The sequence below is a fragment of the Cupressus sempervirens genome, chromosome 2 (assembly GCF_028749045.1).
Source record: "Cupressus sempervirens isolate cs-2001-9-10 chromosome 2, ASM2874904v1, whole genome shotgun sequence".
Taxonomy (NCBI): Eukaryota; Viridiplantae; Streptophyta; class Pinopsida; order Cupressales; family Cupressaceae; genus Cupressus; species Cupressus sempervirens.
In genome coordinates this window covers 259,403,705-259,475,793 of record NC_143119.1, presented here as the reverse complement: position 1 = coordinate 259,475,793, position 72,089 = coordinate 259,403,705, and positions in this window count along the sequence as shown.

Genomic DNA, 72,089 nt, shown 5'->3' with positions numbered 1-72,089 from the left:
TCTTGGCCATCAAGGGGATAGATCTACATCAAGACATTCATCATATTCATTATTGATGCACACTTATATCTATGGCTCCATGATGTGGTTTTATTAGATCCATTGCATTTTTGGAGATTTCCTACATCCTTTGTTGCAAGTTGAACAACTATAACATACAAGAATTTCTAATCCTTATTGACAAGTTTTTCTACAAGCAAGATAGATACTTACATTTGTCCTTTTGTTTACATATTTAAAATTCAATTTCAAAGTTGAGTTCTCAATCTAGGTCTTGGCAAAGGAAAGCCCTCATCCACTCAAATCAAAAAACAAGTTTTTGTGTGTGTGTAAGAACAAGGTAGTCAAATTGTGACCATAGATCTAAAAATCATTCGTTGAACCAATTCCAAAGAATTTGGGTTGAACTTGCTCTGTTTCGAAGAACATAGTGATTTTGTGGTAAAGTCTTGGGAACATGTGACACCAAGTTGACTTCTTACTAAGGCTCCAAGAAAAACAACATTTTCTGGGGTTTCTATTGTGATCACAAATTTGCAATTGAAAGTTCCCTTACAAGTTTGAATTCACAATTTTTGGAGTGAAAAATATTATACCTCTACACATTTCAAGGTGAGTACTATTGACTTTGACATATTCATCATTGATGTCAAAAAGTATGAAATCATATGCTTGATGATGTTTTAGGTTTTTCATCATTGTGAGAAGGGAAGATATGATATGCTTAATGAATTTCATGGTGTTTGTCAAATTGTGAGATTCACATATTTATATTTGTGAGATTTTTAGATTTGAATTTTCAGAGCTTGTTGATAGTAAAAAATTTATCATGATTATATAAGAGCTCATATAGATTTGTAAATCTTCAAGTGGATAGATATTTATTCATCTAAAAATGTTCTTATTACCAATAATTTTTTTGGTAACATTCATAAGGTTAAACAAATGAATTTGTAAAAACCAGCCTATTGCTACAAAATGTTCAAATCTTCCTATCACCAACATGATCTACTTACAAAAATGGAAAAATGATTTTTTAAAATTTTAATTCAATTTTCAATGATGTGTAATACTTATGAAAACATAAAACAACTATCAAAATAATTTCAAACAAAACAAGAGTTATTTTGATGACTACTGTTAAATGGTTCAAAATTCTCAATCAAATGGATTTAGTTGCAAATTAGTTTTAATTTTCTTTGAAGAATAGACTTGTTGTTCATTATAATTGAAGATGATAGAAAATGAGATGTGATATGGTATTATAATATATTGTATATTATAATGATATGGCATGGATGAATGGAACTTGGAGAAATAATATTGTGAGAATGAGAGTATAAAGAAATCTACATAATACTTAATAATAGTAGATTGGAAATGTTTATTTTTCAAATTACAGAAAAAGGCTTGTATTGATTAGTTTTGAGGTTGCAAAATGTATATATAGTTTGAAGACAATTGAATGCATAGAGATTGCATAATGTTGAAGGAAGTTTACACCTACACAAAAAAGGAAGAGTTGAGTCAATAGTTTGGAACAAAGAATTTGGTAATTTGAATTTCTAATTTCTAATCATACAAAGGCAATATATTTTTCTAATTGTGTTTATATTGCAAATTTTTTATTCCATGTTTACAATCATAGCTAATATATTTCAGAAATTAATGAAGTATGAATACAATTGGTTAACCCATTTTGAGTTATTTGATTATTCATATTCTAATTTAGAAATTTATAATCAAGTTGATTTATAAATTATACTTGTTGATGTGAATGTTTTAGATTCTTAACTTATAGTAAAAATATATTCGTTGTTTGAGCAGATGGATGTATATTCTCACATTGCAAAGATTGAGATGAAAGTTTGATTTAAATGGTCATTGTAATTGAGATGTACCTTGACCAAATTTCTTGCAAATTGATGAAGTGCTTTTGAGAAATGAAGGAATTGACTTCTTATGATTAGTTTGTGTGAATGTATAATTTGACATTGTAGATGTGGACAATGGGAATGGAAAAGCTTGGTTATTAATAAGATTTTAAGACTTATGCAGATATTATTGATGCTGACAATTTTTTCTATAGGAACATTGAAGTTGACATGTACAAATTGTTCTTAAACCCAATGTTTGAATAGAAACATAGTAACCCCATGAATAATATTTTTATTAAATACAAGGGAAGTAGGTGCTTCTATTTGTAATAATTAGGTAATTCTTATTATTGTGAAGTGGCTGCTTCTATTTGCAAATAGTGGGTGCTTCTTAATATTGTGAAGTAGGTGCTTCAAAAAGTAGGGATGGGTATGCTTTTGAGTTATAGGTCCTAAATGTAAAGGGTGTTAGTGCTTCCCTAAGTTGTAGCTCAGAAAAAAAAAGACTCTAAGGAGATTCTAAGTGAGGAATTTTGGCTATGTGAGTCACATTTTCTAAGTGAGGCATGATAGAAGGATTTGAGAAAGTGGTTTTTGACCCTAAGAAGTTTTCCACTATAAATATGGTGTCCATGGTATGGTTTTGTATAGTTATCATGTTGTTCATTTTATGTTGCATATAAATTACATATGATTGGTGATGTTATAGTAATAAATGCATATACATCATCATTTAAAAGTTTTATAGATCACTCATTCACACCTCCGCAAGTGATCTTGGTATTCGAAAAAGTGGTATTAGAGCAAGGTTCCCTATTTCAAATTTAACAACCTTGGGCAAGTCTTGGTAGAAGGAATGCTGTGAGTAAGAAGTGCATAAATAAGAAGATGAAGGATTTTCCTAAAAAACAAGATTCTAAAGATGTTGATGATCTGACTAATGATCTTGATGCTAAAGATTGTATTGTAGATGCCTCTATAGATCTAGAAATTGGAAATGAAGGATTAGTGTGTTTTGAAGAGGAACTACTTTCAAAACTAAATGTGATCAAGAGCCTTAGAAAGGAAAATCAAAACCTTAAGTTATATGTATAGGAAAGTGTTGAGATTAATAAAATTCATGATGACGATAAGAGATCTTTGAATTTCTAAAGTTCAATTGGTTGATAAATCAAAGATTATAGAGGAACTTGAAGTTAAATTATAGAAAAAAGATGAAGTATGTAACAAAATAGAACATGAACTTACTTCTTTGAAAAGTAATCTCAATAATGACTCCTTGTTGGAAGAGAAAACACTTAAAGATAACATTATATTAAGTCTGACTTGGAAGTTAAATGGATTGAGTGTTTAAAGCTTGAAGGAGAAGTTGTTAGTTTTTAATAAGAATTTGAACATGTTAAGAATCAATCAAATATTTAATCATAGTACTAACATGTTGAATGAGATATTGGAAAGGAAAAGGATTTCTAAAGAACCTATAGGTTTGGATCAGACAAATCTCTTTAGATGGATCCAAACACAAGACTATATTTGCTAGTACGGATGGAAAGGAATTCACATTCAAGAAAAATCCTAGAAAGAAGGTTGATTTGGGATATCATAATTCTCCACTTGAAGAGAAGAAGAAACCATGTCATAAAACTATACATAAAAGAAATATTTTTAGATATTTATATCCTTGGTGCAATCACAAAGACAACTATAACTATTATTTTCTAGGTTATTGTTATGGTTGTCATGCTGATGGTCATAAAGTTGCAACATGTAATAGAAATCAAAAAACACGGTCAAAAAATTCAAGCATAAATTATTTCATGAATCATTATGATTTTGGTTACAAATATGCAAGATGTGAATGGTCTACAAAATCAAATGTTTTCTTGAAAAATCATAATAAAATGTAACAAATATGGACATGTAGCAAGTTTATGCAAGGAGATGGTTTATGAAATCAATAAGAAGACAAGACCTCTTATGATTTAGAGAAGGAAGCATTACAAAGATGAATCCATGAAGGTATGTCATGATGTCTAAAGGGAAGCTTAGCTTATGGGGGAGTTAATGATGGTAATATCTCTTACCCCTATAAAATAAGAAATGTTGATGTTGCGTGATAAGGTTTGAGAAGTTTGTTGTTACTGCTTGAAACATTTTATGAGCTACTATAAAGTAACATGATATATTGGTTGGTAACATTGAATGTATGAAGGATTGTGATATGGTTTGACCTATATTTTCAAATTTTTTTTTTTTGAGTTGTTATCATCATTTTATAGATTGGTTCATAATGAAATGGTAATTCACAAGATACAACATTGTTCATATTTTTAGAGTTAGCAACTAATGGCATTTTTGATAAGTAGGAAATAATTTCCACATTAAGTCAAATTATGATATTTCTATTAGGATTTAACTGTGTAGTTTTTGAGTCAACATCAATGACCCATATTTTATGAGTAGTGATTCAATACAAATTCATCTCTGATGAGAATAAATGGAACACTTAGCACTCATTGGATCAATTTGATGCTCATAGAGGTGAAGCATTGAGACTTCTCAATACTTGATGCTCACTCATTGGATATAGCTGATATTGATGTTAGGAAAAAATGGCATTCCTTCCAGAAAAATATTTTTTGACATTTGGAGGGTGAAAGGGATTAATTTCTAAAAATTGTTTGCTAATGTGAATTGTTACAATAAGAAGTTCATATAAATATGTAAATTACATATATTTATTGAGAAAGGTTTCTTGTGTGTCATGATTTAGTTATGGATAATGTTTTCCATTCTTCTATAGTTATTATTTCTAGCATGTACTCATGATCTTTACATCAAGTTTGTGATTTCAGGATGAAAAAGTCAAAATCAATCTACATTTTTCTGCAAGTATAATGGAGGTTGGTATGATAACATGATTAGTCTACACATATGAAAACAATTCTTGTATAAGCATTAAGTCCTATCAATTCATATATAAAAGATGGTTTGAAAATAAAAGGTAATGATACTTGGTGTCATTGTTAATCAAGATATTTTAATTTGTGAAACAAATTTCAAGATGATTTCAAGTTCATGTGTTTGTATTGAAAAAGTGATGATGACATGCTTTATAAGGTTCTAAAAAAGAACTATACATGGATAATTGTTGTAATCTTGTAGTAATTAGAAGAGTTGTAATTTTTTAAAGAATTGTACATAAACAATTGTGGTGGCACAATGGGTATGTTCATTTAAAGGAAAGCATGGTGAGTATCGTGAACATATCATTTTTGTATGATATGAGATGCTAATGTGGTAGTAAAAATATAGTGTGGTAATGGATTTGAGTCAGTGTGTATAAATGAGTTATGATAATCATATTATAAGGGAGTGTGTTAAAATATTATTCATGTATTTGTCATATGATGTCAAAAAGGGGGAGAAAAAATAACATCAAAGAATAACCAAGCTGAGTTTTTGACATCAATGCCATAGGGAGAGTTTTTTGACTTTGGCATATTTGTCATTGATGTCAAAAAGGGTGAAATGATATGTTTGATGATGTTTCATGTTTGTCACCACTTAAAAAAAGGAAGATGTGATATAGATAGGATATGCTTGATGAGTTTCATGGAGTTTATCAACTTGCAAGATTTGCATATTTAGATTTGTGAGAGTTGTAGATTTGGATTTGCAGAGCTTGCCATTAGTAAAAAAAATATTGTGATTATATGAGAGCTCATAAAAATTTGTAATTATTCAACTAGATATATATATGTTATCTACAAATTTTCTTATTACCACATTTTTTTTTGTAATATTTAGAAGTTCAAATAAATCAATTTGTGAAAGCTAGTCTATTGCTATGGGAGGTTCATATCTTCTTGTTGCCAACAAGATCTACTTACAAAAATGAAAAAAATAGTTTTTGTTTTTTATTTTAATTTATTTTATAATAATGTGAAATGCATATAATAACCTAAAAAAAATATCAATACTATTTCAAGCAAAAAAGTTGTTGGATTAAGGCATAAAACTACGCAACAGATGAAACTCAAAAATCTTTTGGCAAATTGTCAAGGCAAACTGAGTCTTCAGGGGAAATTAGAGCATTAGGGGTGTAGTGTAACCTTGCTTTATTGTGTGTGACATTGATTCTGATTTTGTAGTTTAAAAGAAAGATAAAATAGGTACTTCGATCTACAACTTGCTCATTGATTTGATATTTGCAACTTGCAATTAAAAGAGATTTTTGTTGTTGATGGGGGGTTTGCCTCGGTCAAACCCCATTCTAGGAATTAATCTTGAATTGAAATAATTGAAATAACATGAATGTAAAGTAAATGTACAATTTCACCTTATGAAAGATGGATCTCTTGAATTGAATGCAACATACTTACTTGACCAACGAATTTAGACCAAGAAGTAAGCACGGTGCATTCAAGGTTAGTAGTTCAGAAATATTTTATGGAACAAATTTTATCCAAGGTTAGTGGTTTAGAAAGATTTTCTTTCTTAGATGGATTTTTAGGCTACAATTAGGTGTTAGTATAGGAGTCAAAAAGATACAAGACAACATTCACTACCAAGTGGGGTACCTATGCTTATTGTAAAATGTCATTTGGACTAACCAATGTAGGTGCCACATTTCAAAAGGCAATAGAGATGGCCTTCAAAGGTGTGATGGAAAATTTTGTGCTAGTTACCTTGATGATATAACTATCTTCTCAAAACATGCGACAAATCATTTAGATCATTTGAGACACGTATTCATTAGATGCAAAGAGTATGGTGTGTCCCTAAATCCAAAGAAGTGTGTGTTTGCCACTGACAAAGGAAAGCTCCTAGGACACATTGTGTCAAGAAATGGGCTAACAATAGATCTAGAGAGGGTAGAAGAAATTCTCTCTTCCACTTCCCATCCATAAGAAGGGATTACAGAGCTTCCTTGGTAGGATCAACTTTGTAAGAAGGTTCATCCCTAATGTCACCTCCATGGTGAAACCTCTCACAACTATGTTGAAGAAAAATATGATGCTCACTTGGACTAAGGAAGGGAGGGCCATCTTTGAAGAGATCAAGTAATAAATTACATCAACTCCCACTCTTGTCAACCCCAAATTTGACAACAATTTCATCCTCTACTCTCTTGGAGGAGAATCAAGCATTTTAGTTGTCCTCACATAGCTGAATGATGAGAATTTGGAATGATCTATTTCTTTATTTAGTGAATGGCTTAAAGATTATGAGGGTAGATACAACTATGTAGAGAAGCAAGTCCTTGCTATTATAAGGACTCTAAATTTTTTTAGACATCTTCTATCTCATAACAAGATCCAACTTTTGGTCCCACATGCTAGTGTGAAAGAGTTCTTACTAAACAAAGATATCAATGAAAAGAGAGTTGGATGGATTACCAAAGTCATAGAATATGACATTGATATCAAGATCACCATGCTTGTTAGAGGCAAGGGATTATGTGAGTAGATAGCTTCATCTTTTTAAACATTTGAAAAGGCTTCCCTCTTGATTCAAGGTGAGAAACCAGTGGAAAATGAAGATCAAGATGATTGGTTGCATGACATGACTACCTTCTTGATAGAAGAAAGATATCCCCAAGGGCTAGATAGAGCCAAGAGAAGATAATTCAGATTACAAGCTGTTCCCTATGTCTTGGTAGATGAAATATTATTCAGGAAGGATTTTGATGGAGTCTTATTGAGGTGTATATAGACTAACTAGATTAACAAGTTATTGAAAGAGTTCCATGATGGCCCTATTGGTAGTCATTTCTTAGCCAGAATTAATGCAATAAAAATAATGAGGGTTGGCTATTGTTGGCCAATCCTATTCAATGACTATCACAAGTGGTTGAGGAAATGTGAGAAATGTGCTTTCTTCTCAGGAAAGCAAAGATTGGCTGCCCTTCCTCTCCATCCCATCCAAGTTAACCAACCCTTTGCTCAATGGGGTTTGGATTTTATTGGCTCAATAAATCCACCCTCTAGTGTTGGTTACAAATGGATCCTGGTAGCCATAGACTACTTCACAAGGTGGATAGAGGCAATGGCTTTGAAAGATGCAACAAAAGCCTCAATGGTTGAATCCTTGATGGAATTGTAACCAGATTTGGTGTTCCATCAACTATCATATTAGATAATGCCAAATCTTTTGTTAGAGCTCATATATTCTCTTGGGCTCTAGAATGTGGGATATATTTGAGCACTTCCTCAAATTATTATCCCTAAGGGAATGGCTTGGCTGAATCCTCCAATAAGAACCTCATCGAAATCATGAAGAGAACAATTGAAGATAACTAGAGGTGTTGGCATTCGAAGCTAAGAACTGCCCTTCGGGCTAACAAAATTACACCCAAGAAAGCAATTGCGAACCCACATTTCATGCTAGTATATGGAAGGGAAGTTAGGCTTCCTATTCCACTTGATTTTCCCTCTCTTAATCTAGCTCATCAATTGGAACTAGAGGAGGATGATTCCATGAAAATTAGGTTAGCAGAATTGATTAAATTAGAAGAAAAGAGACAATAGGCTATGAATACACTTGAGGCTTGACAAAAACATGTCAAAAGAAATTTTGACAAGAAGGCAACACAGAGTTTTTAGAGAGGGCATTTTTGTTCTCAAGTGGGATGCAAATAGAGCTAAACCTGGAAGAAACTCCAAGTTTGATGCTATGTGGAGTGGTCCTTATGTTATCACTAGTTGTAAATAGGCCAATGCTTTCTAGCTATCCAAGCCTAATGGTGATATTCTTCCAATTCTAGTTAATGGAATTCACTTTAAGCCTTGCTTCTAGAGAAGGTTAAGGTTTCCTATATATAGTAGATTAGTTTTCCTATTTCAGTAAGTGCGTAGACACAAGCCTTCTTTGTAGGAGAGAGAAAAGTTTTAAAGCTTTTGTAGTTGTAGAAAGGAGGCAATTTTTTGTAAGAATACAAACATAATGTAAGGTTCATTTTTTGGTGACTCCAACCCAATGGATTGCTTAAGGCAACTGATCTCATGCTTAGCAAGCAAGCATCTCCTCTGAGTCACCTAAAATGTTCACCATTTTTGTCCATCCTTCCAAAATCCAATTTTTAGGGTGGCAACCATGTTCATGTTCATTGAACTATTCGTTCTACCACACAGGCCAATGGGAATACCACAAAAATCTTTTAATTTTCTATTATTCCTAAGCCTTGGAAAGTTTATATCAAATGAGCATTTCTAAGCTGCAATGATGTGATCTTTCCTCTTTACATGGTTATAGGTAGTTAAGGAGTAATTGTCAATCAAGTTGCAAAGGCTAGAAACAGTTAGCTCAAACTGTCAGTGCAACTTTGCAAGAAAGAAGGATAACTTTCATTTTCAAGTGGTGATGTTGCAATCTTTTTCCTATTTATACAATCACAGATGGTTAAGGTCAATAGTGGGTCAAGGTTGTGAAGTGGTGAAAGCCTATTATCACATGTTCATGGAGTTAAGAGATGGGTTGATAGTTGGCCATAATGCTACAAATGGTTATAGGTTGCATAGTCACAAGGAGTTAAGGGTTAACTAGACTTAAAGAAGTAAAGCAACAAAGCACCTTATCACATTATTGTTGGGTTAGCATCAAGGTTAACATATCAAGTCATGATAGTGTGATTATGGTTAAATAGAAATCTTCATGGAGTCATAGGTATCTAGGCTATGGTTCATGTTTAAGTCACAACCATGTGAAAGGAAACACATGTAATGGAGATAACATCAATCACACGATCACAAACATTTGATGCCAACCTCAGTTCCAAACTATGAAAGAGAAACTAGAGAAAAGCATTTTTGTTCATTGGGTCGCAAGGGTTAAGAGGTCAAGGTGAATGACAATGGAAATTGGGCAATCACAGTAAAACCTTTGTCTTCACATGGTTGTAGGTATCCAAGATATAGTCATAATTTAAGCCATGATGATGTGAAAGGTATGCTAGCGGCTAGGTTCTTAGTGATCACAAGGTCACAAAGATTTTATGCCAGCCAAGAAATGAGACCACAAAGTAATGATCAATAGAAAATGAGGCAATCATAGGGTCACAATAGTTAAGGTAATATAGTGAAGGTAAGCTACGAAGTAGTGACAAACATACAATGAAGTAGTTCTCAGTTTCACAGGGTCAAAAAACTAATAAAGGAAATAAGTTGTGAAGCTGTGAAACAAGGTGATAAGCATGAATCAATAGAAAATTGAATGTCTAAATGAGGTAGAAAAATGCTTTAGTATTATTGGGCCATGTGGTTGGTTTGATGGTTGAATTGATGACATATTTGATTTGGCACATTGAAAACACTCTCAGAGGTAGCTCTTTAATGGAAAACTAATTCCTTGATCATCTACAACTACTTTTTTATGATCTCTATACCTATTTGATACAAAGGACACCCCATCGCCACTTTGAGTTAGCTTTCTTAGCTAGCTATGCAGTTATGACCACCATTTTTTATCTTTTTGAGGTTAGAAATGTACCTGTGAAATGTGGGCCTTTGAACCTCACAGACACTTCGACATAGTCATTACTTGCAGAATCATCTTGGGATAAACATGGAATAGTTCATCTAGAATGAACCAACAGAGTGACTTGTCGCCTTCTATCTAGAAGGATTTTCCTAATTAATGTCCTCAAATTTGAGGTGTAGGCAACCAGACCTTCTAAGAATGAAGGATTTGAATGCAATTAATTTAGATGATATGCATGTAATCTAAATGAGATATGCAATATATTCTAAGAACATATATAAGAAACTAGATTAAGCATATGCATATTTAAACTAAATGAGATTAAGCTAAGAATGTAAATATATGAGAATATGTGAGCTTAAATGAGTATAAAATGCAGTAGCAATTCGATAGCATAAGAATTCAACCCCTTTGATAAGGAATTAGGAGTCTCTTAAATAGAATTCTTGGAATCCATCAATGGGTGAGATCAACTCGGATCAATGGTTAGGATTGAAGCAAGATTCAGTTAAAATGGAAAGTTCCTTAAGAAAGGAGAGTTAATTGAGCTTTTCATGAGTGTGAGAACAAGTTAACTAGATTGTTTCTAGTTTGAGAGAGAGTTCACTTAGAGTTTCCATTTAGAACTAAAGGGTAGAATTGGTAAAGATATTTAATTTAATAAAATGAGATATGACCTCATAAATACCTTTTCTTATTTAATTAAATAATTTCATTCAATTAATTAGAATAGGCATATTTATTAAATTAAATAAATTTAATTCCTTATTACATTAACCTTAAGGTATAATTTAATTTAATTAAAGTATAAATACTTAATAATTAAATTAAATATTAATCAATAGGTTTTTAATGTGACTAATATGAGTAAATACTATAGGAATTAAATAATAAGCATGATGAATGTAGATTAGGGTTTTTTGCATCTGACAATTAAGTCAAGTAGCGAGTAGCAGAATAAGAATTGCCTATTAGAATAGGTCTTAGAATTGATCAGAATAGACCAAAATTGGTGATCATAGCAATGAGCCAATTTTGGGGTAGTACATTTTGCCCCTCTTTGAATGAATGTGCAAGCAACACGTTCAATTCAAAAAAAATCAGAAAGCATGATGCAAGGATCAAGAAATGAGATTGGTCCTGAAATTAATGATACGAAGACCAATTGATAAGCTTTTAAGGACTATCTCCATAATAGAGCTTAATCCCAAGGAATCCAAGCATAATACCTAGATACCCAATATTGATAAGCATTTAAAAGGTTTCTTCTGAATGAAGTTTGACCTTTAAGATCTAGATAGAACACCTAGATACTTGAGAGTGACAAGCATTTAAAAGGTTTCTTTAGAATGAAGTTTGACCTTTAAGGATCTAGATAGAACATCTATATACCTGAGATTGAAAGCATTTAGAAGATTATCTCCAGAACGGAGCTTAACCTTCAAGGATCCAGATAGAACACCTGGATACCTGAGATTGAAAGCATTTAGAAGATTATCTCCACAATGGAGCTTAACCTTCAAGGATCCAAATAGAACATCTAGATACCTAAGATTGAAAGCATTTAGAAGATTATCTCCAGAATGGAGCTTAACCTTCAAGGATCCAAATAGAACACCTAGATACCTGAGATTGAAAGCATTTAGAAGATTATCTCTAGAATGGAGCTTAACCTTCAAGGATCCAAACAAAACATCTAGATACCTAAGATTGAAAGCATTTAGAAGATTATCTCCAGAACAGAGCTTGACCTTCAAGGATCTAGATAGAACACCTAGATACCTAAGATTGAAATCATTTAGAAGATTATCTCTAGAATGGAGCTTAGCCTTCAAGGATCCAGATAGAACACCTAGATACTTGAGATTGAAAGCATTTAGAAGATTATCTCTAGAATGGAGCTTAACCTTCAAAGATCTAGATAGAACACCTAGATACTTGAGATTAATAAAAGATAACACCTAGATAGAACACCTAGATACTTGAGATTAATAAAAGATAACAAGATCCAATTATGAGTCATAGAATCATCCCTAGAATGAGGCATGATCCTTAGGAGTCAGGGTTTAGACTATCCCAATACCTATCCATCAAACTTTGAGAAGAATTATTATAAGATTGATCAGTTGATGAAAAGATAAGATAGATAGCAAAGATGCCAGATAGGAGGGAGCAAGATGCCCTGAGTGATGAGATGCCCCGAGCAATAAGTATTCAATGATGTAATCATCCTGCCCCCTCAAGAGTGAAATTGAAAGATGGCACACTAGAAATATGATGTGAAGTAGTATATCAAATTTGAGATTCAATAGAATGTAGAAGAGATTAGAACGATCTAAAGAAAAGATGAAGAGATCAGAATGATCAGAAGAAATTGAAGAAATTAGAATGATCTGAGGAAATATAAAAAGATCAAAATGATCTGAAGAAATATAAAGGGATCAGAACGATCTGAGGAAATATGAAGAGATCAGAAATGATCTGAAGAAATTTGGAAGTTGATCCGAAGTGATTTTGAGGTCTAAAAGTCCAAGTTTGAGTTGAAAAGATTCCAAGAATCGCAAAGTATCAAAAGAATTTGGATTGCACAAATTTTTTAAAATGCATTGTTGAGCCACTTAAGTGTGTTAGATTTCAAATTTGATCTTGAAAAAAGGGTTATGAGTAGCCAAAGTAGCCAAGAGGGTGATTAATCAATCATTTGTGCAGTTCATGAATGAACATGATTCTTTGAAGAGATCAGAAATCCCTCATTAGAGAAGGTGAAAGTAGATTTGCAATTGAATCACATGCTTATGCAAGTGAAGACTATGTTAAATACAACCCTAGGTCTGGTTACCAAGCCTCAACAATTTATCATCACTAGACATAGAACAAAGCTCGTATGTTATACAATTCCCACTAACATTGCAATCATGGGAATATGAATAGAAAATACATTATAGGTTTTTTGAGATTAAATGTAAGCATTCAAGGCACAAGAAGCCAAAATGACCAAAACATTTGTCCCTTTTAATATAGCAAGTTAACATAAGCATCAAAGCATAAATGCTAGGATGACCAGAATGTTGCTTGCATGACAGATACACCAAACACATGGGAGATCCCTCTTATGCTAAGTATATAGTATTTATTCTATCCGCAATGACCCTTGCATTCATAACCTAAGATAGAAGTGTGCTAGATATACTTGTAGTGACCCGTATGTTCACTTAACAGGACAAGTATTAGTATGTACTGTAGCATGAAGAGTTCACTCCAAAAAATAAGGAGAAGAACCAACGTTATTGATGCATCTGTATAAAAGGAGTCGAGGTACACATGGCCATCCAATATGAGATGGAGGCTCTTATAGTGGACACCCCTTTTATAGGAATAGATAATATTATTGAAACTAAACCATAGACAGAAAGAAAAGAAAAGATTATGCCCCCAGTCATTACTTCTCTAGGCGAAGATGACATCATTGAGTTGCTCAAGGAGATATGATAAAGAAAAATAAAGCAAACAAAGAAAATGCTCAGCATATCCAAACAAGTATGTCATTTTGAAATCATTATTTGTCATGGGATTGATGTCAGGTGTTAGTGTCCAGAACATGTTTGAAAGAAATCTCTTCAATAGGGCAACAACAATAGGCAGACGCAGTCAAAACGACTGGTGACTGAGGTCAAAGAGGAAATCTTCATGATGAAGAACCTAAAGAGGACTAAACGATAGTAGATTGACATAGCCAGAATGACTGGTGACTAATGCAAGAGAGATCTTCCATAAAGGAATTTGGAGACATAACCCAAGCAACAGTAGGCAGACACAGTTGAGACAACTGGTGACTATTGCGAAAGAGATTCTATGAGGAGAACCTTTGAAAATAAGGGACACTAGTGATAGTAGGCAGATGCAGTGAGGACCACTGGTGACTATCACAAAAGAGATCTTCCATAAAGGAATCTGGAGACATAACCCAAGCAACACTAGGCAGACACAGTTGAGACAACTGGTGACTATTGCGAAAGAGATTCTATGAGGAGAATCTTTGAAAACAAGGGACACTAGCGATAGTAGGTAGGTGCAGTGAGGACCACAAGTGATTGTCGCAAAGGAGATCCTACAAGGAGAATCTCGAAAGTAGTGACACTAGCGATAGTAGGCAAACACAGTGAGGACCACTGGTGACCATCGCGAAGAAGATTCTACGAGGAGGATCCTGAAATGAGTGACATTAGAGGGGAATGCCCTTGAGCTGTAACAAGACTCAATCCATGGATACATGAGCTGAAAGCAGGGAAAGTAGGAAAGTGAAAGCATGAAAGCAACTATACAGAATAGCTACAAGATGCGCTGCAAGATGGAGCATTAAGAACAAGAGCTGCCTGTTTACCAAGTTTTCACCTTCTTGGCAAGATTTTCCTTTTTTTGCTACCATGATGCCTATTTCCAGGTTTTCACTGATGGCACTTTTCTTGTTTTTCAATTTTTTTTTTGTATTTTTCTTCTTTTTGATTTTTTTGTATTTTTGAGATTTTTCACTTTTTCTGGTGTTACCAAGGTGCCTATTGCTAGGTTTTCACTAGGGTAACAAATTTTTTTAGGACTTTTTCTGATTTTTAGGAATTTTTCAGAGATTAATAGCTCTCAAGAAGGATCACCTTGATTTTGCTCCAGTGTCTAGCAAGGTGTAGGATGAGATGTAGTAGCAAGTTGGTGGATAAGTGGAGATAGATAGGCAAGGAGTATGAAGCAGTGAATGTTACCCTCAAGGAAAGCCTTCACAAGATTACCCAAGCTAGGGAAAAGGATATAACAATATAAGCTCATGGTGTAATGAAGGGTATCATGTAAGTAATCCAAGAAAATGACCATGTCAAGAGATTGCTAAGAACTGAGTTTTCTTCTTTCTTTTGTTGATCAAGACCAAAGGGTTAACTAAATAGGATAGAAAAGTTTGTTATGGAGGTTATGAGTGATGAGGACTTTGGGAATGAAGACATCTGAAGGATAAGCAAGATCATGATAGGATGTCATGGATAGAAGAATTACACATGACACCTATTTACCAGGTTTTCATCATGGTACTTGTCCAAGGTGCCACAAGAAGTGGTTTTCACCATAGGACGGATTTATTTATCTTTACTTTTGCTACCAAAGTGCTTGTTTCAAGGTTTTTACCGAGGCACTTTTTTTTCTTTTTTCTTTTTTTTTCTTTTTTTCTTTTTGGATTTTTAGAGTTTTTGGAAAGAATTCAAGCCTTTCTCAAGTGAGATAGCACTCCTATAAGAAAGATAAGTTATGATAAGCCAAGGCCATAGCAAGGTATGCTCAAAGATGCTGATAAGGTAATGGAAGTGGAATGATGGGATAGTGAGAGGTAGATGGAGGATAAGGTTGTTGGTTTTGGAAGACTTCAATGGGCAAGGATAGAAAGTAGGTGTAAGGTTTAGAGGATTTCATGAGGGTGGATGGGATATTAGGCAAGATCAATATTGACACACACCTTGAAGGGTGATGGAATGATGGGGAAATCATGGACGAAATGGATTAAAGCTTACACATATGAGGTAGTAGAGCCATTGTGGAGCGAGGTGGAGTAGAAGGTTTTGAAACCTTTTTTGGAAGATTTTGGGAAGATGATGGAGTGGAAGCCTTTGGAAGCTTGAATGTGAACTTTGATTTGTTTTCAATATTCAAGTCCTTCAAAAGAGACTTGAGAATCCATATAGCTTTTGATTTTTTATTAGATGCTTTGGAACACATTTCTTCAATAATAGATTTAAGAACCCACATTTTCTTTGGTTGAGTTCTTTGAATAGTGGATCTTTGTGATCTCTTTTGTGTATTTTCCTTCTTAACATTCACATGTCGATTAGAGGAGACATAGTAAAATTTTGAGGATGGATTCATGCACTTGTGTTTGAGTTGATCATCCAAATTTCTTCCAAAGGACTTGGGACTTGTGGATGAATGAGGCCAATATGACTGGTTTAGATGGAAAGGTGGATGTGAAGAGTTCAAGTTTGTGTATCTTTGTTGATCTTGGGGTAGGGTAGGAGGAATGTGTAATGAGCTAAGAGTGGGAGTAGGAGATGGAGGAACATAAGGTCCCAATATGGATGGAAGACTTGAAGGTTTTAGCTTAAATGGGTGGGGACCAAGGATAGATTTAGAAGATGTGAATGAACCATGAGTATGGATATCAACATCTTTATAGTGAGCAATATGACCAAAGTCATCAATAGATTTATGAGTAACTGTTATAGGAGCAATACCTTTGACAGTAGTATTTAAAGCTTGAGCATAGTTTGGAAGTGAATATAGCGAGGTAGAATAAGAGAGCGAGGGAACACTTTTCTCTTCAAAAGGAATTTTGGGTAACATAGGAAAAGTATCCTTCTCTTGGTCTTTTGTAATCTCCTTAAGGATGGTGGAAGGAATATCTTGATCTTGCTTGGTAGAGATGCATGACATGGGAGATGGAGAACTATGTGGCTCTTGAGATGGAGGCACAAGATCTTGGAAGACTTGAAAGGGGATGAAGGAATGTTGATCTTGATCAACACTTGTTTCTTCATTATTTAAGTGGTCCTCTTGACATGAAACCAAATCCAAGGATGAGGGAGTATCTGAATCTGTATTCGAATATATTTCTAGAGTCTCCATAATAGGCTCTTGAAGGGAAAATGGAGGAATAGTTGGATTGGGGATAATAGGAGGAGCAACACATGGAGGTTTTGGATCTTTTCTTTGTGTAGTATGAGAGAGGTTTGTAGCTAAGTCAAGATTAGCTTGAGTTTCCTTTAACTGGGGGAGTAGTGAGTTCTTTTGGTGAATATGTGTTGGAAAGATTGGACAATTTAGAAGGTGGATGTATGTTGGAGGAAGTAGAAGTTTTTTTTGAACCATTACTAGACATGGTTTCATGAGGTTGATCCTTCTTGAGAGTAGAATCTTTAGTAGTTGAGAGCTTAGATTTTTTAATTATACCATTGTCAAAGAGATCTCGGATCTTGTTTTTCAGCTCCTTACAATGGGAAGTTTTATGTAAATTATTTCTATGATAGACACAATAGTTGCTCATAAAGGAAACTCCCACCAAAGTGACCTTAGGTAATACAATGAGTTTATTTTGAAGAAGTTCTTCAAAGGTTAATTCATAAGATTTTCCCAAAGGTGTGAAATCACGCTTTGGTTTAGGTTCCCAGGGTTTATTTTTAAAGATATTCCTAGATTTCTTGGGCGTATGTGAGGTGTTCTTAGATGTCTTGGATTCAAGATCACAAGAATGTGATTTTTGGTTGTCATAGGAGAAAGGGAAAATATCTCTCAAGGATAATTTTTTTGATGATTTGTTTTCATCTTCTTTTAGTCTTTGAAGTTGAGCACTTATCGTTTCAATTTGTTTCTTCATGTTTGTAATTAGAATCCCTTCTTCCTCACAAGGAATATTGGATTTAGCACATTTGTTGTTAGCCATTTTGATGTACTATGTTTCAAGTAGTGACAGCCAAGTTTTAGAACATAAGTCAAGTTGCCACAGTCATAGACAATGACAAAAAGCAAAAGCTTAGACAAGGACCACACTAGAATTTAGTCTCAAAAAAAAGCAAGATAAGAGTGCAGTATACTAAGGTATGAATAGTCTAATTTGAAGGCTAGAAAAGCCAAAGATTATGACTATCATGACACAAATTACAACAAGCACTAAAGGACAAGAGCAAGATAACTGAGAGACAAGACTAGTTAAAGTATGGATCACAAGTCATTAGCTAAGTGAGATGCCACTGTTTGGAACTATTTTTAGATAGAGAAGCAATAAACTAATGCAAGAAATAGACTTGGTACAGAGCACAGATAGCTCTAACAAACTAACTTGATAGTTCAGACTCAAGATTTCACGTGAAGATCCTTTGAAAGGCACATGAGAAGGTACACAGAGCCATGCAAAGACTCAAGATAGCATAAAGATTTCACACGAGGATGTGCTCTAGGCCACGTGAAGTAGTGCAAGGTTAACTTGGATAGCATAAAGATCTCGCATGGAGATGTGCAACTATTTGCATGAGAACAAAAGTTGCACGAAGAAGTGGTAGGACAACAAGTATTTTCACAAAAGTTTGCAAACTGTATGCAAAAATGAAAACTAGATTGACAACTAAATTGGATTTTGAAAAGACTTTGAATATTTTAGACAGTTTTGGATAGATTGTTGATTTGTTTGGAAAATTTCAGATAGTTAGCAAGGTTGATTTTCAAGTGTTTAAATAGCATTTGGTTTTGAAAAAGGCAAGTGTTTTCAACAAGACATGGGAAGCAAGCAGTAGTTGAATACAATCCAACTAAGGGCAAAGCAACTCAGAGGGACAGGGGAGTCTTGACTTTCAGTTTGTTTGAGAAAGTTTGGACATGTTTAGGACTCGATAACAAACACACTTTATCCCTAGAAACAAAAAATGGTAGAGAAGGAAAAACCTTTGTCCCACATCTTATGTGCATGCATGTACCTCACAAAGCCGTATCACCCCCTAGAGGGCGCCCGTGTTTTTGGTATATTCTAAGGAATCAATAGTATACGCTGAACAAGCGCCCTTGTGGTAGGGGACGAGCATTTATACCACCTTCAAACATCCAGTAGCATGCCTATGTTGAGTTCTATAGGAGAGATTCTTCCCCCTCCTTGCACAAAGATTATGCCTCCTTTTGAAGGTGAATTGGGTGGCTTCTAACTAAGAGGTTTTTACTTGGCTTCTGTTCAAATTAATTCCCAATGGCTTTGCAAGCAGAGTTGAGACTAGTAGCCCACACCAGCACCTGAAAGTGCACACTACTTGCTTAGCAAGCAAGGGGCTGGTGTTGACCAGTGCACAGATAGAGCTTCCCCTTGATATGCGATATCAAGAATCAAGGGAAAGAAATTAATCCAGCTTTGGACTCTTTCGCTCTACAAAGCATCTTGATTATAGTGAGTTGGAATATTTGGTGAAAGGGGTGTGCTCACTTGGGTCATTCTCGAAGGTTGGATCACTCTAGTAGGCCCTCTAAAGGATTGATACGGACTAGTGGTCTGGATCTAAGGGTTCAAGTTTCTGATTTCCCTCAAGGGGAAAGAGCATAATCCTCTACCTTATTTCCTTGCCCAAACATGCAAAACAAATTGATTACCCACTTAGCTTAATCAATCTAGACTTATCCTTCCTCAAGATTCTGATTCCCTAAAAGGAAATCATCATCCCTTCATAGAAAAGGACTCGTACTAGAGAACCACTAAGCTGCTTGCCTTCTTCAAAATGTCATCTTTTGGAAGCGTGTAAGTTTCTGATTCACCCTTGGTCATTACCTCTAAGTGATGAAGAGCATAATCCCCTATTCTTCTATCTTGCACCCTAAGAAGTTCACAAGCCCCTAATTAGACTAATTTGGAAAGCAAGAAAAGTAGACACACTATTTTATGGGTTTTAAGAGTAATCTTCGTCAAAAGTATCTTCGGCTTTCGTCCTGCAAATGAAGGGTCAGTTCGTGTTTGGAGAGTTTGTATAAAGGAGTCTTTGTCAAATGTCCTGTAGACAACTGTTAGGCTATAAAAAAAAAAAAAAAAAAAATGAAGATGCTTTAGAAAAAAACACGTTAGTGAAAAAAAAAGCTTAACTATGAGAAAATTTTAGAAAAAAGGAAAAAAACTGTCTTATGTATCACTGTTGTAAAATTTTGTGTGAAACCATGCACAAACCTACACAAAATCATGGACAAAATTGCGTGAAATCACGTACAGATCCATGTAAAATCATGGATAGAATCGCACAAAATTCTTTTACGGCCCATGCGAAGAAAATAGGTGTTGCGCAAAGTTTCGCATGCTTGGGCACTTTCTCGCGCAACACACAAAGAATCTTCACACAAAGATTTTGGATCCTCGCACGAAAATGAATAGTTTGGCGTGAAGATTCTCAAATCTATACAAAATAGTATGAACAAAGAACAAAAAAATGACTAAAAAAATGCAGAGTAAGGCCAGAGAAATTGATTTTCTCTGCCCCACGGTGGGTGCCAGAAATGTACCTGTGAAATGTGGGCCTTTGAACCTCACAGACACTTCGACATAGTCATTACCTGTGAAATCATCCTAGGATAAACATGGAATAGTTCATCGAGAATGAACCAATAGAGTGACTTGTCGCCTTCTATCTAGAAGGATTTGCCTAATTAATGTCCTCAGATTTGAGGTGTAGGCAACCAAACCTTCTAAGAATGAAGGATTTGAATGCAATTAATTTAGATGATATTCATGTAATCTAAATGAGATATGAAATATATTCTACGAACATATATAAGAAACTAGCTTAAGCATATGCATATTTAAACTAAATGAGATTAAGCTAAGAATGTAAATATATGAGAATATGTGAGCTTAAATGAGTATAAAATGTAGTAGCAATTTGATAGCATAAAAATTCAACCCCTTTGATAAGGAATTAGGAGTCTCTTAAATAGAATTCCTGGAATCCATCAATGGGTGAGATCAACTCGGATCAATGGTCAGGATTAAAGCAAGATTCAGTTAAAATGGAAACTTTCTTAAGAAAGGAGAGTTAACTGAGCTTTTCATGAGTGTGAGAACAAGTTAACTAGATTGTTTCCAATTCGAGAGAGAGTTCACTTAGAGTTTCCATTTAGAACTAAAGGGTAGAATCAGGAAAGATATTTAATTTAATAAAATGAGATATGACCTTATAAATACCTTTACTTATTTAATTAAATAATTTCATTCAATTAATTAGTATAGGCATATTTATTAAATTAAATAAATTTAATTCCTTAGTACATTAGCCTTAAGGTATAATTTAATTTAATTAAAGTATAAATACTTAATAATTAAATTAAATATTAATCAATAGGTTTTTAATGTGGCTAATATGAGTAAATACTATAGGAATTAAATAATAAGCATGATGAATGTAGATTAAGGTTTTTTGCATCTGACAATTAAGTCAAGTAGCGAGTAGCCGAATAAGAATTGCCTATTAGAATAGGTCATAGAAATGATCAGAATAGACCAGAATTGGTGATCATGGCAATGAGCCAATTTTGGGGTATTACAAGAATTAGTATGAAGACATTATTTTTGAACATATGGGCACACACTCAATCAAATATTCTTTGGATCAATAGTGATTGTTCTTTGGGAATTTAATGGCAGTAATTGAGCTTTGGCTTAAGGCAGAAGTTTCTCAGTTATGCTTGAGCTATAAAAGAAAGTTTTGTAAACCCTCCAAGGGTTGGTCTTTTCTCTTCTTTTATATTAGTAGTATTCTATGCTCTGTTACTATAATACGCCTTTTGCCTATGAATGAATATAATTCTCAATTGTATCTCCTTCCACTAATATATCATGCAACATCTTTTGCCTTATATTGATGTATTGCTTTCATTCTTCAATTATATGTTGTGTCTATTATCTTTGAATGATATAGAGTGAAGTCCCTTCCTTATACCATTTCATTGATTTATGATGTATGCATGATTTTTGAGTCAAAGCTAAGATATAATCTATGTATTTGAGGATTATATTTATGAATTGTACTTCCTTGGGTAGGGATAAGATTAAACAATACTATTTGGTGTACTACCCCTCTTAGACTAGAATAGGTATTTTTATTTCATGCATTCCTTCTCCCTTTTCCTCTTAAGTAGTTAGGTGCACCTTGATAGTAAGGAAGCCAACCTTCTCCAGAGACTCAATCTCTAATTGCAAAGTTTGACACTTTTGAGATTATTTCCATGTTACATGAGGTTTCCTTTAGGCAAAAACTTTAGGCAAGGGTGGAAAATTTCATGTCAATAATTAAGAAGGATCTTGAATGGATTGAAGAAGATCATAAAGATAAATTCCTTTAATTTCTTGAATTCTTGAACACTTGATCTTCAATGGAGGAATGCTTGGATGAATTCTTGAAGACTTGAACTTGAACACTTGAGAGCTAGATATTATGGATTCCTAAACACTTGAGAATGAGATATCTTGATATGAAAAATAGAGAAAATGGAAGGGTTTATATAAAGCTCAAAATTAACTAACTCCCATAGGCCAATTGACCTAGAAGTTAACACCCAAACATCCTGAAACATGAGACCCAAAGATAGGAACCAAAATAGGCTTCATTAGGGGCACACTACACCCTTTATTGACACATAAAGAGTGGATTTCACCCCTAATAGTTAGTTGCACAAACCCTTGGGGTTGTCTCAAAGCTCTAAAATAGGTCTCGAGATCTAGAAATTAGTGCAGAGTCTAAGGAAAATCTTTTTTTGTGTGAGGAGTAAAAACTAAGTGGATGAAAAGGAGGATACTAAGGGAAATAGATCCTACCTTAGCTTAACACCATGAAAATAGGAGCTTTAAAGAGGATCTATTAGGTTTTACACCAAGGTAAGAAGAGAAGAAGAGATGAAAGAGAGGAGATTGATGATCTCACATTAAATAGGTGTTAAACCTTCATTAAATTGGTGTGCTTCTAATTTTAGATGGTACATTCAACACCCACTTTAGCAAGGGTATGGAATCGATCCAAACTATTGGTAAAGTTGAGCACAAGACATAAGATACTCTTATTAGAACCTAGGAGAGAAAGAATCAAGCCCCCAGGGGATTGAAACTTTGCTAACTCCCAAATCATAATTAAAGAGAGACCACTGAATGAAAAGAAAGAGTGATTATCTCACCTAGTAGAGTGCCCATCTTATTTTGAATCATTGAAAGAGTAGTTGTTAAATATGGCATTCAAATAGTCTAATAGGGTGGTAATTTGCTAGTCAACCCATTAGAAGACTCATCCATAGATAAACATTTTATACACTACCAAGGTAAGGTTTAGTAAGGATTTATTACCCATGTATAAGACTTACCAAATTATTATAAATTATCCATAGATAAGATTAAGCATATGTTCTTGTAAAGGAAAGAGAGACCCAATGTCAAGGATGCTCACTTCTTGGATTGAATTTATGTATAGAGAACCCATTCTTTAGGATTATGCATAATCCATAAAGGGGTTCACAAGAAATGTGAATTGAAAGAGAAGGATGAAATACTAATGCATAGATTTGATGTTAACTTAGGATGCATACTAAAAAACCAAGGGTAAAGTACCCCAAGCTAGACTCAAAATTTGTATTCGCTACCCCATGACTGGAATGCAAGAATGAGAAAAGAAAATGCCTCCACATTAAATTCATTTCTAATACTTTAATAGGACTAATGGCTTTAATAGAGTATACATAAAATCAACAAAGGACATTTCCACTATGAATTGCCCCCAAAAGAAGAAAAATCAAGGGAAATGAAAACATAACATGCAAGAGCACAAAGGGATCTACTAATTGTGGGGTCAACATGATCATATGATAGTATGCAAGTATTATATCAAGTATGACATGTCATCATCCCCAAAAGAAAGTAGAACTACAACATAATGGAAGAAATATATGAAAGATTTATGAAGAAGAGTCTTTTTGGATCATCACAATAGAGACCAAAAAGAATTGGTACTATGATGTTGCAAATCCAAGTAGATAAGACAAGGATACATGTAGGAACAATAGTACATGTACAACATAATATAGAATGACATATAGAAGAAGTAATAGACAAATAGAAGAATGATACAATGCAACAATTTATTTATCACTTTTCCCTAGCAAAGCAACAAGGGTCATTCATTTAGGAAATAGGATATGGGGGAAGCACATAACAACAAGAAAATACACAAAAAGATACTATGCTAGAGCACTCACTTCAAGCATATTTCCCTCCTCCCCTATCCTAGTCAGTAATAATAATAGAAGATGGATAACTTAGAAGAGCATATATGTCAAATAGAGTAGGAGCAATAGCTAACTGCAAAGAAGGACTCTCGGGAGAGTCAGTATGCTCAGGTGTAGATGTAATCATAAGCTATGTAGAAAGCATGCTAGGTAAATCAACATCAATATCAATAATCTCATGCTCAATATCATCTAAAGTATCCTCTTCATCTAGATTAATAGTTGTTAGAGTAATAAAGTTTTTTCTTATTAATTAAATCATATTGATTTAATTATTAAGTCAATTATTATCTCTAGTTTACTTAAGCTAAATTTTGGGCATATAATGATTAATTATTTTATTAATTATTATCATTCGACCTAGGTTAGTTACTTGTTAGGGTATTGATCTCCTTTATAAGGATGGTCTCTCTTTGTAATTAAACATTCATTCACTTTTGATAATAGAAATTTCTCCTTTTGCTCATTAAGAATGTCTTATTTTGTGAGGCCTCACACTGACCCATCATAGCATAGATGTTTTTACTTACATTTTGATATTTAGGACTTTGATATTGTGACACTTATTCAAGACTTAGATGGACAATGGCTTGTTTTATCCATTGATTTTGACATTACAGTAGTGTTTTTCATCTATGATATGTGCTAAGAAACTGATATTGAGAATGGAATGATTGAACACATATAGATGCAACTTTATGAAATGATAGAATTAGATTATGATGTGATGAAAAATGTTAATTTGATTATGTTGATTTATGATATGCAAATAAATGTTGATTTGATTATAACGATTTATGATATGTAGATGAATGTTAATTTAATTATGATGATTTATGATATGCAGATTTTGATATTTTAACATTTTAAATGATTAGGAAATGAAATTAAATTTAATTATGTTAATATGTATTTCATAACATTTGAATTATATGCATGTATGATATATATTTTATATGACCTCCTTGGACTACTATGCTTGAGTTTAATATCTAGGAAGTGGAAACATGAAAATTTTGGGGGGAAACAAGTTCCAACTTATGTGAACACAATTTAACCAAGGTGAATCTTTGGAAGATTCAAAAAGCCTCATTTTGAAAGTATTTTGCTTCGTAAACATAAGTTTTCTTGTATGTAGAAATGTTTAATCATAAAGATGCATTAGGGACATGTCATGGTGATGTGGAATGTGCTTTTATGTGTCACTTGACACTTTTGGATTTTGTGTGCAATGACATGTCATTGAGGGGTTTGGTCATGGAGGCATTTTACCCTAAAACTAATTACCTTACTAATGAGTAAGTAAACCCAATTGACAATGGGTAGGATGGGTCACAATCAAAGGAAATTTTAAATTAAACTTGACTAGGGTTTTGAGGAGCATTAGGTGGTCCTAAAGTGTCTTTTATGTGAGAATGAGTTGCCCATATGATAGTAAAACATGTTAGGAACCTAATTTTAACCATGATAGTGTCTAGGCAGCCTAGGGGGCCCCTTTACTCATGCATTCTCCCATCAATTCGAAAATGGAGTTGTCACATGTGTTCTCTCCCATGTTTTTCACCAAGTCAAATATAGAAAAATTAGAGGGAGACAAGTTTGTAAGAAGAAGTGGCTTGGTTTTTTTGCTAAAATAGTTAGTGGGAAGGCCTTATTAGAGAGTCTTGGACAAATTAGTGGGGTGTTCACCCACACTCTAGTTTAGAGACAATTAGGGTTTTGAAGGAAGACTAAGGGAGCTCTACAACAACTATCATTGGCTTTAGCTTGGACCAAGGTTGGTGTTCAAACCATGACCATTTTCTTTATTTTAGCATTGCATAAGGAATCTGTAAGTATGAGGCATTTGTTATGGGATCATGCATTGTATTGTGAATCTATGTTGTAGATTTTGGTATTGTGTTGTGATGGTTTAAATGTGTATTGTGTTCATGTAATTCTTGACTTTCTTTCATAATCTTCTTATTTTGATTTGAATTTCAAGTGTTAATGGGTGTGAAGACTTCACTCACTATTGGGAGGGAAGATAAGTCTTGGGTGAAGGGGTTAGTTGGGCTGAACATTGTAGTTGAGAAAATTTACCTCATGATGAGGAGTTTTCTTTCTTTCATGGAGTATGGGCTCCATTGAAGCCATATGCCTTTGTTATTTTGGGAGATACAAGGAGTTTTGTGTTTAAGAAGGAGGAGATTTTTATGATAGCCTTGAGAGGCATAAAGTAATTGCAATATGATGTTTGTATTATGGATATGGCATCTCCTCTTTGAAGAATCCACCTTCACCCAATGTTCTTATGAGTCCAATGGTGAACCAATGTGCAAGCCATGGGAGGGATTGTTTTGTGTTATGTGATGTGTTTCATGCATTGACAAGTGATGTTTGTGTGTATCCTATTTGGACTTTTTTCCCCTGCTCAGTGGGTGGCTTCATAGAAGCCTAGGATGGGAGATGAGCCTCCATGGTTCCAAGTTTCTTGTTGTTTTGTAGGTTCTGTTTTGAAAATATGGTTCCTATGAAGATATTAGGGTTTCACTCTTGAATATGTTGAAAGTCAAGTGTGGGGAGAGATTGATCCTACCCATGTCATACCATGATGTGTTGTGATGTTAAGATTCATTGTTGTTTCATTATAACATGAAAGAGATTTACCTCCTATTGCATGTTGATTTAAATATGTAAAGTGGAATTTGAAAATTTGCATAAAGTTGTAGCATTATCATAGTTGTGTAAGAAAAGAGAAAGATCAATTCATGTAAAAAGACAACTAATGTTGTGGAAAAACACATTGAAGTTATGTAGATTTTAACGTAGTTCTTGCATAGAATTTTGAATTCCATCAATAATCCCTATGGAATTCTTATATGAGAGAAATTATTGAAAAGAATGTTTGTTGTAAAATTGAGTAATTTCATTTTAAGATGCTCTATTATGTGGTTGTCATAATGGAAATAAAAGCTCTTGTTTTTAAAATAGATCGTATGAAATGATTCATTTTGTATTCAATAACAAGCAATTCCATATGTATTCCAAGTTATAGTAGAGAACATTATAATTAATTTTATACATTAGAATATTAAATTTTGAATATCTAACACCAATGGGTCTCTAAACTATATGGGTATTTGGAGTCTCAATCACCATCTTCAAACAAATCATTTTAGCTTCATAGTTGCAATGCAAGAAAATAACACCTTGTGTGACTTAGCTTAAAAATCCTATAAGAAAATTTAGCTATAGGTGCACTTCACTTCTCTAGAATTTTTATGAGGGAAGATAAAATGTGTTGAAACTTATTATAGACCGATATTTTATTCAAAAAGCATATACCCAAAATCTTTCTATAATATACAATTAAAAATAAACACTTTAAAGAAAGAGAAACATAATAATAATAAAACTAACCTAAGGACATACCTAGATACCTAAACTATGTCGACTCACCTTGGGATGTAATAAAACACTCCAACTCCAAGTGTAGTCATGTGAGTAGAGGTGTGTTTCACATTTAAATTAAAACCAAATAAAACAAAGAAAAAAATAAAATCAAACACTTTTCCCAAACCAAAAATTTACATATATTTATAACCAAATCTAAACATTGGTGAATCCTTTGCAATCTAGGTGTCACCTTTAAACTGCAAGGTCACCATAGTCAAACTTGGGAAAAGAGGGTTGTGGTCCCCACTAGGTGACCTTGCCTTTGTCTCACCTTGAGCTTATGTAAAGAGGAAATGATGGTGATCCTGGATTTAAACCTTTTTCCTAGGCACCTAGCAATTGTAAATGTGAAAATTTCAAAATCTTTAATCCTTGACTTGCATCCAACCACATCACACCTAGGGAGGAGGAGTTAGGCACTTGGGAAGTGAGAGGAGTAGTTAGGAGTTGGGAAAATAGCCAATGTCAAATTCATACCTTGGGATCAATGTTGAATTAGGTGCTTAGGGGGAAGATAAAGTTGCAAGAAATTGTGGTAAGATGGTTAGGGGGTAGGAGTAAAGTAACATCACCTTGGAAGGAGAGCTAAGGGGAACTTGAGCCTAGGGCTTAGAATTTTCTTGGGAGGTGCAGAGACCTTAATAAAGGTTAAGTTTATTGGTTGAGATTTGTAGTGTTAGGAAAGTGGGGATAGCCAAGTATTGAACCTAAACAAATAAAGGTGTGATCATAGGTACTAATTAGATTTATAATTTTAGTTTATTAATTGAAAAATTATTAATGGGATAGAATTTAGACATGAGTAATCACATGTTAAAGGAAATTATTAGGAAGAATGGTTGAGTAAGATGGGGACATAGGTAGAAAAATATGACTTAAGTTGTCATCCCATAATATATTAGGAAGATTTATTTTGGGAAGTGCATTAGGTTATGGGCTACTATTATTCAATAGTTAATAGTAATGTGTTTGAACTTTGGGTTTTAAAGAATGTACCCCTATTTTTCATTATTTCATTTCATACATATATATTAAACAATATATATCTATTTATGTTAAGACATTATGATTAATTTTTCCCACCAACAATGTTAATGGGCGTAGCATGCTATAAGAAATGTGTATTGTCTCTTATAGTTAAAGGAAAAGTATGATGTGAAAAATAATATGTTAGATAGGACATGTAAAATATTGATTAATATGTGTATCATTTGATGATTTTTAAATACATATATTAAAACATTAGGATTATTTAACAGTAACACATTATAGAAATTTGGAGCCTAAGTAATTATCATTTGAATTAAAATACCTAGGGGCAAAACATCAATTTAGTTGAAATTAGTAAGATACCATACCATAATAGTATTGAACATAGAACGTAACGAGCAAGGTTATATGACTTAAAGTTGGAACATCTAGGAAAATTGCAACCATAGTCACATTTGCAACGATGGAATTGTTGCTTCTCAATTTGGATGGGGATTCGAAAAGAAATTATATCGTCTAGTCTTTATATTATAACTTAGACTTCCAACATAGTTTAGAAAAAATATTGACCTTATGGAACCTTGAGGTACTAAACTTGAAATGAAAACAAATTCTTCCACCTACAACTAAAAATTAATTCTCTCAAATTCAAGGACCAATTAAAGTAAATTTCCAACATTATTGAGGGATGCGAGTTGTTTATTCCAAACACCCTATAGTTTGATAGAAAATTCTTAACTAAATGTAGGTCCTTACATGCTATCTTTAGTTCACCTTTCAAAATAAATAAATTATTAGTTACATTTTTCCTTGTAAAATTTGGGCATGACATATTTATGGATCTAGGAATTTTAGCCTCCATAGCTTTTTCTTCTCTCTTTCTGTAATAGGTATTTTCATATAGGTGATTCTTGGGAGCCTCGAGGTTGATCCTTCATCAACTTCAACATAATACCAGAGCTCCAAATTTTCATGCCCTTGTTGTATGTGAGATATTTGGCATCAATTTTTAGATTTGTGGTTTTCAAAAGATTTTGTATTGGATCTGGGGTAAACCTATTTTCCAAAGCACCTTGAGCCCAAATAGACATCACCATTGAGGTCAAAGTGCTTGAAAACCCCTATTTCCATATAAAATTCATCCAGTTTGGATGTTTTTGAAATTTGAGGCAATTTTTGTTGCACCAAGGCCATATTGGCTTGAGCACGCAAATCAAGGCAATGATTTTTTATCAAAAAATTAAGAGGAGTGCATGTCAAATATGAACCCATAGTATTTTTTTGGAAAAACACATCTTTATTGTCCTTGGTTGTTGATCATGACTTCTGTTAGTTTGGCATGGGGATTCTTTTTGGGAGATGCATTTTTTTAAGGCATTTGTTTCTTACAAAAACATGAGGACCAATGGGCACATCAACCAGTCATTTCCATGATAGGCCTCTTCCCAAAGGCATTTTTGTTTTGGAAGCACATGGGTATTTTATTTTGGCTCCAATGGTGCTAAAGTCAACACCCATTCCTCTAGTCACCTTAGTGCTTGGGCTGCACTTAAGATCTATTTTATATTCAGTGGTTTATGACATTTTTTTATTTGATAGTATTCACCATGGTGTTCATGGGCATACATTTTTGCGTGCATTCTACACTTTTTTTTTCTTGGTGCACTTCTTTCTTCCATGTGGTAAATCTTGTTTGGCGGATCTTCCTTCTGTACATAATTCAATTTTATTACATGTTGTAGGGGGGCATACTTAACCTATGGGTCTAACCTCAACACATGTGACTTCTAGTTCCTTGGACCCCATGCCAGCTTTAATCCTTCTTACAAAGTGGCCATGTCATGTTCAATAGGGTTTGTATGAATTTTCCTAAGGGTAAAATTCACCCAAGATCAAAGAACTTGAACATAAGCACAACTGTAGATCAAAAAAAGTATGATCAATATATCATAGGATGTCCTAATACATCCAGTCTATTTGGAAATGTTTTGGTGTGTTGTCGCCAGATCCTAGCTAGATTTGTATGAAGCCAATGTTGAATAAATGCCACCTAAAAATGGAATATTCTCTACTATGCAATCTGCCTACCGATGGAATATTCCTAGTAGGGTATAGGGCCGAGGTATCACTGCCCGATACTTGTACAATTTTTTTTTCTTTGTAGGGTCGCCTGGTCAAAAAAAAAAATTTTCTGAAAAAACTATCAAAAAAATGCAGAGAAAAAGATCGATCCGAAAAATAATTAAATAGATCTGAAAAATGACCATACCCAAACTGCAAATTGGGGCCTTTGGATGCCAATTTGCAAAAAAAATTTGCCTCACGATTGACTTTGGTGTAGGGTAGCCAAATTTATGGCTGATTTTCACCAAATTGACATTCTAAATGTAATGGCAAGCTTAGATCTAGCTCTAGACACTCCCAATGACTACGATACTCTAGATTCAAGCTCAGGTGCTAAAGCAAGAAGATGGTCTCAAATGACTATGTGAAGAGAAATTCTCCAAGAGCTCGGGTACCATGTAAGAATTTTTCTTAGGGAAAAATTCACCCAAGATCGAAGAACTCAAACACAAGCACAACTATAGGCCAAAAAAAGTATGATCAATATATCATAACATGTCCTAATACATCACTATGTTCTCAAATGAGTGTAAACACTAGGAGTGCCTATATATAAAGGGCTCTAAGATGCATCTAGAATGTCTCTAGAAGGTTTTGGGAGATAAGCTTGACAACTAAGTAGATGTCATCCATTGTGCATGAATATACGTGCAATAATGAGAGGATAAGCAGATGTCTCACATGTGGAGATGTTGTAGACATCATGTACTGAAATAAAGTGCTTACTCCTATGTTGTAGACACCATGTGCATAAATGAGGTGTGAACTCCTATGTTGTCAACATGACAACTCACAAGAGTGCACATAGTCCTAGGTGACTAATAAATAAATATTAAAATAATGCATTAACCTAAGTAAAGTTAAGTAAGTGTAAATAGTGAATACTTATTTATACCAACAGGGTTTGACTTGCAATTTTTTTAGAGAAAGTCAATTTTTGGCTTTGAAACCTACACATGGGAGGTCTCCCCTCTCAAAAAGACTGGTGGAAGTGGCTTATGTTTTGGAGATGTGTATTTTTTTTTAGCACATGTCTTTAAAGGCCACCAAATATTTTTTTTTGGCACTCACTTCTTGACAAAATTTTTCTCCAGCAATGGCTTTCTGATGACAGTGATTTTCCAGCATATTGGATAATTTTTTATGGCTATTGGGTCATTTTTAGGCTTTTTTTCCCTCTATGGTCATTTGACCATCAATTTTATGCTTGTCACTTACTGACATCAGCATTGCATCTGTTGGAAATATTCAAGATATGACAAGTTACTGAGAGGGGAGGGGTGAATCAGTAACTTTTAAAATTTCAAACAATAAAACTGCATACTGATATATTCACCATTCATCCAAGTAACCTACTGTAAGCATGAAACAAAATCATTTGCAACACTTGAACACATAGATTTGGTGACCCAAAAACCTTCCAAATAGAAAGTAAAACTGGGGTGGGGATGAAACCCACAAAGCTTCATTACTGCAGTATGAAGTTGGCCGGTTAAGGCTTACAATGACCACTTCTGGTGATCTGCCCTGTTAGGAGCACAAAGGATTGCTAGATCCACCTTGTTAGAGGATTTACAAACATAAAATAAAGTATGCACTCTGTTAGGAGATTTACAAAAGACTGTTAAGTCTACCTTGTTAAAGGATTTACAAAAAATTGATTCACCTGTTAGAATGAAACAGTGGATCTGATTACAACTGATTGTTGATAAGATCCGCTATGCTCTGATTCACCTTGATGTGATAGATAAAACTTTTCTGCTCCAAAACTTGACCTTGCTGAATACCTTCACAACTCAGCACACATACTTTCGCTCTCATGTATTTCTTTCACACTTTCACATTTTCATTCATTACCATTACATTTGAATGATACAATACATTGCATATATATACCATCCAAATAAACAATACATGCAAGGTCGGCCAAAACAACAAGTGCAAATCTCTATACAAAGTCGGCCCAAGGTAAAAACTTGAGTTCACTGAACTGACTCGGTGTCCTTCTGATACTCGGCGTCCACTGCGTTACTCAGCATCGTCATGCACTCGGTAGAAGTGAAGGCACGGTCCATACTAAACACTTCGAGTAGTTCTGAACTCGGTAACCACTGGAGACTCGGTAGAAGAGATGTCACTCGGTGAACACTTCTATCTGAACTATAGCTTGGTGATCAAAGGAAACACTCGATAGAACCTTGTGACTCGGTGATAGTTAGTTTCCTTGATAACCTCAGGAGCTCGGTTATCACGAAGTTCTCGGTCAATACTAAGTACATCTTTACTCGATCAAAATTGATTCCTTTCTTTACCTCGAACACTCGGTAAACACTGGTTGCTTTGTTCACCTCGATCACTTGGTAAATACTGAGAACTAGGTAAAGCTTGGCTTACAAAGGAATGTCCGGTGAGAGCTTAGTAAGCATTTAGAATCCAATAAGTGTTGTAACTAATGACAAAAATGTATCATAATGCCAACAATCTCCCCCTTTGGCATTAGTGACAAAAACACTTATGAGACAAAATTTATCTGACATGCTGATGACTGATTCTGAATATACATAGCTTCGTTATATACAACTCCCCCATAGAATGTACATACAGTATTTACATGAGCTGTATATCTCTTCCTTCGTACAATTTCTCCGAAAACACTTATTCACCCATAGTATACATATCCAACAATAATCTCCCCCTTTTTGACAATAATGCCAAAGAATAAAATAATATATATACTTATATAGAAACACCAAAATGAGAGATGAACTCTGAATGTACCTGAAGAATAAGCTAGAGAGTCTTATCCCAATTCTCTTACAAAATTTTGCAGGTGGAAAGAGCTACTTGAACTTCAGCCGAAAGTTCAATCACATGGTCTGCAATGGAGAAGTTATTATCATGGATTAATGTCTTTGAATGTGCAATGTGCTTCTGCATTGAATCCATGATGGGAAGGATCATGTTTTGGATATCTATCAATGTAGATCGGATCCTTGCCTCTTCTCTCAACAGCTCTGCCTGCTTCTCTGACAAAAATTTGATCCTGAGGTGATGAGATGAGCTTGAACTGGGGTCAAGCTTCAAGTTCTGTGCGCTCACCTTTAGATCCTCATCAATTTTATTTAGTTTCTCTCTTATTCCCTTAGTGTACTCGGTAACATCACAAAGCTTAGCAAAAAGAGATGTTACATTATTAAAAGAATTTTCCATATCTGCCAAAACTGAGGTTAATGCAACCTGATTTATTGCAATGTTCTGGGCAATGTGCCCCAACACCTTATTATCAAATTTCTTTGCTGCATGCTCAATCAGCTTTTCTTGTCCGGAGGCATCTTCATTGAATTTATTAACTGCCTCTTCCAATTGAATCAAAATGTGTTGAGAAGTATCAACATCAACACCTATAGCCTCAGTAATTATGTTTCAGGCATCCTCAATTATCTTGTATTCCTTATCCCTTTCCGATCTTAACTGCATCTGAGTAGCCTTTTTCTCAATAAGTTGACTAGCATACCTCATTTCTTCAATGGTAGCATTATCAAAGTCAATCTTTGGAATTACTATCTCTGTGTCCAAGTCAATGTCTTTAGGAATTTCCTTTCCAGTGATCATAAGTCTTAATGGTTTCTTTTGTTTAACTTTTGAGATGACTGGTTTGACCTTTGGAATAGACACAACAGTAGAGACAGAAGGACTAGCAGTAAAAACTGGGATGCTTGAGGGTTGAGTGCCAATAGGAGTATGTACAGGGTCAAAAATTTGAGTACTAGCCAAAAATGGTGATACACTCGGTAATATAGTATCTAAGCTCACTGTGCCTAAAGTAGATGGCGACAAAATTGTAGAACAAATTGGAGTAGTCAAAATTGGAGAACTCACAGCAATACCAACTGATGATGATGGAGTCGAGGAGGCCAACTCGGTAGATGAAGAGGGGTGCAGCTCGGTAGACAAAGTGGTAGTCACTTCCACTGATGATACCTGGAGCTGAGATATGGTAGGTGTAGATGGTAAATCTGGTGTAGATGAACCTGTTGAAGCTGACTCCAACCTTGATGATGTCACAGGTTTAGCTGGGGAGTGAGGAAGGGATGCAATAACTGCTGCTGCAATTTTTACCAGATCATCCTCCTTATCTTCCTCTTCAGCTTCTTCCTCTTTGTCTTCTTCCTCTTTCTCTTCCATCATTGCATGCAACTCTCCTGGTGTAACTGTGATGGATGGAGTGCTATCTGATTCATCACTGCTGCTGCTGCTGTCATCATCCTTTATTTCTACTGGGTCTACACTGGGCTTATGTAGATGATAGATGTTTTTCCACATGTTTGTAGCATCATTTACAACATGCTCTATATCTTTGATCAAAATCAAACAAGTGTGGAATCTGATCATCATTTTACCTTCATAGGTTTTCAATTCAGATTTTACCTCTGCTCCAGTGAGACTAGGCCGAAGATTCTTCAGGGATTGCTCATATATATCTTTTACCGTCTTGGTGGCTAACTCCCATCTTGACTGTACTCTCTCCAGTAGTTCTTTAGAGATATGAGGAGCAATCTGGTCCGGGGAGTATTTCCATTTTCCCATTTTGTTAAGTACCAATTCCTCAATCTGCATTTTCTCTGCATCAGTCCTTGTCTCAAATTTCAATGCCTTGAAATTTGTGATGCCAGCTCCTTCTTCCAATGATTTGAGCCTTTTCTCGAATGTAGGTGCAAGCTTGACCAATACAGGTTCCTGAATACCTTTTCTTGTCCTCCGAGTAAATACTGCAGTAGGCTGCTTCTTGGGCTTGGTAATGATTACCTTGCCTTTCTTCTTTGCCAGTTGCTCTTCTTCTGATTCTTCTTCTCCTTCTTCTTCTTCTTCACTTTCTTTATCTTCACCTTTTCCCTTGGTGAGCATAAGAGGACCCATTGCAGTTTTCAGTTTGGCCACTTTCCTCTTACCTTTGTTGATGGCCTGTGGAATTTTGATTTCCAGTTCAATTCTGGCCTTTGCTTCATCATAAGTACCAAAAATCCGTTACCTTGGGTCTACTGGCTCATTTACCAATGCTTCAATGATATCCCTTGTTTCATCAATATTTACCTCATATGGAAGAGGTTTCACCCATGCAACTCGGGGTCTAACTGCCTGTATGTACACCTTGTCACAGTCAACCATAAAATATACGTCATCTTTATATTCTTCAAAAAGCCTAGGAGAAATTCTGAATTGGTTATTCATCCTCTCCTTAAAGTCTTCAAAATAGTTATCCATGATACTATCAAAATTTTCTCCCATCTCTGCTATAAACTCTTTAATCTGATACAAAATTGGGACATCTTTTCTCCATTCTACGGTTCCCTTTGATGGAAAGAATTTTTGTACATAAAATAGTAAACATATTAACAGAGATCCAAATTTATAGGGGTTATTCTTCGATGTCCTTATACTGTCCATGTTCTTGTTTAACTGCTTCAACATTACTTCTAATAGATCAAACTCAAGATTCTTCTTTACAATGTTTAGGGCCAAATCCACAGCTTCACACGGTACACTATTTAACCTGCTGGAACTATATAACTTATATGCAATAATATGTATGCCAAATCTTAGTTCTGAATCTGTTACAGTGTTAACCTTCAAACCTCTACCGTCCCACTCGGCTAGGGTTTGCCTCTGTAACTCATCCCGTCCTAGGGTTTTGGTGGTTTTGGCTTTGCTGAGCATCGGGAGACCCGTGATTTTGTGAATCATCTTCTTGGTTATCAAAACAAGTTGTTCCAACCACAACTGACCATTATGCACTCAACTCAAGATATACCTAATCCATTTGGTTTGGAAGTTTCTAGGCATATGCGCGATGTGAGTCAAACCTTTAGTTTCCAAATGCTTGTGCTCGATTTTGAGAGAACCATTTACACATAACTCCGCTAGGGCATTATCCATGTCCAATGTCCCTATTTCTTGAATAGCACACTTAAAATGAGTGCAAATGTCGTTCACGAGGAGTACCTTGGGTGGAATCTGTGATTGAGCTCCATTGGGATCGAGCGATTCAGCGATGGAAGGAATGAGCTTGAACGTAGGTGCCTTCCATTCCGTTCCCTTCACAAGCATTTTGGAACCCTTCTTCGCCTTGTTGCTGCTGGTGCTTGTGGATGCCATTGCTGCTCGGTGAGTGAAAAGGTTTCGTAAGAATACTTCGCTGAAAAATCTCTTCAAATCACTTGAACTTGCTTGAAAGCCTTTTTTTTTCTGTGTAAATCTTGAATTCGCGGTGAAAAATGAGGTCAAAATCTGCCCTTTTGATGAAAAATTTGCCATTAATGTTCAGTACGGAGGTAGCTGCGATCGACAGACTGTCATCCACTAGCTCGGCTTAAACTTCACAACTCGGTGACCAAAAGAAAATAGGTTAAACCGACCTTAACTCGGTAAGAGAAGAACCAACCATGCTCGGTAAGTGCAACTTGGTGAAAGAAGCCTTATTGCACCCGATTGAGCTCGGTAAGGTCATGTACCGACCATGATCCTGATGTATCTGAAATACTGATTTGATCATATTTTCATTCTAGGACTGCTTAGTGTAGAACTAGAATCAGTATGCAAAGAACATTAACAAATGAAGTAAACATTCACAAACCAAAAACTAAATTCACATATATGCTTAGACTAAGAAAGAAAATAAGAAGTGCAAACCTCACAGGAGAAAACACTCCATGCTTTCTTGATTCTGTAGATGTGTCCTTTTGCTGTGGATGTATGCTCAAGATGCTCAAAAGCTGCTTCAATGGAGATGGGTAATGGCAAATTGGTAGCTTTGTGAGCTCTCAATTTGGCATTATAAGGGTATGGTTGATGGCTTTGGTTCTCAAAATAGCATGGTAACTTTAGCTCAAAGATTGTTGATGAAATGGCTTGGGATGGGATTCAATTTATAGGCTAAGGGCTTGAGGGATGGAGGGCTTAGATGCAAGGATGGGGAGATGGTTAAGGAGGGCTAAGATGCACTCAAAGGGGAGCACATGGATTGTGCTTGTTTAGCACCAATGGGAAGGTGACACTTGTCACAAGGAGGATGAGTGTGAGAGGGTAGGGTTAAGGGTTGGTTAAAGTCATGATGAGTGGGGTTGAGTATGTAAGAGGGATGTAAGAGGAATGAGTGTGGAAGAGGGAAGAGTGTGGAAGATGGGTGTAAGAGTCATGAGTGGGCTTGTAAGAGTCTTTATGTTTTGTAAGAGCACTCATGACTTAGTGGTTGGGTTTTTTTGAGGGAAGACTTTGGTTTGGATTAGGAAAGTCTTAAACTTGTTTAAGGAATGTGACAACATTAGGGGGTGGATTAGGCTTGGGTTTAGGATTAGATTAGGGATGTTAGAGATGTGCAAGTGGATGGCATTAATGAGGGTGGGTGAGTTAGTGGCTAAGCTTGGTTAGTATGGGTGGATGGGGTGGATTAGGCTAAATGGAGGATTAGAGATAGGTTAGGGGTTTTTGAATTTGAGGATTTCATTTATCAAATAGATTTATTTAATAAATGGGGATTTTTGGAATTAGATAGAAGAATAGGATTTAATTGATAAATAATAGATTATTTGATTTATCAATTAGGACTATAGATGATTAATTAAATTAATCAACTAGGGGATGACAAAGGATTAATTAAATAGAAATTTAATTAATAATGCCTTTTTAGATAACTAAATAGGATTACTAAAGCGATGTAATCAAATTTAGGTGTCTACACTTAGGATATTGCTTTGTAGATACAGTCCTGGTCTTATCCTGATGAGTCTTAATTGGAAATGGTAGAGTCACTCACTTCTTGAGTGACCATTCCATCACTTGAATTATCTGGCTCGATAGACTTAGGAATCCATTGCTGCTTCATTTGCTTCCGAATATTGTCTACTTTGATTTTCTTCTCATCCTCGACTTTCTTTATGTTCATGCAATTTTTAGATATATGACCAAGTTCTGTACATGTATAACATCTTATAGTGGTATCCCTTTTTCTTAGGTGATGCCTTGCATAGTTTATGCCAGTATGACCATATTCTCCACAATAATGACATCTGCACCAAGTGTTGTAGTCCCAACCAAATATTGCTTTGACAAGTTGTTCAGCTGGATTAAATGATTTGGATTTGCATTGTGATGCCTTATGACCTTGCTTTTGGCATTTGTGACATTTACCTTCAAATTTCGGTTTCTCTTTGCATTCATTGGCTTTGTGTCCATGCTGATTGCAATTGTAGCACTTTCCATTAAATTTTCCTTTTCCATTGCTCCAACATCTGTTAGATGTATGACCTAACTTACCACAGTGGCTGCAAGTAGGTCTTTGATTCTTTTGAGTACCCTGTTTGGAGGATTCACCTTCTTCCTTGTATCCAAGGCCTGCTTTACCATTTTGTTTATGAAAGTTTTCTTCATTTTGCAGATTCAATTGATCCATGTCCTTTTGAGATTTTACCATTCTCTCATTGACTTTTTTTTCAGAGATTAGATCACTTTGTAAGCTTGCATTGATTTGCCTTTCAGTAATTAAGTCATTTCTCAAATTCTCATTCTCAGATCTTAGATTCATAATTTCTTCATTTGCATTAGATAATTGAGTTACAAGATTTTCAAGTTGAGAGGATTGATTATTCCTTACCTCTAAGTCTTCAGCTGCCTTGTTCCTTTGCTCCAAGATTTCATATAGCCTGATGGACTGGATTTCTTGTTCCCTTTTGAGCTTTCTTACTTCTTCCTGCAGAGATCCATTCTTTTCTAAAAGTTCTTTGATTGCTTTGTCAGCTTCATCTGAACTACTTGATGGTGAGAGATCTTCAATCTTTTCTTCAACATACTGATGGTCATTCATTTGCCTTGCAAGTTCTTTTCTTCTTTTCAAGGATTGTGAAATATGCTCTTTTGTTTCATTGAGTTGAGCCATGGCCATTTTCAGATCTAGCTTTTCATTCTCAATAGTTTTGTCAAGTCTGAATATCTCCATTGTCCTTGATCTTTGCTCAAGCTGTGAAACTTTTATCTTGAGAACCTTATTGCTCTGATACCAATTGTTGGAAATATTCAAGATATGACAAGTTACTGAGAGGGGAGGGGTGAATCAGTAACTTTTAATATTTCAAACAATAAAACTGCATACTGATATATTCACCATTCATCCAAGTAACCTACTGTAAGCATGAAACAAAATCATTTGCAACACTTGAACACACAGATTTGGTGACCCAGAAACCTTCCAAATAGAAAGTAAAACTGGGGTGGGGATGAAACCCACAAAGCTTCATTACTACAGTATGAAGTTGGCCGGTTAAGGCTTACAATGACCACTTCTGGTGATCTGCCCTGTTAGGAGCACAAAGGATTGCTAGATCCACCTTGTTAGAGGATTTACAAACATACAATAAAGTATGCACTCTGTTAGGAGATTTACAAAAGACTGTTAAGTCTACCTTGTTAAAGGATTTACAAAAAACTGATTCACCTATTAGAATGAAACAGTGGATCTGATTACAACTGATTGCTGATAAGATCCGCTATGCTCTAATTCACCTTGATGTGATAGATAAAATTTTTCTGCTCCAAAACTTGACCTTGTTGAATACCTTCACAACTCAGCGCACATACTTTCGCTCTCATGTATTTCTTTCACACTTTCACATTTTCATTCATTACCATTACATTTGAATGATACAATACATTGCATATATATACCATCCAAATAAACAATACATGCAAGGTCGGCCAAAACAACAAGTGCAAATCTCTATACAAAGTCAGCCCAAGGTAAAAACTCGGGTTCACTAAACTAACTCGGTGTCTTTCTGATACTCGGCATCCACTACGTTACTCGGCATCGTCATGCACTCGGTAGAAGTGAAGGCACGGTCCATACTAAACACTTTGAGTAGTTCTGAACTCGGTAACCACTGGAGACTCGGTAGAAGAGATGTCACTCGGTGAACACTTCTATCTGAACTGTAGCTCGGTGATCAAAGGAAACACTCGATAGAACCTTGTGACTCAGTGATAGTTAGTTTCCTTGATAACCTCAGGAGCTCGATTATCACGAAGTTCTCGGTCAATACTAAGTACATCTTCACTCGGTCAAAATTGATTCCTTTCTTTACCTTGAACACTCGATAAACACTGGCTGCTTTGTTCACCTCGATCACTCGGTAAACACTGAGAACTAGGTAAAACTTGGCTTACAAAGGAATGTCCGGTGAGAGCTCGGTAAGCATTCAGAATCCAATAAGTGTTGTAACTAATGACAAAAATGTATCATAATGCCAACAACATCAACATTCCTATCACCCCTTATGGCTATGTTTGGACCTACCTTCATATTTTTCTCATATCTTAGGTATACAAACTCTATTTTCTAAAATGAGATATCATTGGAAAGCTAGTTCCAAGCCCATCACAGTGGTACATCTATTTTTAGTTTTGATACTTTTTAATGGCTTTTTCTACTATCAAAGTTAGGGGTTCTATTTGGGAATTCTTTATATCAATGGAAAGGTCTTTTAGATGCCTTTCCAATGATGCTGGTTATTTTTCTAAATTCTGCACTAGGTGCGCGCGCACACACACACACACACACACACACACACACACACACACACACACACACACACACAAACACACACACACATATTTGCATTCTAGTGGATATCTTGATTGTTTCAAGTTTGAGGATCAATTTCATTACTTTAGATGATTTTCTATGGGTTGTAATATCTATTGTATTAGCCTTTTGTCTCTTCTAGTCCATATAGACATCTTTTGTATGCATTCTTGCAAACTCACTAAGATAAAGTGCCATATTCCATCTATATTTTTGTTTAAATTTTTTTTTCTTGTTTTTCCTTTTGATTTGAGTAGTGTCATTTGAGGAAACTTGTACAAATTATTGTATTCTTGGGATTCACCATATCTTGTGCCTTATTGTATATGCAATACTCAGATTAAAGTGTCATGGGGGGTCGATATTTTGTCTTTGTTTGTCATCTTCCTTTGTCTAGTGAGTATTCCTTCTGTGACATTAGCTTCACGACGTGTCTGAGATTGATCACCTTAGTGCACACATATGTACTCTTCTTGTTAGGATTAAACCATAGACAAAAATAACAATTACATGCAAATATAACCAATAATAGAAAATAATAGATAACATAGAAATGAACACAAGACACCAAGATTTAACATGGTTCACCCAATCCGTGGGCTATGTCCACCAAATAACAAGTCCAATATTATTACGATTCAATGATTACAACCTAATTACAATCTATAATCCCTTAAAACTCAATATCACCACAAGAAACAATTTTGCATCACCACTTTGAAACAATGCCTAACCTTAAGCCCTTTTATACAAGTATTTTATGCCACTTTACAGTTACAACGTGTCGGCCATATGTTGGCTATAAAATCAGCCATAGACCAAAAATTTATGAAGTATGTATATTACTTCCTTGACCGGTCACCAAAAACTAGCAATCTCCCACTTGGGTACTGATCAGACTCCACACTAGACAACAATCTCCCACTTGGAGACTGATCCTGTAGCAATAACGCTACCACATGGGGCACTCACTAGATCAAACCACCTTGGAATCTGTTGTTTATTTATTCATGTTTATTCTAGAAGACCAACTAAAGCTAAAGAGGAGTTTAGCTTCTCCCTTGTCACTACCTTTGTAAACATATCTGTTGGATTGTCATCTATATGTATCTTATCCAACTTTAACTGTCCATCCTCCAAAACTAGCCGAATGAAATGGTATTGCAACTGTATGTGTTTGGTCTTTGAATGCAGAGCTAAATTCTTTGCAAGATGAATGGAACTCTAACTAACTATTAACAAATAATTATCTTTCTAAGGGTGTCCCAATTCTTCCAAGAAGAATTGAATCCATATCATCTCCTTGGCTACCTCGGTAGTAGCAACATACTCTACATCTATAGTAGATAAAGCATTAACCTTATGTAACCTAGAAACCTAGCTCATGGCTATCCCACCAATAGTAAAGACATAACCTATAGTACTTTTCCTAGTATCAATATCCCTTGCCAAATCTAAGTCAACATAGCCCTGTAAATCAGTAGAGCCCCCAAAGTGTAAACACTTATTGGATGTTCGTCTCAAATATCTAAGAATCCAATTGACTACATTCCAATGCTCAATTCTTGGATGACTCATATACCTGCTAACGACTCCCACTACATGTGCAATATCTAGTGTAGTACATACCATAGCATACATCAAGCTTCATAAAATTGAAGCATAAGGTACCTTGGACATCTTATCCTCCTCTTCTTGTGTCTTGGGACACATCTCTTTAGTCAACTTCATATGACTAGGTAAAGGTCTGCTGATAGCTTTAGCATTCTTCATAGAGAAACATTGCAACACCTTCTCAACATAATCAGCCTAAGATAGCATCAATTTCCTATTCTTCCTATCTTTGTAAATCTTCATACCAAGGATTATTTTTTCTGCTCCCAAATCCTTCATAAAAAAATCATGTGCTAATTAGCATTTCAGCCCCTTAATGTGATCCATGTTAGACCCAACTACAAGTATATCATCAACGCATAAACATAAAATAATGTAGCTATCATCATCCAACCTCTTAAAATAAATGTAATGATTTGAATTACACCTATTGTATCTATGCTCATGCATAAAACTGTCAAATTTTAGATACCATTGCCGAGGTGCTTGCTTCAAGCCATATAAACTTTTCTTTAATTTGCACACTAACTTCAACTTACCTTTGACCTTAAATCCTCGTGGCTGAGCCATATATATCTCTTCATCCAAATCACCATGAAGGAAGGCTATTTTAACATCAAGCTGCTCTAAATGCAAATCTTTAGTAGCCACAATACTTAAAACAATATAGGTAGAAGTCATTTTAACAATAGGAGAAAATATCTCATCAAAATCGATTTCTTTTTTTTGTGCAAATCCTTTTACAACTAACCTGGCTTTAAATCTTTTCTTACCTCCATCCTCTTCTTTCAACCTGTAAACCCACTTATTCTATAAAGCTCTTTTACTTGCAGGCAACTTGCATAAATCCCATGTCCTATTCTTCAGCAAAGAGTCCATTTCATCTTTCATTGTAGACTCTCACTAAATCTTAGTATCCACCTACACTGCTTCATCATAACATTCAGGTTCACTAGCATCAATAAGTAAAATAGAATACAAAGAGGGAGAAAATCTTTCTAGAGGTCTAATTTGCCTTGTTGACTATCTAACATTCATTGGTGTGTGTGGTATTTGTTGTTGCAGTTGTTGCACATCATGAGGAATGGCTAGAACATCATCTTTTGAAGTATCATCTAGCACTACATAATCATCTTCTTTCTTCTCATGTTCCTACAACAGATCTTTGTACAACACTTTTTCATTGAATATGCCATTCCCGCTTCTTAAAATTTTATGATTTTCAAAATCTTAAAGCCTATAACCAAATTCATTAATGCCATATCCAACAAATACACATTTCTTTGACTTAGCTTCTAGCTTGGTTCTATTTTTAGAATCTATGTGAGAAAATGCTTCACAACTAAAGGTTTTGAGAAAAGAATAACTCACCTTCTTACTAGTCCATGCTTCCTCTATAATACCACAACCCAAAGGAGTAGAGGGACCTCTATTAATCAAATATACAATAGTGTTGATAGCCTCTACCCACATGTTTAAGGCAACCCAACATGCAACCTCATGCTCCTTGCACACTCCATTATAGTCTTTTTCATGCATTTAGCCACTCCATTTTCTTTTGGAGTCCTTGGAATAGTTTTCTATCTATGAATACCATTAGTGGAGCAATACTCTTCAAATTCATAACTACAATACTCACCACCATTATCAGATCTAAGACATTTTAATTTCTTACTAGTCTCATTTTCAACCAAGCATTTCCATTTCTTAAAAGTTTGAAATAGTTTAGATTTCTATCTAAGGAAATAAATCCATACCTCTCTAGTTGCATCATCAATAAACATAACATAATAATGAGATCCTTTAAGGGAAAATACCTGAGCTGGTCCCCATACATCAGTATGCACAAGCTCTAATTTCTCCTTTTTGTTTTCTTTCACAATCTTCACAAAACTCACTCTCTTTTGTTTTCCATGCACACATCTTTCACAGAAATCTATATTAGTACATTTTAGGCTTGGTAAAACATTCCTTGAATGAAGTACTTCCATACCTTTCTCAGTCATGTGCCCAAGTCTGTTGTGCCACAATAGTATATCAGAATTTATAGCAACTATTCGTTCTCCCTACTCAGCTATAGCAACTGTTCCTAAACATTCATTTTTCTCTAAAAAAATCAAGGTAGAGGGAACAATATAACTTGTACAAATATATAAGGTGCCTACTTTCACACCTTTTGTTACTACAAGGAAACCTTTTGAAACCTTCCAATTTTTATCATTAAAAGTAAGTACACAACCCTCATTATCGAGTTGCCCTACTGAAATTAGATTCCTACTCAACCTTGGAACATGTCTAACCTCATGTAGTAGCCAATGATTCCCATTCTACAACTTAAGTTTAACTTTTCCCTTTCCAACAATCTGACAGGGTTCATTATCCCCCAAATAAACAAGCCCAAAATCCTCTTGGACATAATCGATGAAATAACCTCTATGAGGTGTAGCATGAAATGAAGCACTAGAATCTAAAACTCATGAATCAACACTTTCTAAAGATAGAAGCAAAGCATCCTCTTTGGATTTGTTACTTACCACATTTGCCTCCTTGTCTCCATCATGTTTATCTCCTTCATTTTTCTTTTGATTCCAACAATCTTTCTTTTTATGCCCTGGTTTCCCATAGTACTAGTAGTTGTTTGGTGCTCTCGATTGAGACCTCCTTCCCTTTGACTTTCCTCTTGATTTCCCATGATTTCTAGAATTACTTTCTCTCTCAGTCGTTCTACTTCTACTCTTTGCATTCAAAGCACTTCCTGATGTAGATCCACTTGAGGTTTTCCTATGAGTTCCCTCACTCAAAACAACATTGATCACATCATCATATTTTAGGGTAGTAGATCCAAGAATAGAATTACTCATAACCATTACTAAGCCATTCCATCTTTTAGGCAAAGAACACAAAATCAAGAGAGCCCTAATTTCTTCATCAAAATTGATACCCATAGAAGATAATAAACTAGTAATAGTATTAAACTCATTTAAATGATCTTCAAAAAATCCACCTTCTGCCATTTTCATATTAAATAAACACTTCATGAGAAATATCTTGTTTGAAGTAGAAGGCTTTTCATATAGTTTCGCTAGGGTTTGCATCAATTCTTCTATTTTCTTCACTTTTGTAATAATACCACTGATGGTGCCAAGCATTATTGAATGCTTCCAAGTGTCTTTCTATCTAAAATATCACATTCATCATTTGACATAGATCCTTGATTCTTGGCTTTGCCTTCCAATGGCTTCCATAAATCCTTATGATAAAGATAATCTTCCATTTGCATCTTCCATAATTGAAAGTTCTACCCATTAAATCTATCAACCCTCAGCTTACCCTCATCTATCATCACTCCCACTCAACCATGAGACTTTCTTGTAAAGGATAATTGAAAAACAAAACCTAGCTCTGATACCACTTGTTAGGATTAAACCATAGACATAAATAACAGTTACATGCAAATATAACCAATAATAGAAAATAATAGATCACACAGAAAAGAACACAAGACACCAAGATTTAATGTGGTTCACCCAATCCCTGGGCTACATCCACCAAACAAAAAGTCTAATATTATTATGATCTAGTGATTACAACCTGATTACAATCTGTAATCCCTTACAACTCAACACCGCTACAAGAACCAATTTTGTATCACCACTTTGAAACAATCCCTAACCCTAAGCCCTTTTATACAAGTATTTTATGCCACTTTAGGGCTGCAACATGTTAACTATATGTCATCCATAATGTTATCCATGACCCAAAAATTTATGAAGTATGTGCAATACTTCCCTGATCAGTCACCACAAACTAGCACTTTTTTGCATCTTAATCATGGTTCCTTGACATGGAGTTATTTTGTCCCACTTTTCTAGTTGCTTGTGACCTCACCCTTGTCTACAGTAGGTGGGTTCTTCTATTGTTTCTCATGCTTTCTTGGTTTGATGGGGTGAGCTATGTATTTAGTATTTGTTCCTATGTACTAGGTAGATGTAGTGGTTGGGTACCCATTGATTTTGGTGAGATGGATCATTTACCATATAGAGACTCTTATTTTCATTCTTACTTTAGATGCAGTCTTCCATGTTTGATTGATCATCTCTTCAGGATTTGGTGTTTTATGCCATCTGTATCTTTGAGTTTAGCTATTTTCCTCTGTGTGCCTCTTGATTCAATGTAGATTACAATATTCTCTACCTAGTCAGGTTCTATTTCAGTGGTGGTTCTTCATATCATCAATTACTTTTGATAGAGCTTTGCAACCTCAACTTCTACATGCTTCAGTGGTGTTCTACATGATTATCTTTTGTTCCTATCTTCTAGGACATTCCCTAGTTTGGAGGCTTCTTCAGTCCTTCAATAGTTTCTTTTTGGCATCATTTCCATCTCTTTTTTAACTAGATTTTTTTATGATGTGGATTTCTCTATTTCTCCTCTTTTAAGAGATTTGGTTGTGCTTGGGTACCTCATCAGGCCTTTGTTGTCCGGACCCAAATTTACTTTCAGTAGTAGTTTCTAGGATTTTAGCTACTCCCTAAGTTTATCTTAAGGGGGGGTGTTACAGTAATACATTTTTTTCTTATTAATAATGATTTAATTATTAAGTCACTTGTTATCTCTAGTTTACTTATGCTAAACTTTGGGCATATAATAATAATTTTTCTAATTAATTATTATCATCCAACCTAGGTTAGTTACTAGTTAGGGTTTTTATCTCCTTCATAAGGATGATCTCTTTTTGTAATTAAACATTCATTCACTTTTGATAATAGCAATTTCTCTTTTTTCTCATCAAGAATGTCTTATTTATGGATACAAGAATTTTAGCCTCCATTCATTTTTCTTCTCTCTTTTTGTGACAAGTGTTTGCATGCAAGTGATTCTTGGGAGTTATGGGGTTGACCCTTCATTAACTTCAACAATAGCAATAGAATTCAAAACAAAAGTATGCATATCATTAACCTTTTCAAAAGACATATTTTGGTGAGAAGTATTCATATGATCTTTAGCACAAGCTTGGAGGTTCTTCCAATGTTTATGAGCATGTTGGTTACACTTAGCTTTATTAGAAATTTGTTGAGAAGATAGAGGAGGATCAACAAACATAAGTTCCTTAACTTTTGATGAAATGAGTGGAACTTATCGAATTTGGGCCTAAAACTGCACAATAGATGAAACCCATAAATATTTTGACAAACTATAAGGGGAAAACTAGATCTTTAGGGGTGAACTAGAGCATCAAAGATGTAATGCAACCTTGATTAACTATGTGCGATGTTGATTCTAATTTTATAGTTTCAAAGAAAGTTGAAAAGGGCACTTTGATCTACAACCTATTCTTTGAATCCATATCTACAACCTACAATAAAAAAATATTTTTGTTTTTGGTAGGGGGTTTTCCTTGGTCAAAACCAAGTTTGATCTATAATGAATGTAAAGTAAATGTATGAATTTAACTTACAAAATTTGGATCTCTTGAATCAAATGCAATGTACTTACTTCACTAGTGGATTTGGACCAATAAGATGAAGATAAATGGATGTAGAAGATGTAATAAAGGATCTTTAATGGATTGAAGAAGATCTTGAAGCTAAACTCCTTCGATTGCTTAATTTCTTGAATCCTTGATCTTTTATCAATGAGTGCTTGAATGAATACTTCAAGACTTGAAAGCTACAACTTGTAGATGATTGAGCACTTGAGAATTACATCTTGTGATATGAAAAGTGGAGCGAATGGAACTATTTATATAAAGCTCAAAATTAACTATCTCTTGTAGGCTATCTAACCTAGAATTTAACACTCAAACATCCTTGAACACATGACCCAAAGACACGAGCCAAAATAGAGCTTCATAAAGGGCACACTACACCCCTGATTGACCCATTAGGGGTGGACTATACCCGTAATTGGTCAGGGGCACATTATGCATTTGATGATTGGGTGCACACTACTCCCTTGATGATTAGTTTCACAAACCCCTATGGTTGTCTTGGGGATCCAAAATTAGTCTCGGGATTTAGAAATCAAGTCCAGATTATAAGGAAATCTCATTTCAGTATGAGGAGTAAATTTTGAGTGGACCAATGGATGAAAAGGAGGGACCTAGGGGAAATAGATCCTACCTTGATCTTAAAACCATGAAAAATAGGAGCTTTAAAGAGGATATATTAGGTTTTATCCCAATTCAACCTAGGAGAAAGGACGAAAAAGAGAAGAAGAGATGAAAGAGAGAAGGAGATTGATGATCTCAAACTAAATAGATCCTAAACCTTCATTAAATTGGGATACTTATAATTTAAGATGGTACATGCACAAATGAATGGAAGTTGGAGAAATAATATTGTGAGAATGAGAGTATAAAGAAATCTATGTAATGTTTAATAGTAGAAAATTGGAAGTGTTTATTTGTCAAGTCACACATAGAGGCTTGTATTGATTAGTTTTGACGTTGTAAAATGTATATAAAATTTGAAGATATTTGAATACATATAGATCACATAATATTGAAGGAATTTTATGACTGTACAGAAAGGAGGAGTTGAGTCAAAAGTTTGAAACAAAAAAATTTCTTATCTAAACTTATGATTTATGATAAAATAAAGGCAATCTATTTGTCTATTTGTGTTTATATTGAAATCATTTCTTCCATGTTTACAATAATAGATAATATATTTTAAAAATTAATAAAGGATGAATTAGATTGGTTAACATGTTTTGAGTTATTTGATTATTCAAATTCTAATTCATAAATTTATAATCAATTTGATTTAAAAATTATACTTGTTAATGTAGATTAAAGTTTTAGATTCTTAACAAACATTCAAAAAAAAAAAATTGAGAAGATGTGTCATACCCCTACTTTATTATCATTGTAGACTCTATTATTAAAGTTTTATCTGACTCGTTTGTGGAAGTGTTAGCCCTCAACTAATATTTGAAATGCAATACTATGTTATCTAGGATAATTGCTTATATTACATAACAATGATTACTTACTTGCAATAATGATACTTCAATTTATCTTAAATAGTGAATGTAACTACCTTTGTAATGATGTCATATGATGTGTCTTTGAATGATATTTATCACATCTTTGTGATGACAAGTTGCTTATGTTAGGATATGATAATATTTGTAGTCATGCTTTATTAATAATACTTATCCCATACTTGCATGTGTATGGCATGTGTATTACATTTTTTTTTTTTGTGTTTGATGTGGTTCAGGGAGGGAGTCCTACAAGTTGAGATCTACATGATGTGCCACTCCCCACCATTGCCTGTTTAGCTTAGATATATATGCACATGTACATTCTTGTCTTTTATGTAGGTTACAGGTACCAAACATCAAATTCCCTCAATTGCCACAATGAGTGTGCGCTATCACAATAACTCAATCATAAAAATAGGGAGATAATGTTCAGGTCCAATCCTAGCCAAAGCCTAATTACTTGTTCTGAGAATGAGGATATTTATTTAATTGACTTCCCTTTCAATACCCATGAGTTTTTCTTTGTGTGTGTTGTTTGATTTTGACTTTGGTCAATTTTTCTTATGTTACTTTTATGTAGGTTTGACTATGTGATTTGCTTGGTAAATGGTTTAATATGATGCTTGGATTAATCTTATGATATTATAATTATTAAATATTATCTGATTTTAAAAGGAAAATATTAAAGTATAATGATATTTAATTAATTGATAAATTAATAAAATATATGCTTTAATTTAATTTAAAGACTTAATCTAAAAGTCTAAATTAGAAAATTGAGTAAGAAGAGAATCAAAAGATTAAAGAGTAAATATTGATTATTATAATTAATAATAATTAAATCAGAGTTTCATTTAAATAATGGACTTTAATTATTATTAAAATAATAAATTATGGTTATAAAAGTATCATGCAAAATAAATAAAGTGGAGAAAAGAAAGAAATTAATATTTTATATTAAAAATGTTTTGTGTGTGCATGAAAATATTTATTAAATTAAGTCATTTAGTATTTAATTATTAAAAGTAAGTGGCTTTTTATTATATATAAAATTAGGAAACTCAGGCTCTTTATTAGAGGCTTTTTTGGTCATTTTAGAGTTAGACAAGTTTTGGTAGAGAAATTGGATGGAGAGCTAGAATTAATAAGTATACATAGAGGTTTATTATGATTCAACATTGAAGTTAAAGAGTAAATTCAAAGCTTAGGAGTATTTTGGATCACATGTTTTGGGCTTGTGTTATCTTGAAAATTCTATTAGTAGATTTGAGGTAAGGTTTGAGAACCTTGCAAATCTTCATTTAAAATAATTTATCTTCTTTGTGTTTGTCAGGTTGTGTAATAGTGATTGCTAAGATCTATGAATGATTTTATTTTGTGAAATTTAAAAGAGAAATTACTTTTGGGTTACATTATATTTGAGAAATTAGAAGCTAGAAATTAGGGGTAGCCTTAAAGCTCCCCTTGAGGTTGATGATTTTTTGGGCAAGACTCCTATAGATAATGCCAAGGTCCCTCTTAGTAGAATGCATTTTTCTTGTGAGAGATATTGGTAGCTACATCCCATAGGAGTTACTAAAATCACTCTAGGACCAAGGGTTAGCACTGCTACAATCACAAGTGAAGAATCATACTAGAAAGAATTGCTCAAGAGGAAATAATATAAACAAGATAATAGATCACAATGAAATATACAAATGCAAGGATGCAAAACATTCATAAGTGATAGGAGTTGCATCATGGATATCATGAGGTAAGTGCCAAAAGGGTGAAATTAGCAAGTAAACATGCAAGAGGAATATGCAATGTGAAACATGAGAATTCAAGAGAAAAGTACATGTGCATGTTGTATACCAAAAATGTGGCACACTTATATAAACTCTTATTCTCAAAGAATCTCACAAAGAGGGAGACTTGAGATGCAGCTTATAGCTCTCTATCTATGATGTCCAAAGGTGCAAAATTGTAATATGGTGGCTCTCAAATGAACTGAGTGGAAAACTTCTACAAAACCCTTATTCTCAAAGAATCTCATGAAGAGAAGGACTTGAGAGGTGGCTTATAGCTCTCTATCTATGACATGCAAAGGTGCAAAATAGTAATATGGTGGCTCTCAAATGAACCAAGCTATGCAACCCTTGCAAGGTGTACCATATAATGAGATATTCAAAGTTAAGAGCAAGGAAACTAGTATCCAGGAATTTACAATAGATGAAATGAAATGCAAGCTACACTAAGATGATGTATACAATGCAAGCTAATCTAACAAGTATGAAGAGTTACAAACCTCATATTTGGAATATGTGAGCATTCTAAAGCATAAAGTAAATATACACTAGATATTTCATGGTGTTACTATGAAGATGAAGGTATGTGGATGTATATGCAAGAATTCTCCAAGTTCTCCAAAGCTCCAAAGTCATCTAGAAATTCTGCAACATAATGTTAGTACAAAGCATAAGATTCGAGAATGAGGAGAGAGCCCTCATTTTTTAAAGAAAAATAGATGGTTGAGATTAAGAGGTAAAAGAGGTCTAATCAAGGGTAGAGAATACATCTTGAGTGATCCATGTGCACAAGCATCTCACCTTATCAAGATCAATGATGGGCTTTGAGAAGAAAAATATGTATGGAGGAGAATTAAAGTTATTTGGAAAATAAAGATTCCTTTCACATAGAAAGTTGTGCATTCATGTGAGACAAAAATGTTTTTTCTTTTATTTTTAAAATACAAATAATGCTTTATGTGTGCACACTTAGGATAAGTGAGACTTGGGGATTTTATTTAATTAAAAGGGAGCAAGTTTTTTAAATTAAATTAAAGACTTAGGATAAAGTGGTCAAACTAGAGGTTATAATTGAATAAATAGAAAAGTGATAATTTGATCAAAGATAAGCAACAGATAAATTAAGAAAAAATGATAGAAAAAGGGAACATAGTCTAGATGACCATTTTTGGGTGATTACATTTCCCCCTCTTAGACTAATGCATGATCAATCAGGGAACACATTACATCAAAGAATAAAAAAGCCAAACAAGCATAAGATATATAGATTTGAGTTCAAAGGATGAAGCATAGATAAATGGTAGATCTTGAATGCACAATTAGTTAGCAACAAAACTGGACATTAGGAGAGATAAACAATATCAATACCTAAGACAAGCATTGATATGTAAAGCCAAACAAGAATATATAGTGGAAGACATTGGAATCTTTTGAGAAAGATGTTTAGAAGAAGATGGAGTGGAAATATTTGGAAGCTTGAAAGTCAACTTTGATTTGAATGTCAACTTTGAAGTAGAGAGAACTAATAGTTAGTGCTACTTTGTTGTCTTGTATTTTCCTTGTGTAGTTGGTTTTCTTGTGTAGTTGGTTTTTTTTTTCCTGGCCATGGGCCTATTGTTTAGGTTTGGCTTTTGATAAGCAGATTCTCTATAGTTGGACTTTTCTTAATATTTCTATTTCAGATATGCTGTAAAAAAATTTGGGTTTTAGGATCCTTGTAAAACCTATTTTACTTAATCAAAAACTTTGATTTATTTTCAATATTCAAGTTTTTCAAAAGAGACTTGGAAATCCATATAGATTTAGAGTTTTCTTTTCCTTTGGATTGTTTAGAATGCATATATTTAATGATGGATTTAGGAACATGTATCTTCTTTGATTTTATTTTTTGGTTAGTGGACCTTTGTGGTCTCTTGAACATTTTTTCTTTCTTTGTATTCACATGTCGATTATATAGGACATAAGGATCTTCATTTTTTAATGTATTCTTGTATTTTTTGTAGGTTTATCATCCAAAATTCTTCCAAAAGACTTGGGATTTGTGGATGAATAAGGTTTATATGATTAGTCTAAAAGGATAGATGGGTGTAAAGGATTAAATGATGGGTATCTTTGTTTATCTTGAGGTATAATGGGAGAAGTAGGAGTGGAAGCTGTGGATGGAGGAACATAAGGTCCCAATATGGAAGTAAGATTTGAAGGCTTTAGCTTTGATGGATAAGGACCAAGGATAGATTTAGGAGATGCAAATCGATAATGTATAGGAGTATCATCATCTTTAGTGTGAGCAATGTGGCCCATTCTACCAATGAACTTGTGAGTAGATTTGATAGGAGAAACACCTTTGATAGGAGCATTTGAAGCTTGAGCATAGTTTTGAAGTGGATATGGAGAAGTAGAACAAGAGGGGATACTTTGATCTTGACAAGTTTCTTTGTATATCATAGACATAGTAATTTTTTTATTATTTTCAAATAGCTCAAGGGAAATAGTGGAAGTGGTGTCATCATCATACTTAGGAGGTGGGTAAGACATAAGATATGGAAGAGTGACATATTGAAGAAGATGAAAGGGTGCTTTATCTTGACCTTTCTTGGAATTTATATCTTCATCTTTTTTGAGATTCATCTTGACATGGAGTCACTTTTAAGGACAAAGGAGCTCAGAACTAGCTTTTTGATTGTTACCATGCTTTAGCACCGACATTTTAAACTTTCAAATTGACCCCATAAAATGAATCTTTGGTTGGTTTATTTTTTCTAATGATGATTTTGTAGACTATGACTTGCAAGAAGACAACATTTTGAGGATATACTAAACTTGAACTTTGAACCTCAAAGTCTAGAGGTTCAAGTTCAAGTTCAAAGTTCAAAATTTAGATACTCATGGTTCAACATTCAAAGCTTGAAATATAGTTCATATATGTAAGGCTCGTCTTTAGAGTCCAAAGCTCAAGACTAGATTCAAAAAAAATTAGTTTAAAACTAAGTTTAGATGCATAATTCAAAGTTGAGATTCAAAGTGCAACTAAAAATTTAGTGTTTCAAGGTTCAAGGTTTAAAATGCATAGTAAAGTTCAAATTCAAGATTCGGTTTCACTAGCCCAAAGTTCATTTCGAAGAGTTAAGGTCCAAGTTCAAGTACCATCGATTGAAGCCTAGTTTCAAAGAATAAAATTAGAGAAGTCTGATTAATCATCCTTAATTGATTGAAGGGTCCTAGCTCATAGATACAAATAATTCAGTGATCCCTAAAATACATAGTACCTTAGCAATTACCACCAAGACATAACACTCTTTATGGAGGATTGCAATCATATCATTTGTTGCACTTGGTATTTCCATGTTGTTGTGATGATATATCAACATGATATAGAAGCTCCTTAGTTCAAAACATAGGGGAAATATATTGCCAAACTTTTCTATGATGAGTAACCTGACATCTAGGACGAGAACCCAGATAGGAAGATATCCAATATGTTGGTTAGAAAGATAATGCAATTACAACTCTCAACATGGAGTCAAGGGAAGATCATATGAACTATTTAGATACATGTTAAATATGCATGATATAAGGTTCAAATTATCATTTGTATATGTGAAATAACTTGAAGTCATGGTCTATTTTAACTGATAGCATTAGCTTGTACCAGAAGTCATGACAAAGCTCACATGAAGAATTGTATCAAGTGTTTGATAGAGTGCTCGAAATTGGTTCATACCCTATGTACACAATTGTGAATAAATGATGTAAGTTTTATAAAACTAATAATTAGTGTTTAAATCATTTACAAAGGCACAAGAAATAGAACATAGGTACAGGTTGAGATAAAGTGACATGCGAAGGACTGTGGCTCTCAAGATTTTATATGATTCAAAGAGTCATTTTAAATCTGATTGGAGAAAAGACCATGTTCTCATCTATTTTATTCCCATGGTGGTGAAAAATCCAAGTGTAACTTGACACTAGGACCAACATCATCGTCCAAGGTATAATAAATATACAAGTTTTCCAAAGAAGCCTTCACAAATGGGAGGAAGCACCTACAATTGCCAAAACTTGATAAAGAATTGAAGCCTTCAAAAAATATATCAAGTGATATTACTTTGGTGTGAGTAGTCAAACCACATGGAAAGAAATGGGTTTAGATGCATTTTGGTTGCACATTGAATTAGGAATCTTATTTTTAATAACTTTGAACATCAATCTTCTTTATATATTTCCATGATCCCCACAATACTTGATAAGTGTCGACCCAAATCCCAACTCAAGATGTGTTTGGAGAAGGAAGAGTGCTAGAAAAATATTTGAAAAAATACCCATGAATGCACTCGAACGAGTCATGTTTGGAATGATGAGAGAGCTCTTTAACCAATTCAAGGAGACATTAATTGCAAAAGTTTTGATTATAACCATGAATCATAACACCCTCCATCAAGTCCTGGTTCAAGAATGCATCCCTAATTAGAATAAAAGAAGAAGGTGAAAGGCATGAGAAAGGAGTCAATTGTAAATCATTTTACTCACATAATTCACCATATCAATAAATAATTCAACCTCTATGGTTAGGAACCTTAGGAAAAGCCAAAGCTCATGAGAAGTAGATCTTCACAATGGATTTATCACTCTAATATATCAAGATTTTTCCAATCTTGATAAATATGTGCATAATGCACCACCTAGTTTTGAGTCACAAAGGTAGATGCACTTACAAGTTATGTCATTTGACAAGCATGTGTCATGCCGAGTTCAAGAAAGATTAAATTGAGGAAGTGATGTTATATTACATCTGACATCAAGATTGTCTAATGAGACCTAACACATCATGATAATTAATCCCAATCACCACTGAAATAACACCCAATTTAACTCCCTATAGTAGGTATCAGGTTCCCAAAATAGGGGCACATAGCAGTGACTCATACCTGAATGGTCTAAATTCATAAACTGATATGTGGCATGCTCAACTAGTGAAACATTGTTATTGATTACTTTCTATTTTAATGTTCGTAAAGTGATAAAGTCCCAATAACATTACCACCTAAAAAAAGTGAAAAGTTAAAAGAAAGGAAATTAATATCTTGCCAAGAATTGGTTGCCAACATAACTAAAATATTATGGGAATAGTCAGGTGTTAAGTAGAAGGAAGAATAATTTGGGAAGGGCTCTTTTTTCTACTTCTACAAGTCGTAGGGCTACCAAGGGAGGGGAATAGATTTTCTAAATACTTATTGTAACAAAGGGAAATATGCAAATTTGTTTTATGTTTCTATAATTTTATTATTATAATGGTAGGGAACTAAATGATCATGTGATAATTTTGTTTTATTCAATAATAATGAAGAGTCTATATAGCAAGTTGTATGGTCTATACATTTACTTTTCTGATAAAGGATTAATCGTATGGTTTCCTTTTTTTTATGTTCTAGATATCTTCCTCCATTATGGTATCAAGTATATGTTGTGCATAATTGTATGGTTGGTACACTCATGTTTTGTGGAATCTAATATTTAACTTCTCTTATTTTCCCTATCATGAGAAGGGTTTGATAATTACTCTTAAGGTTGTTTGTTGATCTTTCTCTTTATGTTTAATCCATAAATCTAATAACCACACTCACTTCATCTTTATGTGTGGGTGTTAATAGCCTTTGTGTCTTCATGTTAAAGATATAATATGCATTTAATTCATTGTAAATCTAAAGAAGGGAGTTGAGCCTTCATAATAAAACTTAGAGAGTACTTTCACATACAACTACAAGTGATTCAACTATTAGTTACATTTGTCTTCTCATTTGGGCATTCAAGAGTTGATTGTGAAGTTGTTTTCAAGAGGAAAAATATGTTTTCTAACATCAATGATATCTTGTTTGTAGAAAATAAAGTATCTAATTTTTTTGGAAAAGAATGTCAAGAAAAGACTAGTGACATAGGGGCCATTGGTAGAAAAAATATGGTTGCTAAGAAAAGTACAGTACATAGAAACCCCAAATTGGCTTCAAAAAGCCAAGTCACTAAAAACCATCCAAAGGGCCATAAATTTTCCTTAATGTCAAGAAACTACCCAAAAAGGTTGAAAACCATCTTGCTAAAACCCCCAAACCATAAACCACATGGCTTTAGTGGAAAACCACTAGTCAAAGGCAAGGAAAACACCTTTAGTGGATAAAAGTTTCAAAGAGGGCCCTCAAGAGCCTATGAAAGGACCCAAAGTGCTAAGGACCCAAAATAAAACCATCGTTAAATATGGCATGCATTGACTAAAAAAGGTGGTGTTAAAAATTACCACATGGTAGAGTTGGAGGGCTTGAGATGATAAGACATCATTGATTGTACATGGCCTACTTCTTGGGAAAAGTGGAGGTTGAGGGCACAAAGACCCACAAGGGCCACAAAAAACAACATTGGGGCCCCAAAAACTACATTGATTAGAAAATAGCATCAAATCACCTATATTAGCAACTTACTTTTCTTGATTAGATCTCTCTTCTGATCAATGATTATCACCTTCCTATGATAGATTTGCAATTCCTCTTTGTTTTGTCTTTAAATTCAATCTCTGACCTCTGCTCTGCATTGTTTCTTCAATTCCTTATTCAGAAGTATTCATCTCCTTCACAAAATAACCACCACTATACCATCAAAAATAACAACTTCAAATTGTCCATAACTATTTCTTTTATAGTAATCTTTTTTCATTTCACAACTTGACCTAATTAGGGTTTTAGAACCTTCTCGAATAGTTCTGTGTTCATGATCAATAAATCTAGAAATATACATTATTTACTTCCTTTACATCTATACTTCCATTCATTTATGGTGTTTTGAAATTATCAACAATCACTTTACATTATTCGATAAAATATTTACCTCAATTCATGTAAACTATTTTCTATGCTAGGTGTAGTCATCTAATATCAGATTATGTGCAAATTCAAATTTTGATGTCATCTCCATGTCACTTGGTAAACACATTGTTCTCGCTTACTGATACTTGGTGAACATTTTCTTGACGTTCACTATGTAGCTTGGTAAAATCTATGCTTGGTGTACACTGAATTTCTTAGTATAGCTTGTAACTTGACTTAGGTATAACTTATATGCAGTAGATATAGTATCACCCAGTTTCTACTTCAGCTTGTGTAGAACTATAATGTTCTTCTATTTCCTCCTTCTTTGCTTGAGAAACATAATGACTCAATTACTATGCACATTTTGACACTAATTGATAGCATAATACTCTATAGGAGTAACATATATATATATATATATATATATATATATATATATATATATATATATATATATATATATATATATATATATATATATATATATATATATATATATATATATAGAGAGAGAGAGAGAGAGAGAGAGAGAGAGAGAGAGAGAGAGAGAGAGTTTCCCCCTTTTTTGACACTTATGTCAAAAGAATTCTCAACATAGAAAAATACTTACTTTGGGGATAATGTAAAATGTTCCAATAACTCTATGATTTTTCAATTTATTCTCCATAGTAGTATCGCAATTTGACCTTATCAATTCTAAACTCTTCTTTTCAATCTTCAATTTGGCCATAAGATCAATCATATGATCAAAAATGGAAAGACCAAGGTAAACTTTAAGAAAGTTGCCTCCAAAAAAAGATATAAAATATTGGCAAATCTTTCATTATTTCGAAAAAAAAATAATTTCTATTGGCAAATCTCTCAATCTTTTATTGTAAATATGATTAGTATTGGCGATAATTTTCAAATCATAATTTTTCTATATAAAATATTGACGAATCTCAATAATAATTGAAAGTTTATTAATCACCATGGAATACTACAAATCAAAATTGAATTTTTTTTAACCTTGTGGAAAATTATGAGGATCATTACATATACTTTAAATCAATAGTGAAAACTAAATATTGGTGATATATCCTTAAAGTAATTAATGATTATGATAATTATTGGTTAGTTCAATTTAATTTCTCCAATAATATATAATATTTAGGTGACTCAAATCTAATCATTTGTCGAACATTGTGGTGAATATTTGAGTTTAAATTTTTCAATAAAATAAATTATTGAGTGAGTTTAAATATTCTATAACTAAATTTTATAAAACTACGGTGATTTAGGTTGTATCAAATCTTAAACTATTAGCCAAATTACTATCCAAAAAATTCTGAAATTAGCCAATTTGCCAATATTAGCCACTAAAAAATACCTTGGGAAAGACTTAGAGTGGCTATGAGAGCTTTTGCAACACTCTATTCTCAAATTTCTTCTCGCTCCTCTACATTGACAATGAGTGTGTATTAATATCAGAAGCATTGAGTTTATCAAAAAATTTAACTACTTGATCTAATATGGGTGCTCACATTCAAAACTATATCTGGTGTGGCTTCGAAAACTATATTTTTAACATCATAAAGGACATGCTTTTGCTTGAGCTCTCTTCTCATGTTGGCTTGCTCCTTTTTTGTTCACATATCTCTAGATAAATAGCCATTTATTCATCATCTAAAGTATTTGGATACCAACTCTTTATAATGATTTATTCTTCTAAATTTACTAGAATCAAATGAAATGAATGTTATTCCTTCTTATTCCTCTTTAGCTTTTTACTTCTGCTAGTGTTCGATGGGATTTATCGTGACACTAGAACATGGATTTCCAAATTTTTCAATGTAATGCTTATTTCTGTTTGAGAAGCTTTCTCTTGTTTTATTTGTTCACATGTAGATAATTGTGGCACAAAAGGTACAAGTGTGAGGCTCGAGAATGCAACTTTTTCCTCATTATCTTTAGTCTCCTCACTTGTTAGCTCCTACACTTTGACTTTAGGTAACTTCAAAACTTGTGACTATAGGAATATAGTATCAATATAAAAACTTGTCAAATTAATTAGAAAAGTGAAACTTCCCATTTCTAGTTCTTTTGCAAGCATGAGTTGGTCATGCCTATTTATTATGTCACTCAGAGGCTGTGAGTTGGTGCTAGATCACCTATATTAGAAATCTCTGCATTGTGCTCCGTGGAGTCTCCTCCAATTTGAGCATGTTTAGTTTCAATATCTATATCTTTAGTATTTCCAATATCCACCTCTTTAGCATGTTGCTTGGAATTCTCACTTAGTTATTCTCCCTTGGTTTGAACTTTGGTTTCTACTAGCACATATAAGGAACCTACTAGCATGTTAGTAACATCTTGTTCCTTTTCCTTTGGAAAATATTTGATTTGATGAATGAATGGCTAAAATCTATGTATGTGTGCATGTATGGGCTCTGTTGTTATATTTATAGTTACAACTTCATCTTCCTTCTATGGCTCGATTGACACTGTATTTGTCTGATCTTCAATTGTCACACTTTCTTTATTCCTAATAATATCATTTACCATGTAACACGTTGAGTCTACAATGTCTTGTAGAGTGATGTTGATATATTTATCATCTTTATAATCATGTTCAATATCCTACTCATTTTTTGTGTCATCAACATAATTTGTTTCATTAAGATCCTTTATATTATAAATTTGCCTCCATTTCATATTAGAATCATCATCAACAAGTTTCAAGTTATCAAATAAGAGATAGATAGCTCTATGTTTGTGAACAAATTGATTCTTGTATTACTCTAAATTTCTATAATGCCTTGGTAATTTCTTCCAAACTAAATTCTAGCATAAGATTTGCTAATTTTCTTCTCCTCATCTCGTTCTTTTTCCTTAATGCTCATTGCCACCGATTGTGAAGTCTTTGATAGAGTTCATCAGGAATTTGGTCACCAATTTCAATTAGTGCATATTTAAATTTTGTCATCAAGACAATGATTGCATCTTTTATTTTCTTTTTTCTTCATCATACATTGATTCATATTTATAGACCACTACTCTCACTAAGTGCTTGAACAATCTCATCTATTATTTTGGGCCTTTTGTATGAAACAAATTGTGTACAACTTATGTCATCACACTCTATTTTCTCACTTTCATTATCATCTTCATCATCATCTTTAAATATGACTCTCATTCTTTTCTTTATATATGTTTTTTTCCTCTTTTCTCAATGATTCAGCAATCTACTTCCTCTTCTAATAAGTTTTTACTTATGGTGTTGCAGGCTTTGTGATTTTAGCAACACCCTTCTTGAATGGTGTAGCCTCTTGTGTTTCTTGGGTTATTGATCTTGTTGATTTGGGGCTTTCAGGGGTAGAAACTAATCTTCTCTTAATGAATGAGGCTTGACAATAACTATTGATTTGTCCTTCCCCTCTTCTTCTACTTCATCTTCTCCATTACCCTTAGTGATCATTAAGGGTTTATCAATTTTGTTTCCACTGAATGTACTCTCCAATGTGCTCAACATTTTCTTAGACTCTTTCTCAACCTTAGTAACAAAAATATTAGTTTTAATCCTCTCCTTGGCCTCTTCATAAGTACAAAAATTTGGAGCATCTGTATTCATAGGTTCATTCAATAAATCTTCAATGGCCTTAGTAGCTTGATCGAAATTCACTTCATAGTCCATTGGATCTAACCATGATACTCTCAGTAAAATATCTTTGACAAGAGTATTATTAGTATCCACAAGAAATCATACATCCTCATGATATTTCTCAACTAAAGTTGGGGGGATCTTGAACCTTTGATTCATCTTGGTCTTGCAATTTTCAAAATATTCATCCATAAAACTCTCAAAATTCTCTCCTAGTGCCTAAATAATTTCATTGATTTGATAAATGATTGGAGTATTTGACTTCCAGTTGACCTGACTGGATGATGGGAAATAGTTTTACATGTAAAAGAAAATACATACCAAAAGTGAGCCAAATTTACAATTATTTGATTTGAAACTCAGATGGTTTTCATATTATTTGATAGTTGTTTGAGTTGAAGCTTGGCTATATCATATTTGTGGCCTTTCTTAGCAATTTTGTATCAAATGTCAACATCCATACATATAACACTATTCAATCTACTTGATTTAAATATCTTAGATGTCACTATATACACACTGGATATTATTTCCAAATCCTCAATAGTGTCCATTGTCAAACCTCTTCCTTCCCATTCAACCTTTGTGTTATCCTCAATTTCATTTTTGAAAGCTGTTTGGTTGGTTTTGAAATTTTCCATGGTAGAGTATCTAGTTACCATATGTATAACATCCTTTGTGATTTTCATTGGTGCATCCAACCACATGTGCATATCATGCACTCATCTTAGAATTGAACTAATCCAATTTGCTTTAAATTCTTTTGGAAAATGTAGGGTGTCTACTAGACTAGTGGCCTCCAAATGTTTGAACTCATCCTTTAACTTACCATTAACACACATTTGACCATATACCTCTCAAAGTTCATGATCACCAACTTCTTTAATTTTTTTTTGATGAATAGTCACTTTCTATTAATAAATTAATATACTAGTAACAAATTCACAAAAAAAGGGGCCGAGGGATACAAGATCACCCCACAAGAGTTCACATGGCTGTAACTAGAATCAATAGCTATTCATAAATAAAAAATATATACGTAGCTCCCTCAGGCTGCCAAATCAGTGCAAGTCAAGGGAGGTGGATCATCAAAATCATATAACTCTAGGAATCCTTGATATTGGCAAGAGGACTAGGAACAACCCAACCATCAACAATGTCATCATCAATAATTTTTTCTCTATCTTTGTCCTTTGCCTATAGTAGAGAAATATCTAGATCTAGATGGGGAAAGACCATTTAGAACCACCAGATCTAGGAAGAGTAATAGGAGAGGGAACCATAGGAATTGGGGACCAACCAGAGTTGTGGCAAGGTGGAGAAGCTGAGTGGTGCCACCAACTAGCATTTCCAGTAATAGGAGAGTGGTGGTAGGGAGTATGGGAGTGGCAAGCAAAATAACTGCAACCTCAATGGCAGCCCAAGGGTGGAGTGTGCTCAGCCTAGGAGTCAAGATGAACTCTAGCAACCATGCAAGGTGTGTTACCCCAATGATTGAGCAATTCCTAAAGGTGGGCCACCTCTTGGACCTAAATCTGACATTATTACAAATTCATGCTTTAGTGTACATAGAAAAATTGATATCAAGAAAGTTGTAAGTGAAAAGAACAAAATTCCTATCTTTCTAAAAAGTAAACAAAACCTCCATCCTAAAGGTATGACAGAATAGGGAAAATTTCCTAGGAATCTTGGGGGGATCACCCAACACAGTCATGTGCCAAGAAGAGGGTTCTTGGCTGAAGGGCTTGAAAAAATCATGTATACATTACCAATAATTCTTAGCAAGCCTACAGAACCAAAAAAATGAAAAAATGACTTAGGATGCCCACAAAAAGGACACTGAGGATTTGAAACACCAATATGCTTGAGTTATGGCCCAAGGAGAAGCACTTGATAAAACAAGCACCAGGACAAATGGTCAATCTTTGGGTGAGTGATAGCACTCCAAATAGTATCAAATCTCATCCTCTAATAATAAGGAGAAGATTGAAGATGCTAGCACTAGTTGAGTGTGTCCACCATAGGTAGATGGGGAGAAAGCCAATGATATCCTAAAATAGGCTTGTAACTAGTGAAGGACATGGCAAGATACCACTTCCATTATTTCCATCAAGGTCACATAGACTAGATGCCCACCATGTGAATAAAATGATTTGGAATGACAAAGAGTAGAATTTCAAAAGTCCATCAATATGGATAAGAAAGGTTGAACCAGACCTGCATATCCTTCCAAGATTTGAGACTCATAGACATCCTAGAAAAAATTTCCTTAGGTGTCTTGATGCCACGTTTGAAAAAATGTAGAGAACTAGTGCCTTGAGTCTTGGCTAGAGGAATACCCTGAATGGCAATCAACATGGACCACTAAAGGTTTTGTTGATTCAAATAAATCCCATTATGAAACCCATCACCATCTTAGTGAATCCAAGGCTTCATAGCTTCCCAATCTTTCAAAATTCTCTTAATAGAAAAAGAGCCCTAGATATGAACAAGTTCCCACATGATGAGAAGGGCCTGAAGACCAATCCCCTTCCATGTAGGCCTATTAATAGGGAATCCAAAAAAGATACAGTGTCAAACCAATACATTATAAGCTTCATCACCAGTGAGAGCATGGATAATCCACTTAGCACAAAGAGTGATCCCTCAATTCTATGTGGAAAGAAAGACAATACCTCCAAATTATTTGGGGAGATAGCAAAAATTCCAAGCAACCCTATGAAAACATGATGATCAGACCCAAAAGCCCAAAGAAGGTCATGAAGAAAAAATTCTAGCTTGAGGTAGGAGGCTTTGGAAGGATCCCAACAAGAAGAGTAATACACATGTGTAGCCACTAGCACCTTCAAGAAAATCTAGAATTGCCCTACAAGAGAAAGGGGTTTAGTAATCCACTAATTAAGCTTTCTTTCAATTTTCATGAGCACAACATTCCACAATTCCACTAAAGAAGCTTGAAAGACAAAGATGATGCCTAGAAAGAGGAATATATCCTTGTGAGTAACCCATTTCTACTTGAATAGAGCAAGCCAAGGCGGCACTGGAAGAAAATATTGCCTATAGCAAAATATCTTGTGTCATTGAATAGCTGAACCAAAAGCTTGACAAAAGGTTTCCAAGCATTGCAAGGCATTAGTGATATTTTCCTTGTCCTCCAGGAGAGTGAGAGAGTCATCAACAAAGTGACCATTGACAAGCTAAGAAGAAGACTCGAGCAAGAAAATGCCACAAACCAAACCAGAAGAAACAGAGTGGGCAAGTAAGTAACAAAACTCTTCAATAGAAAGAACATACAAAGCCAAAGCAAGAGGGAAACACTGCTAGATAGATAGAAAAAGCTTGAAGGATTCAGATTGAGAACTATTAATGGTAATACAAGCATTAGCATCTCCAAAAAGCATTTCCAAAGAAAGTTAGGGCCAAAACCCAAAGCCTAGAGCATAGCCAAAATGAAGGGCCATTCAATTCAATCATAAGCTTTGGCAAAATTAATTTATAGAGTCTATTGATTGGACTTGTGAGCTCACTCCATGCCTTCCAAGAAAATAATGATGTTGTGATATTGCTATCAAGATTAACTGTTTAATTTTGAGTCAAACTCATTGGCCCATGTTTCATAAGTAGTGATTCAACATGAATCCATCTCTCATGAGAATAAATGGAACACTTGGCATCACCTAGATCCAATGAGTGCTAAGTGTTCCATTTATTCTCATGAGAGATAGATTCATGTTGAATCACTACTCATGAAATGTGGGCCAATGAGTTTGACTCAAAGTTAAACAGTTAATCCTGATAGCAATATCACAATTTGACATGCTATGGAAATTATCTCCTACTTAACCATGATGTTGTCAAGGATATACCTGGACTCGATAAAACCAATTTGCTCTGGTCACACAACTAAGGGAAGAAGATGAATCTTGAGAGATAAGGCCTTAATAATGATCTTGTATAAAATATTAAGCAAGGTGATGGGAACCCAATTACAAATATCCTTAAGGTTGCCAACTTTAGGTATGAATTTAATGTTTCCTTTGTTAATGATGGCTCCTAAACTCTTAGTGTGATATGCTTCAAGATAGACTTTGTGCAGATCTTGAACAATAGACTCCAAGAGGTGATTGTAAAATTCACAGATGAACCCATCACACCCAAGGGACTTGTCATCTGGTATAGAAAAGATGACCTCCTTGAGGTCCCTGATGGTGACAAGTTGCTCATAGAAAGCTTGTTGCTCAATTGCTAGGTGGTTTGGAGTAATAGAAATACACTTTTTGAGAGCTTCCTCTTGAGCAACCAAATTTCTTTGTGAAGAAAAAACATTTTCATAATGATGCACAAAAAATTGTAGGATGTCAAGGAGATTGGAGAGAATAGTATTGCCCTGTTTAATATTTTTAGTCCAAAAGTTGGTATGACGGGCTTTGAGAGCCTAGAAGAATTCTTTAGAAGCTTTATCACCAACCTCTAACCAATGGAGGTGAGCTTTGATTTGGGCACCCTGAGTAGCGTAGTAATCAGCAATTTTTTTATCATGGCAAAGCTTGGCAAGTTGGACCAGCTAATTGGAATCAAATGGATTAAGGGTAAGAGATTCAAAAGCCTTCTTGAGAGCCTTGGTATTGGCTTCATAAGACCTTTTTTAAAAAACAACCAATTGCCTCCCATAGATGTGAATCAACCTAGTGGTTCTGGTAATAACATCATTCCACCATTAGATCCAACCTATTTGAGAATGGGGATGTGGCTCCAAATTCTAGACATGTAGGATGTGAGCAATAGTGGAAGTATGCATCAACACCAATGTGTTGAGGAAAAATTATGTTCTAATAGATCACTAGATAGCAGTTTGCCAAGAAATGGTTAAATAAATGGGATAGTGGTCTAATAACATCACATCCGATAAAGGAATGATAGGTAACTCTCAATCTTCAGAAAAGGAGAAAATTGATTGTGCAATAATCATGGCACAATCGAGACATTTTAATATATGGTTAGAGCTAGCTCAAAAATTAGACCAAGTGTGCAAGCCCCCACTCTACTCATGGTGGTTAGCATTATGATCAAAAAGGCCCAATTTATTGCACATGCAGTACAATACTTCAGTTTCCCCAACTATCCAAAGAAAAGACAAAGTACATTCCTTGTCAGAAGCCAACTCTACCATATTAAAATTTTCGCACATAACCCAAGTAGTTGGGGGCAATTTGTCATCCATCTAGTACCAAAGTTAAGATCTTTCCACAACATCATTGGGAACATAAACATTAACTATACCATAGGAATGATTATTGATAGAAATAAAAATCTAAATAATTATGTGCATGGGGTCAAAACCATGCAAAATAATAATAGAATGAAGACGAGGTGACAAGAGAGTAACTACACCACCTCTATCAGTTTTGTGTTGAGAAGAAAACATAATGTCATCTGACCAAATGACACAACATGTAGAAGAAAGCATGAAACTAGAGATTTTAACCTTGTGCACACAAAGGAAATCTAGATTACCAAGTCTATGATGGGTATCCCAAACATAGTACTTTTTTGAGAGCTCTGTAAGACCTTACACATTCCATGATTAAAAAATTCATGAAAACTCTTCCATATTTGCTTCATCCTCGAGGGAGGAGTAGCTATTTTGTGAAAAGGTAGAAAAAAGGTTGAAACTAGAGGGAAACCCTCTGGGGGTGGTGACCTGCCACTTCTCTTTTGGTTTCTTAGGACACCTGGGAGTGTTATAATTCTTTAGAATAACTGAGAGGGGGGGTGAATTAGTTATTCAAGGTCCAATAATGTCCAATACAACTTTTTCTTTTAATCCTTAATGGTAGATAATTGAAATTATCATGCATGTAATTAAACATTAAACAACCATGAAAGATAACATGCATCACACCATAACACTAAGGATTTTGATGACCCAAAAACCCTCTAGAAATAAGAAGGTAAAACTGGGGTGGGGATGATACCCACAAAATAACTGCGCAATTGATTTCAACCACTTCTGATGGTCTGCCCTATTAAAGGCTACAACACATTGTTAAATGTGACCCTATTAAAGGATTTCTACACCCTATTAGGAGTGTTCCTTGTTAGAGGACTTAAGAACATTCAACTTGGAATGTCACCCTGTTAAAGGATTTACATAGAGCTGTTAGGCTCACCCAAGTCCATGGGATTTACAATCACCTTCTCAAAAGAATCTTTCATCCCTCTCTAAGGATCTCCTATCTTCCTCCTAAGGATCTCTTATGCTTCTCCTGAGGATCTCTTTATCCTTCTCATGGGGATCTCTTTATCCTTTTCCTGAGGCTTATCCACCTAGCTATTAAGCTAACCTAGCAATGTAGAATTTCAATATCTAATACAATGGTAAGAGAGTATTAGAAAGTTTTTGACCTAGTTCAGATTATAGCTCTAACCTTGCAGATTTTAGATCACTCTTCAGTTCATTTCTTTGCTTGGCTTTCCTCCTTTGTAGTGCTGACAGCTTGTTCATCCTTCAAGATCTATCTCCTTGAGTTCTTCCACTTGTTTTACCAATGCACTCCATGATCATTTGATCAACTTAGAGTCTTGATGCTCTGTACTTACACCCCTTGGCTTCTTCACATGACCATACTTATGACCAACTCCCTCTCATACATGTGCACTTGATTTCTAACCTGTAACTCCTTATAAAGAAGTTATGTTCTTCATTTCCCACTCAAATCTTGATTTGATCTTGAGAAAATGGTATTGTTTTCCCTCCAAATTGCTTCTTCTAGAAACTTCATGATAAATCCATTAGCATTTTCCTTGAATTGGTTTGTATGGTTTACCTAAAATTTTGTGACATCTACTCATCATCCTTATCATCCAACTAATTCACAAATTTGATGTAACAAACTTATCACTACTGATTTGGTGAATCTTTGACTTAACAAATAATGCAACAACTCGGCATCATTGGTTTACTGATGCTTGACACCTAACCAATTCTATGTTACTTGACACCTGAATATCACTTGGCTCCTAGATCATGCTTGGCACTCAAAGTTACTCAGCACTTGATCTTCACTCGGCATTGGAAGGCTGCTCGGCACCTAAAGATCACATGGCATTTGATCTTCACTTGACACCTGAAGGTTGCTTAGCACCTAAAGATCACTTGACACTTGATTTTTACTTGGCACCTGAAGGTTGCTTGGCACCTGAAGATCACTCAGCACTTGATCTTCACTTGGCACCTGAAGATCACTCGGCACACACTAAAGTTGAACTTGCTTGGCTTCAATTGAGAATCTGTTTGGCTCTAACTAGCTTGCTTGGCTCTCTCCAATGAACTTAGTTAGGCTTTACAAATGAATTAGTTAATCCTTACATCTTTGATGTGTCTTAGTGTATCCAAGCTCTTAGAGTATGTCATCAATACACTATTTCATTAATGGCTTAGCTGATCCTTATACTTCATTTCAACATCATAACTTCAACCTTTCTCTAGGTACTCTAGTTACATCTTATTGATTGCCACCTCCTTGTCAATCAACCAATTGATAGTACTTGGATCACTTAAGAAATTATCATTCCTACAAGTAGCAAGTTTGACATCAATGACAAAACAATGATTGAAAACAATTTTTACCAGTTCCATTATTCTTCATTCATGATCATTTCAATCATTTCCAACAATCTCCCTCTTTGGCATTGATGGCAAACCAAACTAATCAATTGATCAACTTAGTTACCACCAAAATTACATACATTGTATGATTGGTATATAACTCCTTCTTTTGCTGATACAAACTAATACAAATTGAATCTATTGTTCTACTTCTCCCTCTGGACTACTACATCCTTACTGTGTATTCCTGATCCTTCATAGTTGCTTTTTGATTCTTATCTCTTCTGAATCTCCCTCTTTCATATACATCTCTCATAAATATATATATATATATATATATATATATATATATATATATATATATATATATATATATATATATAGATATATATATATATATATATATATATATATATATATATATATATATATATATATCCATCTTACTTTGTATTGATGATTCTTATCTCTTTTTAATCTCCCTCTTTCATATACATCTCTCATATATATATCTCCCTCTTACTTTTTATTGATCAATTTCTCACATATCTCCCTCTTTGACATAAACGCCAAAGATGTATCATCTTCAACATGCTAAATATAAGCTTTGCATCTCATGTTTTCTCCCTCTATCACCATGCTTGTGACTAATCTGGAATTTCTATTTCCTGTTGATATCTTCTGCATCACTCTTCTGATATTTCAATGATTTGTTCCTGTTGATGCAGGGTAGCTTCTATGTTGCTTTAGATTGCTTGAGTTAGGGGTATTACCCCCAACTTGCCTCTAAGATATTCATAAGCATCCTTGGTCAATGGTTTGGTGAAGATATCTGCAGTTTGTTCCTTTGTGTGAATGTACTCCATCTTCACTTGTTTGTCTTCCACCAATTCTCTGACATAGTGATACTTGATTGCAATATGCTTGGTTTTTGCATGCATTACTTGATTCTTGGATATGTTTATAGCACTTTTATTATCACAATACAGTATCACAGGTTTAGTTACCTCTTCTTTCATTCCTTTTAATAGATGTTTAAACCACACAATGTTTGTGCAATTGACTACTACTGCCACATATTCTGCTTCTGCAGTGGACTGAGATGTGCATGTTTGTTTCTTGCTAGTCCAAGTAGCTAGCCTTTTACCTAAGAATAATGCTCCTCCACTTGTGCTTTTTCTATCATCAATGTTACCTCCCCAATTTGAGTTTGTGTATGCATTGAGCTCACACTTCTCATTCTTTTTGTAATATAGGCCAAAATCATCAGTTCCTTTGAGATACCTCAATATCCTTTTTACTGCCATGAGATGATTTTCTCTAGGATTAGTAGAGAATTTAGCCACTATTCCAACTGCTAATGCTATGTCCAGTCTACTATGTACAACATATTATAGTTTTCCAATGATGGATCTGTATATTGTTTGATTAACTTTAGCTGATTCATCATTTTTGGATAGCTTATGTCCTATTGCCATTGGTGTGCTAACAGGTTTAGAGTCTTCTAATCCAAACTTCTTGAGTATCTCCTTGATGTATTTCAATTGTGTCAAAAATAAGCCATGTTTTAGTTGATGTACTTGCAATCCTACAAAGAATTTGATTTCTCCAAACATAGACATCTCAAACTCATGTTTCATTTTGTCAACAAAACTTTTGCAAAGCACTTCCTTTCCTCCAAAAACTATGTCATCCACAAAGATTTTAGAAACAAGAATATCCTTACCTTCTTTTTATTTGATGTACATGTTGCTATTATCATTAGTTCTTTCAAATCTTATTTGCACTAGATACTTGTGAAGTCTCTCATACCAAGCTCTAGAGGCTTGCTTTAATCCATATAGAGCCTTATGCAATTTGCATACCTTGTTTTTTTTATTTTCATCAAAAAATCCTTTTGGTTGCTCTATGTAGACTTCTTCTTCAAGTATACCATTCAAAAATACTAACTTAATATCCATTTGATAGACTTTAAATCCTTTGAAGGTTGCATATGCTAGTAAGGTCCTTACTCCTTCCATTCTGGCAACTAAAGAAAAAGTTTCTCCATAGTCTAGTCCTTCTTCTTGTGCATACCCTTTATAGACTAGTCATGACTTGTTCCTTGTGATTTCACCATTTTCATCTAACTTGTTTCTGAACACCCACTTGGTTCCAATCACATTCTTATCAGCTGGTCTTGAGACTAAGGTCCATGTCTTGTTCTTCTCAATTTGTTCTATTTCTTCTTTCATAGCATTGAACTA